A 52,310-nucleotide genomic window follows, 5' to 3' on the forward strand; every position below is an offset into this window, starting at 1 on the left:
CTAGTTGGGACATTCATTATTGGTGAAAGCTATGCTTGCCCCAGAGGGAGGTATTCAGGGCACATATAAAGATTCTTGGCTAGCCCTCTGTATGTAAAAGATGCTGGGGGAGCGCATGGCCAAGCCGGCACTCGGCTGCTCGTGCACAGCTTTGAAAATTGCCTCTCACAGTAGTATTTTCTGCATATTTTTGAACTACAAGATAGGGGAGGATGACTTAAGACATTAAATGAAGTAGTTTAGGTACCAGGACACATCTGGCCAGAATAACCTGGCATGTTGCACTTGTGTGGCTAGATTTCTTCCAATAGTTGAGTGATCAAATTTATGTAATGTTAAGTTAAATATGTCTATGCTGTAAGCCGGAGAATAATTAGTCTGAATTAATGCCTGTAATTGATCTTTTTGCCTGTGTAATTATGCTAAAGATCTGCCAGGAAACTTGTTTCCTTTCCCGCATCCCTTTCCTTCCCCCTCTCAAAAATATGCTCACATATTCCAAAAAAAAAAAACCTTATGCTAGGAGAGCTTCAGCACGTGGATTAAGGTTCATGGTTGTGGCTCCCTCCTTTGAACAAGGAAGGATTTTTTTCAAAGGCACCAACACAATGTTTATATATTAATTCCAGCTCATGAGTTCTTCAGTCTGGGATAAATATATGGGCAGGTTATTTTGATGGCATCCTTTCACCTAATGTTACATATACCAAGGAATTATTAAGACTCTTCGGATGTTAAAGCAAATCTGCTTTCATAGGGAACTTTACAGTAATTGTTTCTTAAACAGCAGTCTTAGATATAATCTTTCTTCTTGGCCTTTAGTTTGAGGTCAAAAAGAAATCAGAGGATGCCTTGGCAATACAATTGAAACAGCAACACAGGTATTCTTGTGGTTAATTTACTTATTCTATAGAACCCTACTTCCAACTTAATTTTATCTCTTTCTATGATCTGCATAGGTGTATATCTATCTTAAAGTCTATCTTCATAGATAGATTTGTTTGTAATAGCAGTTTGTAATAGCAGTTGCAGTTCTGGCATCTGCTGGGCTGGTTTTGCCTTCTTGGGGGTAACAGAGCTGATTACGAGCACAGGCAGTCGTGCTAGTTCGTGGTGAGGGAGTGAAAGTCTGGATATTAACAAACGGGTGCGTTTTCTGAGTTTCTTGGGAGGCTTTAGAAAGTCTAAGGAAGAGACCCAACATTCTGTATCTTGGAAAATCAAAATAGTGGAGATTTTTAGAAGAGGGAAGATTGATTATAGGAGCCGCTTGCTTTTCCAGTCACCTCAGATAAATGTGAAGGAAAATACTTGTTTTACGTGAGACAGGTGTGAGGAAGCTCTCCTTTAAACTTGTGTGTGAAAACTTTATTTTCATATTGTAATTCAGGACTGAATTTAAAGGCTGTTTTTGAAAGCAACAATACTTAGTAGAAACTGGTTTTGAGTATTTTGAATGTTTTTCTTCATTATCAATTTTCCATTTTAACATTTCAACACTTTAAAGCATATCCAGTCCATTTCCCATCTCCACAATCAAGTTAAGATTACTTAGTGGTTTCTCTGGTCTTTTTAAGCTCTTGGTTTGTGTAAATGACAGTCCCTGTAATATTTATAAAACTATGTTTTTTGCTTGGTGGCTTTATTAAAAAATGTTGAACAGAAGTCATCAGTCTGAAAAGAATGAATTCCGTTATTTCTGACTTTCCAGTGCTCTCAAGTGACTGTCAGCTAGGGTAAGAAAGCTACTGGTGCTGCAGTAGGAGAGCAGTAAAGATCAGTTTATTCCATGTCTTTAGAAGTTTTAGGGGAAGAAAGCTAAAGATGAGCACACACATTACTGGATGCAGTTAAGGCTGTAATTAGTCCTCTGCCAGGCTCTGCAATATGTAATCTCTGTAGGGCTTCAGGCATCTGAATGTATTATATTCCCGTAATACACAGAGTTTGGAAAATACCCGCACGTATATCTAGGGTGCGTGCACGTGTACACAGTCACACGTATATGCCCTCAAGTCTGGTCGTTAACCTCTTGCGATCCATTAACAATGTACTCTGTCTGGAGCTGGAATTTTTCGCACAGTATTAGCAGTGAGCCATAGAATTTGTTTCCTCCTTCATCAAAGTCCTTAAAATATTTCAAGTTTTTCTTATAAAGCTTAAAAACACTACCAGCACCATGGTTTGAGGCTCGACTTGATCATGAGATGCTGAAAAATACTAAAGTGGACGTGCTGCTTTGTCTTTTTAACCCTTCGGTGCATACGTTTTTCGGCTCAGTACAGATTTTCTGAGAAAAGAGAGATTCTCACAATTGTAAGCCCTTAACCGGAGCTAAAGGAAAAGTGCCAGGTGCTGCAAGACTTGTGATTAAAATTGCAAGAATAAGCAATACAGGGAAACACTTATCATTCTCTCCTTGAAAAGGCTGGCCTGCTTATCTCCAGCTCTTGGCCTCACTCAAGCCATCTACGACAAAGATGAAAAACTACAGACCTTTGGCTCTGTTTGTTATTTCTTTATGGATTGTTGCACTGGAAAAATGGTTTAAGCTGTGACCGTTCCAAGCTTTTTGAAACGCTACAGCTTCCAAAATACAGAGAAGTAGCATAAATAATGGAAGCTGGTGGTTTTGTTATTTTAGTGTTATCAGTTAGAGGCAATTATTATATTTCTCTCATGGTGCTTGCTTGTTTTTCTTCTGGAACTAGGGAGTCCTCAGTGTCCACAGCCTTAGAAGCCACTGGGAAGTGACAATAGGTCAGCACCTTGGAGAATCAATTCTCATGTCTTGAACAACAGAATAGGGGTTAATAGGGAAACCTATGTTACAGGAGGAAGAAACTATATATAATGATTATGCATTCAGCATCAGAAATAAGAAAATATGAAACTTAAGAAAAAAATTCCTTCATTTCAATTTGAGTATAATTTATATTCAGGCCTTGGTTAATCTCATCTAAATTTAGGTGTGCTGAGGTCTTAAATTTAAGAGCATAATTATCCACCGTTTTCTACATTAGGCAGTGGGAGGGGAGAAACAGGCTTGAATTATTCTTTGCTATTGAGTGTTTCTCTGTATTGACTAGGTAAGTGTTCATTGTAGCGATGCTTCTAAAATCAGTACCTCCTTTGGTTCCTGAAGTTAGGTGAAATTAATTTGGACCGTAAGTCTGACCCTAAATTTTAATTTTTTAAAATTTTATTCTTAGGATGTGTTAGTTCTTAGTTATTTTTAATTTTCTTTTTCTGTGGTGGTGGTGTATTTGTTGATACCATCTCAGTTATATTTTAAAAATCAGCCATTTGAGACACTGAAACATTAAGACTGTGTCCATTTTGCATAAATCAGATATTACTTTAACTTTTAAAATCTGGTTTGTCTCTCTCGGCTAGATCCCGTTACTATATTGTCATGAGTATGTTAGATTGAGGAAACTTCCCTAGGCGAGGTGAAAACTAAAAGCACTGCGTGTGCTGTGGGGTGATTCACAACTAATACCTTGTTGTGTAATGACAGTGGCACTGCGTGTACAATCATAAACTTGTGCAAAGCGAATCCCTTTTTAAACATGGGCTTAACCACAGGCTTTACGTTGTGTAACGACAGTGGCACTGCGTGTACGATCATAAACTTGTGCAAAGCGAATCCCTTTTTAAACATGGGCTTAACCACAGGCTTTAAGAAGAGCTTACTGAAAGAAAGAGTTAAGTGTGCAATCAATGTTCAGTTTGTTCCTATTAGCAAACTTTCTTGTTTGTCAATTTGACCTTTGTTTAATGTTTCTCAAATGAAACATGTAAGTGATAGAACAGAAATGTTGGAGTTGGTTGTTACGTCAAAGACTGTATAGTCTAACAAATTCTAGCACAAACTGGAAATAATGCGAGTCTTTGATCATACAGTTATTTGTTTCACCTTAAAAATAGTCCTGTGGTAATTACATGTTACCAGGGGCTATTGAGAATCTGGATTGAGAGCGCGCAATGCTCTGGAGGAATCAGGCTGATCCCAGCTGCCCTCTAGTTTTGGAACCCTGTTTTTGGTGACATGTCTGGAAACTGCAGCTTCTGTCTCAACCACCGTTAAAAATAAGCACAGATTAGCCACTTTTCTGTTTTTATAAAGGTGTTTTGTTACTGAGTTAATTTCTCTGAAGCTCCATGAATCTGAGAAAAGCTTTACAAGTCATACAGGATTGAAGTTTGCTGAGCCATTTGATCAATGTCTCTTGAAGATGCAGTAACAGTAGAAATTATTGTTACTGCACTATCATAGAATAGTTGGGTTGGAAAGGACCTTTAAAGGTCACCTAGTCCAACCCCCCTGCTGTAGGCAGGGACATCTTCAAACAGATCAGGTTGCTCAGAGCCCTGTCCAACCTGACCTTGAATGTTGCCAGGGATGGGGCATCTACCGCCTCTCTAGGCAACCTGTGCCAGTGTTTCACCACTCTCCTAGTAAAAAATTTCTTCCTTATATCTAGTCTAATATGAAAAATGCTTATTTAAAATCAGAATGTTGTGGTTTGGATAAAAGAAAAGCACCATAATTTGCTTTTTATTTGAAAAATTAAGACTTTCTGAATGTCAGCATCTCTTCTCTATTAAACTTGGGTTTTGTGTTTAGGATGAGTTACTGACTTCACTTACAAACCAAAGCCAGACTCAGACCAACTGATGCTGCAAGAGGTGCAGCATTTAAAACAATTACAGATTTGGACACTACCATTATGAAAATAATTTCATTTTTACACAATCTGTAAATTGTGATTTACAGATATGGACATAGTTTCTTGAGTTTCAAGTTTTTGCTTTTGGTTTCTTTTCCATGCTAAGCTTCAGCCATTAATAAGGAAAGAAATTTGATCTTCGCTGTAGGGAGTACTCTTGATCATTGCACAAGGGTTTTGATGCATCTCTCTTTAGTGTACCTAGGAACGGGGCATCAGTATGTACTGTATGAAGAGCACTGCCTGCTGTGCCAGAGCGTCCATCAGAGCAGGAAATGTTTGTGTGTCCATTGACTTTGTCTTGAAAGGTGCGCTCAACTATCTAAAACCGTAACAGTAAATTATTTGGAGTAAAAAGCTTGTTCCTGTCTGTATGACTGTCTGCACTTTTGTGGGCTCTGCACCATGGGAATTTGAATGCTGGTTTGTTTTGTTTCTGTAGTACTTGCTACTGAAAAAGCTGATCATGAAGCTAGGACTTACGTAAATGAAAGTTGTACCACAGTGGGGTGGTCTTAATAATGTCTGATTGACATGGATCTTTTTTTTTCTCCTTTGCTTTATGTAAATGTTTTTAAAAGGTAGGATTGATTGATTGACTGTTCATCTGACAGGTAACAGAAATGTTTGAAGGAATTGGCAGCTAAACCTTTTTTTTTCCCTCCCTATCCTGTGTCTTTGGCTTTGCCAGATTTTTGTCTCTTGTATGCTCTTTTCAGGTTCTTATAGCACCTTCTGTGCTTTGAAACGCTTCCTAGCTGCAGCTCAAAAAGCAGTATTTTTGTATTTTTATATTGTTTGGTTTCATGAAAAATATGAGAAACTGATGAAATAGCTGTTTTATCAGTAGCCTTTATACTTTTGTAAGGAAGTAAGGACCTAGTGGCTAATACATAGTCTTTAAAAGTTGAATTAAACACCTGTTTTCTTCAGGTGGTGAGTAGAATGATCTCTAGCTTCTTCTTAAAATCATCATGCAGTGAATTCTGCCTTATTTCATATTTAATTTATCACTATTTCAGTTGTAAACAGCTTTCCATTTTTCCATAAGGAATACAACAACTCTCTTACTCGAACAGACTTTGTAAACTAAACAGCAATGACTTGAAAGCTTGTTGCAGATGTGAATGCAATATATAGTATATTAAGTAAATCTTGAGCAATGAGCATAGTTTAATTACAATCAGTTAAAATTTTCTATTTGAGATATCGTGACCTATTCTACTGGAAAATCTGAGTGACCAATTTGTTAGTGAAAGATAGTGAAAAATAATGATAGATAGTGATGGGTTGTAAAAGATTTGTAATGGCCATCAGGACATTTATAAGAGTGCAACTAGTTGTAATGAACACTGAAATTCAGGAAAGCAAAACATAGTTTCCCACCAGGAAAGTTTTTAATACTTTTCTGAAAGAACGTTGGGAGTTCCTGCTGTTTCAAACTTGAAATAACCACACAATGCGCAGAGCAGTCTGTAAGACACACAAGATGCTCTTGGAGAAAAGAGAGAGGTGTGTACAGATTCTAGGATTATCTGCCTAGTCACCTTCGTGATAGTTATGTGAGAGAGGTAAACAGCCTGTTAATGAAGTTTACAGATGGAGTTTAAATTGGGAGGGGTTCCCAGTGCCGCTCAGGAAGAGAAAATATACAAAGAGGCAGAGATGAACAATGTGGCCAGGAAACTCTGTGAGGTTGAGCAAGGAAGGAATGGAGTTTCCTTCATCTGATGGGGAGGGGTAGAGGAAGAGGACAGAGGAAAGTGGATAAAATAATATGAGGAATCCAGGAGAGAGAAAGAAGGCAAGACCTAAAAGTATTGGGGGGTGGGGGTGGGAACCAAGACTAGAAGTGCTTGTAAAGCCTGGGAGTATGCAGTAAGAGGGATATGAGGAAACATCTTGATAGTCTTGAGTGTGTGACATGAATGCCAGGTGGAAATAAAAGCAGATAATAACCTACTGCGTATGCATGTTATAGCAGAAATTGTATCTGTAATTGCTTAACAGTGTTGACAAAAGTAATTATAGCACTCTACTAGATAATTCAATAAAGTTGACTTAACTGCCATGAAAATATCATACAATAGCTATACACATCTTACAGGTCTGTGGTAGTACTTGTTGCTTGTCCTTCTGAAAATATTACACAAGTTTAGATGGCTGATTTTGTGTCAATAAACAAACTTATTACATGCTTTTCTTCCTGTTCATGTAAAAAGAGTGGTTTTGTATATATTCTTTGCGTCAAATGCGTCAGAGGCCAGTTGCAATGAAATGGTGTTATTAAGGGCATTAAAAGTGTTTGTAAGACTTTGGAGAATACCTTTTAGACAGGTTTGCTCGGTTTTAAGCTCTGTCATGTTACACACACAGATCCGGATATGAAGGATAAAATGCACCAAAAACTAAAGGTAAATCATGAAAGAAAACCTTCTGGTAGCACTCGGAGTGGGAGCTCTTAGCCGTTCCCTTGGGGAACTTAGCAGCGTGCCATCACAGTGTTTTGTCCTTCAGCTGCTTTCGGATTTTAAAGTCACCAAGAACTTTGAATTTGCTCCTTATCTTTCCTGCAAGAATTACTGTTCTCTCTCTATTGTGGTAAAAAAGAATCTCTACCCTTTCAAGTGAAGTTATTGCTCATGACTAAGTGTGGAACATAATCCACACGCATCAGGGGTAGCACCTTACACAGTTCTTAATACTAGGTTGGCGCTGAACCTCCATTCTGGCCTTTAGCACTGAGAACATCTTGCAGTCATCCTCCTCTGTGACTTAAGATCTCAAAATCGTCAGAAGTATTTTTGTCTTCCAGCAAAGTACTCATGATATGATGTTTTTTATTGTTTTTTGTTTGGTTTTCGTGCTCTTGGAAGTTGTTATGAAAGCTGATTCCCTCCTTGCTAGATTATTGTAACAAAGCCCAGTCTCTTTTCACACTGCATTTCTCTTATTAAAGATAGCTCAAGTTCTTCCTCTGCTTGTTTCTTTAGCTGCTGATCAATTTTCTGAAAGCAAGTGGATATAACATTGAATTTCCCTCACAGGGGATCAAAACCTACTGAAAACATACCTGTTAACTGAAATTGGGGTAAAATGGAGTGGAAAAAAATGAGTCAAGTAGATATTTTGAAAATAAGAGGAATCAACCTTCACTAAAAATTTCTGTTGTTAAATGCCATGCATCTGTATAACAAGTTCATTTCTGATCCCATCCATGGGAAACACACGTATGTTTTTAAAAGATAAACCAATAGTATTTATGGGCTTCTCTTACCCCGAATAGAAGTCTACCTTCAGTGCTGAAACAGTAACTTTGGGTTTTTAAATTTTTTATTTTCAGTTTTAGATTGAGTATTGGCTGAAGTGAATTCACAGGATGCACATTGACTATCTAATATTTCAGGAATATTTTACTGTTATATCTGTTAAAAATATAGTAGTCATTCACTGATTTATTTATTTTGTAGGGGAAAAGGTTTGCTTCTCCTTCCCACCTTTATGTTAATGGGGGGAGGAGGATATCTCAGAACTTCTTCAGTAATTTTGAAGTTAATATTGGGTGTTAGATATTTGGCAATATAACAAATTTTTTTAGTTATCTCTGATTTTTTAGCTATCTCTGCTAAAAGTAGGTGTCACTTAAGGAGAGTATTTTTCTTGCTTAAGAATCTTGTTTAAACTCTCCTTTGGCCCCTTTCTTTTTGGTTCACTGGTGTTTTTTGAGCTTCTGGACTCCTGTTCAAAGTTTAAAGAACAATAACTAGTCGAATGTAAAATAATGTCAATTGAACCAACCTATGACTCAACAGTCAACCAAGTCATCCTGGATCCGCATCAAATGGACTGATGCCAAAACCTAAAATTGGCACGCATCCCCGTCCCTCTTCTCCATATATTTCCACTGAGGCAGAGCCCAGAATGCAACACATTGGTTAATATTCCATAATAAACTGCTCCGCATGTAAATGTATTATTCATTGACAAAAAAAGTGTGAAAGCCTATGCCAAGGATAAAGACACATTGTGCAAGGCTTCATACAGACCGACAAGGAAATGGAGTTTGTGCACTGAAGAATTTACCATCTTGACTTCCTTTTAGTATCAGTTCCATTTTTAAACAGAGCTTCCTTGAAGGTCTGTAGAGAGAATTAAAGAAGCAGCATTCCTTTCTGCTTCTCTTGCCCTGCTTCCATCTTTGCCTCCTCAGAAGAAGAATAATAATTAAGGTTTTGTTTCTACTTTCTTATTTGTGTTTCTTGATTTTATTGTATTTTTTTAATTGTTTCTTTTTTGGCAAAGCAGAAAATAGTTATGCAGTGCTGATAAAAGCACAAACTGTGTTGAATAAGACCGTGTGTATGCATTCATAAAAATCAGAGTCAGGATTACTCTTAGAGGGTTACACTGGCAGCAGAAGAGTCTTCGTTTTTTTCAAAATAGCAGGAATTAACTTTCTAATTACCAGTCTAAATTTATTTATAGCTTTATGACTCAATTTGACTATGCAACTATTATCCTGCAGCTTTTAAAATATCTGTTCTGTGACTATTGCGGTTTAGTTTAATCTTTTACTGCATTTCTTACAGTACCATTAATATTTTTCCATGTATGTTAGAGTCAGCTTTCCAGATGTCTCTTGCCTTCTTTCCTAGCAACATCATTTTGGCAGCCTGCGACTACAGTCCTGTGATTGACACAAGCATTCATGTTAAGAAGACCAGAGCAATGTACATAGCTCATGCTGAGGTCATTAATGGAACAAATCCTGTTTAATATTTTAAGTTCAGTTCCTCTGGTACCACATTAATAAGGGTGCTGTAATAAGGAGTAAAATACTTTTCCGATATATGCTGAGTATATGGGATAAGCTAAAATGCTATGACTGATCTGAGCTCAGGGGTCTGTTCTAATAATGGCAGAATATCTCTGTGCAAGAGTTCTGCTGTCTTGTTGAATTCAGTGTGCTAGAAAATGAAATTAGTATCTTAAAGGACCTATGTTAAGATAATGAATTTTTGGTGGGTACATTGGCTCTTGGTTAGTTTGCGAGGTTCAGAAAAATAAGAAACTGCTTCCAAGAAAGTGTTGCACAGGTAAAACATACCTCTGTAGCTGCCGAGATCGGAAACGGTGCTTACTGCATTCAGAGATTGAATGGACTAGGAACAATTTCATATATTGTGCTTAAAATGGAAAAAAAAAAAAAAAATCTAATTCTGATAAGATTTTTGAGCTTTCTTCTACTAAGTGCATATTAGTCTTGGCAGTCTTCCTAATTAGGGTCTCTTTTTGCAGAGTCACCTGCTTGCACCTTAGTTTGTAAACACAAGTGCGTACGTATGCATATGAGGCTGGATGTATCTGCAGGATTGAGTTCTTGAAAGTCAAGTTTTTAGATGATCCACAACCTGTCTGTAAATATATGTAGATCAAATGCATATTTTGTTATCCAGCGAAGCATAAAGAATTAGGATGGCCCAGGATGATTTGATTCGTATTTTTATGTAAAGTTTTTATTTAAGTATAAAGGTACTGGCTTTTGTCTTGCTCTCTTTTTTGCTGCCTCTTTGTTTGAGGATGCAAGGAAGCACAATGAAATAAAAAAAAAAAAAAGCCCTTTGGAAAAGTATGCATAAATTGATTCATATAGAAATTAAGTCCTACCCTTGAAGGTAAGACTTTTTGGCTGTTTTACTGGAGCACTGTAATAAATGTAGAAGTTTAGAACATATAATTTAATTATCATATTCTGGTCATAAATACTTTAGGGCTGTAGTACATTTGAAATCCCAAGAGCTCTAGCTAAGGTTGCAGCTGCAACATCAATTACCATTTATCCATTCCAAGAAAGCTTTGCCTGTGCCCTTGAAACCTTTACGTTCTGGAGAGTATCCAAAAGGGAAAAAAAAGTCGCGTCGCTCACTTGCGTTAGTGCTTCTTTCTCACTCCTGTGCGAGCTCTAAAATGGTAGCGGACGCCATTTCGGAGCGGGGAGAAGGGGTGTCTTTGGTGCCAGGGGCTCTGGAGGTGCCGGAGGCTCCTCCGAGCCCGCCCGGCGCTGACATGGTAATTAAAGAGAGCGCCGAGTCACCTGCAGTAGGACGCTCCTCCTCAGGTTTTGGAATAAATATCATGCAGACTTTGAGAGAGAGAGAAAAGGGTCCGATGTCCATAGGGAACCTGCGCTATTTAATGTGGTGGTTTTACTTCCCTTGCACTATATCGGGAATCTCTGCAAAGTGTTACTCTGTTAACATGCTATTGGTATTTGCCTGTGCTCTCAGGGTTTATTTTTATTTAATAGAGTATAATTTATGAGAAATGAATCAACAGCGCTTCGAATGATAGTCCCTGCTGCCTCTGCCTAATGTTAGAAAGGCACAAGCTCCCCGTGAAGCCTATTCTTAACAACACGTGTTTGTCATTGAAGCTCTACTAAACACGTATAATTACTGTATCTGTCAGCCCGCGCGTGGTGCTGGGGGGGGTGCGTGCAGTGTTCCGGTGTCAGGGTGTGTGCGGGTCCCTTCTCCAGCAGCCGCCCTCTGCTGTGATGCCCGTGCTGCAGTTGCCGGTGTTCCTGTGAGCTTCCAGGGGAGTGCTTGGGTGTTGAGGCATGTGCTTGGGACAGACGTAGGAGAAGGCAGAACTTCTACACATTCAAAGCTTATATATACTGGGTTTTCTAATTAAATCTATTTCTTCATACACTTACGGAGAACAGAGCTTAGGTTTGCAGTTCAGGTTCTTTAAGACCTCTGGACTGATCAAAACCTTACCAGTGTCAAGGTTTGACTGGTTCTGTACAACAGTACTTACAGGAAAAGTATTAATTCCAGTTTATTTTGTTTGCCAATAGTAAGTGTATTTTTATACATAAAATCTTTCATAACAGATACATGTAAAGTCTTCTCTCTGTGTGAACTGAAGTCACTTTTTTGTTCTGAACTCTGTCTTGATACTTTGGTCAGTGTCCTTGTTATGATGTACCTGAGCTGTTGGAAACATAAGCAAAAACAGTATTTGAGGTGGCTTTATACAAAGCAATGAATCATACAGTCTGCTTTAGTTGTATTGAAGGGATGGTAAAATGTATGTTGTTCTGCAGATGGAGAGGTTAATTATGAGACTTTGCTGCTTTAGGTATGTCTCATATTTTTAATTTTTCTGTGAATTAGAATCCCAGTGCTCCATTGTAAGTTAGCAATAAAATTTATCCTGATGTAGAGACAATGTCAGGAGGAGGCATGATGGTACCTGTCATTCTGATTGTAAAATAACATGTTTCTCTGCCACGAGTTTCTGTATCCAGCAATGAAGCAAATTTGGCTGCGGCCTTTCTGGATGACCCATTCCTCATGTTGGTGTTATCTTGGTCGTGTTATAGGAGTGTGCACAAAACTAGACCATTAGTTCAAAATCTGGTTCCCTGGTTTATCAAGTCATGATACAGCATTTATCTGGGTGCGTGATAAAGGAAATGGTGTTAATCATCTTGGCTTTCAAACAGGCTGTAAAACAGTAATACTGGCTGCTTTTATTTGCAGGCTTTGCTTAAATACTGTAATCCGTAGTAGATTTTTAATTTATTATGGCATCACTGGGGACATGCTTGTAGTCAAGAACAGCGCTTTTACCAAAGCAATTCAGTTCTCTGTTTTAAGAACAAAACGGGAAAGAAAACTTTTATGCAGAACCTACCTATTCTTAAGTTATTTGGAGGGCTTTGTTGTTTGTTTGTTTTGTGGGTTTGTGGGTTTTTTGTACATGCAGGCAGTCAGTAGGAATGTTTGAGTCTGCACCCCAAGACACCTTTGACTTTGGGTAAATCACCGTGTGTTTAATGGCTGCTGACAGCAGTTGAGCTGTGTGCACCCTCGGCGGTGGCCAGCCAAACCAAAGGCTGTGTGTGTATCTGCATAGAGTTTGCAGGCTGCCTGGGAGGAAAACATTGATTCTTACCAGCTCGTACCAATTTTCAGTCTCTTTAAACTTAAGTGAGTACGTTACAAGAGACAGAGGAGCCCATCATAACCAGTGGTTCAGGTTCTCAGCAAAATGCATTTTTGAAATTATTTTCGATTGGCAAATATACTTTTATTTTAATATTATAATGACAAGTGTAGTGTCAATAGCCTTGTTTTAAAATTCTTTCCTGCTTGAACTGAAAACTACTTTCCTACCTAAGAGGGTATAAAAAATAATTAGTAGTTTCGCTAGTTAGTAAAGAAATAAGTAAGCAATTCAAAAAATATAATCAGCTGGTGTATGCAGCTGTTTACATTATTCTCATTCTAGAAGATAAGAATGAGGCCCCAATGGCAATGACATTGAAAATCGTTTCTTTACTGTTAGTTTGGTGATACTACTTATACAGATAAGTAACTAGCTTTTAAGAATTTCTTAGTTCAATACTAAGGTGACTTACGCTGGAGAACCAGAACTGGTGGTGTGCGGTATGTTGTGGTCGGGGTATATCATGAGTGAATGCAACTCGTATATGTGAAGCATTAGATTAGAAGTAGGAGCAAAATGAATAGTCTTATCAAAAGACTAGTCAAAATAAATATAGTCAAGTTCTGAGCTGTTTCTGCCAACGCTAGACATATTGCATCCATTTCTTTCCTCAGAGTTGGCACTTGGACATGAATAACATTTTCTTACAGGTTTTAGGAGCCAGTTGCAAGTGTTCTGTTTTTGTAATTTATAATAGCACCAGGGAATAACTTAGTTATCTGTATGTCTGAAAAAGACTTGTATTATGCATTTCCTCTGAACTTTTCTTCAAGGTAGATTTTTTTTTTTTTAAAAGGTGAAAATTGCTAAGGTGACAGCTGCTTCTTTCTCTAGAAGCCCCACAGATTTCCTGAGATGCTGCTTCTCCAGTTCTGTAGCTTGCAGCCGTTTCCCTTAAATGCAGTTAGTTTTTAAATTGTTAACCAAGTTTTCTTCTCATTGCGCCTGTGTAACTTGCTATTAGTGCTAATTTATTTTGCATTTTAAAAAAGAATCTTCCCTTCAGCAAAAGAGCACGAGGGCTAGGCATGGTTTTGCACAAAATTGATTGAGGCTGATCATCCTAAGCTTTCATTTGCTGGTAAAGAATTGTCAGTTGTAGTCTGTAAATGACTAATAATTTTAGTTTCAAAAAGTATTTGTCACTTCATTATCTCAGTAGAGATTTTTTTGTTTAATAATGTGAAGTAACAGGAAGGTAGTGTATTTTTGAAGTAATGTTACAATGTTAGTAAGTTCAACATATGGAAGTGTGCATATGCTGTGTTGTGTCGTGGAGGTTATATATTCTTCACAGTAAAGACAGAAGAAAGCAGAAAGAGGAAAAAGCAAATGTTTTCTTCAGTAATGAACGACTGCGCTGGAGGAAGGTTTCTTCAGAAGAGCGAGTAACTTATCTGCCACATCTTTCTGCTCAAACGTCTATAACTGATTGCAGGGCTGTGAGTTTGATGGTCACCCGTATCTGATATCCCGAGGAGCGTGGTGCTGGTGTGGCTGACTCACCCAGCCCCCCGTGAGCGTGTCCCCCCCGGGCGCTGGCTGCCGCCTCCGTGGGAGGACAACGTGACCCGTGGTGGACGGGGACCCCGAGAAAAGAAAACTTCACACCGCCACAAACGTTAACCACACCTGACTTTAATAAAGTTTGAACCTTGAGCCTGGTTTGAAAATCTCTGATAAATGATTAACACAGAAATGGCTTTGGTTAAACAACTTGATTTCTACAGAGCTCGTTACTGTAGCTGTATCTTCTTTTCTTTAAGTCTTTCCATTTTACCCCCGTATGTTTCCTTGTTTGGAAACGATAAATGTACCTATACAAATGAATAAAATTAGATTATATATAAATAGTTTCTGAAAGTATGTGGGAATGGAGCTCAGTACCCTTAAACAAATAACACTTTGCCTCCCAAAATAAAATTTAATTAAAGTTTTTACAAATTTGGAACCCTTAAAATTTGGATTTTTTTTTTTCTTCTCATATCTATGCTTCTTAAGTTTTCTTTTATTTAGATAAGAATCATAGTTTATTAGGTTTTTGTTGAGTTTAAAAACATTTCTGTAAATAACTGAAAGGTAACTTTTTTATTATTATATTATCTCGGCGTGTAACTTCCCTCCCTTTACCTCTTCCTTAGGAAGTGGTTGTTTGTCTTTTACTGCATATAACTTTATAGGTAGAAGATTTATATTAAACCTCAAGCCAGTTTGTTGTAGCTCTTGCAGGAGTCCTTATGCATTATAAGCCCTCCTGTTCTCCATGTTTCAGGCAAGCAAAATTGGATTTTACACAGGCAGGGGACTGTCAGTGTCTGGCAGCTCTCCACACAGTTAGTAAATATTGGCCTTATCTGATATAGCCAGGCTTGAAAAGATATGCCAGAAGCCCAGATTAGATTGCTGGCTACTGCTTTATTAATCAATGTAATAATTTATTTTTAGTTTTGTAAGTCATATCATCTGTTTTCTTTCTCATATTACATTTTCTATGGTACTGGTACAGAAAATGAGCCCTGTTTAAAAATTAAAGGTGATTGAAAAGTTTCAGTGGAATATGTTTGGCGCTACCATAGTTTCTATGACAGTTGATGAATGTTTCCATAAAAATGCTTTTGTCAGAAATTTGTAAGGTATAAAGAGTTTAAATTTTGTATCTAAATTAGCTGTCTTCAAAACTATGCATGGAAAGGCGTTTCCATCTTTTTCTGGTTTTAGTCATTTTAATGAAATGAAGTTCTCAAGTTATATATTCCTTATTTAAAATCATAGGCTCCCAGCCTATATTTCAATGTTTAAACTGAGATTTTTAGTATAAGAAAAGGAGCTACTGGGCCTAAAACCTTAGAGAAGATAAGGCAACTTACAGTAGCTTTTGACTGGCCAGTGATTACTGTTTTCATTAGGGGGGGTCGTTTGGTTTTTGAGCTAAGTGTTGATTTTTTTTTTTTTTTTTTTTTTTTTTTTTGCATATGACACTACAAAGTGGAGAAACAATTTAATTCCTTTTTCCAAATGGATCAGTAAGCTGGGGGGGGGTAGGGGGTGGGAAACACACCACAACAAACCAAACAACAGAAGAAAGTAATATATGTATCGCATGAAAGGAAGCAAAGCTTTGTAGTAAAAATTATTTGTCTAATTAGACAGGAAAGCTGTGAGGGAGCCAAGAACCAAGTTCGGGTTCTCAAGCCTGAGGTGGTCCTCTCATCTCTGGATTCCTTCTGAAATCTTAGTGGAACCGCAGACCTGCCCCAGAGCAAAGAAGACGTGCATGCTGCAGCCCAGCACCTGGGGGCATCGTGAGATCACGCAGCGGGCTGTGGTGCTCAGCGAACTGCTCTGGCAGCGGTGGGGGTCTGCTCTGTACTTCGTGAGGCAACTCAAAAGGCACAGAGACCTTACCTCTCTGAATACGGAGTACAGCCAAGATCTGCTGGGAAGGGCAGGAGCACCCAAAATGTGCAATACGTGTATGGTCCGAATTGAACATGTGCACCAGTTCCAGTTGTGTGGTGGGGAAGGGTCTCTTCAGCCAGAGGAGCTGGGCATCACTGAGCTCAAAGCACAGCTCCGTTGACTTGAGGTTGTAGCGTGCCTTTCTTCAAAGTATGTGCCAGATCTCAAGCTGTGTGTTAAGAAGGCAGGATTTCTGAAAAGGCTGGTTTGTATTAACCAAATACGTCACACACAGCTTTGTGATAAGACGCAGAAGTAGATTTGAATCCTCAGCTTCCTTAACCGTGAAGTTTCTTTTCCTGCAAACCCATAGTCTTTACCTTCTATCAGCTGATTTCTTCATCAGAGGAGATGGGGCCATGCAAATGGCAGCTTCCGTCGTTAAAGTATTCATTCCTAGAGTGCCTCTGCACTGAGGAAGGCAAATGTGCTTTGTAGAAATTAGGATGAGCGTGTAATTAAAGATGCGTGTTTGTAAGACATCAAATAAATGTAACTGGGTTGAATTACATTCTGCCATTACTTGGATGTTGAGTGCTGGATTGTGCAACCTTAGTGTTGTGTTATAGCATTCTGCTCTTCAAAAGAAGACAAATTAATTAGAAAACACAGAAAAGCCATCCTATGGATCATAAACAGGATTACAATCTATCAGTGACTGCCACTTTAGTTGACAGACTAGCTAATGATGGTTGTCAGCCTCTTTGTAGAGTAATAGAGCAGAAGTGTTGCACCAAATATTTTCTGAACGCAAAGGAGCGATGTGACGGATTTGAGTTCTTTCCCGAGTTCTGGAAAGAAGCGTTCTTTCCTGGGTGGGCTTTTTTCTTCCTTTTTTCCTCAAGGTTGACTCATTCTACTTCATTCCCACTGCCAGCCTTTCCTATTGAAGCCTTCACACCACCCTTGTTCTGGTCTTATTCTTCTCTCCTCCTTCCCACAGCTATTCCAGCATGTTCGAGCTGTTGCTATGTTCTTGTCTGGTTTTTACTTTCCTGCTCATCCCTCTCTGCTGTAGCTTAGATACAGGTCACCTTCTCCCCTAGCTCATATCAGACTGTTTTTTATGGGGGTCTACATGTACCTTAGGTCTTTGCGTGCCTGTACTGTATTTTTTTCCCTAACACAAGTAATTTTTACTTTTCTCTGCCCTCTGGTTCCATATTTGTCAAAGTGTGGACCTCATTCACACGTTTATTCTGGTTTGACTTTTATCCTTCTGTATTTGAGTGGTAGGATTCCCACTTGTGTGGGAATCCTTGTGTCTGCTTTTATTATCTAACCCCCTCCTGGTATGAGCAAATGCGACAGCAAAAGTCTTGGAATCGCCGGACGGGCCATTTCTCAATTGCACTCTGGGGATGGGGCGTATGGAGGTGACCTGTTCAGAAGTAAAGCCTCCCAGGTGTTGGGAGTGTTTTAATTTGGGCTGGAGATTTAAGGGTTTTGTTAATTTTTGAGAACTATGGTTTTTTAAAATGTGTGACCAAATCTGGTCAGACTTTCTTGAGGAGAGGAAAAGGAATTTTCCATGCAAAAGCCAGCCCACATACAAATGTTAAGCCCACATTAGGGAGTGTGGATGTTCTGGAGAGTTTCTGAGTAAAGGCACCAAAGTCTTAAAAAAAGTCTTGTTTTCTAGCTTCATCTGGAAAGTGGCTGGAACCTTGTTGGACAAAATTTTCTGTGAAAATCACTTTATGTTAAGCATACAGTATAGAAATTGCATTTTAAAAGTTTAAAACTTTATGAAAATAAACTCAACAATGTGCCTTATAACAGGAGGTGTCAAGGCAGCCTTCAACAGGTAATGCATCAGGTTTTGGCTATGTTGTTTACATGTGCTGAATAAGATTAGCCACTGAACTTCGGCACAACCACTGTTGGTTCAGCCCTTATGATTAGAAGCAGCTCGAAGGTGATTACAATAGATGGTTTATTGAAAACAATGATTTTTTTTTAATTTTTATTTTTATTTTTTTGTTAAAGAACTAACCCTTCATTTGTAGATGGCCTGTATGTTTACATAGGAAGACCAGATCCTGAGATTAGGAATAGATATTCTTTTCCTAAAATGCTGGGGTGAAATGATCACTTATTACTGTAAATATGTATCAATATATGGCTTAATTTGCACAGCTTCTTGCATAATAGTATCCCAGTAGAAAACTGTGATGATACTGGAAAGGAAGCTTTTGTAGGACTCAGTGCACACTGCAGGGACTGTGACAGTAATGAAAACAATATGGAATAAGAGCGTGTTTTAAGAGTCAATTTTAAAGGCTAGGATAATTGTGCAAGAAACTTGGCTTCAGAGATGTGTCAGGGAAGTAATCCTGACCTAGTCAAATAGGCCATGAAAAAACCATACAGCTTTACTTGTGTTACACAAAATTAATCGGTTAACTGTTTCGGAGTCTAGTGAACTTTGTGTGCAGAACTGTAATATTTGAGGATAAAGGCAATCTATTTCTTGCGGTTATGAATATTATGTTTGCCAGTATCCCCTAGATCTTAATTAAAAGTATTTTTGTGCTTTTTTTTTTTTTTTAGCCCTGGCATGCGATCAGATGTAAGCTCTTCTCCATCCACAACCTCAGCAACTACGGGACCACCTCCCAAGCTTTGTCTTGTTTGCTCTGATGAGGCCTCTGGGTGTCATTATGGTGTTCTTACTTGTGGCAGCTGCAAAGTGTTCTTCAAAAGAGCGGTGGAAGGTAAGACATGTTTTGATTAATTTGCTGTTTAAAAATACAAAATCCACATACATATCATCCACGTTGAAAACCAGTCTATTTAATCTTACTAGAATACATGCTTTTGCTAGAATCCTACTGGAAAATCCCATCCATTATATCACTGATCTTTTCATAGTAAATAACATTGATAATGGTGTGATTATCTGAAGCATAGATTCCATTTACATTTATAAAATGCTCCCATTCACTCACAGTGTAAAAGGATGTATTGTTGTCTTGGCTTTTTGTTTCTTTTGTTTTCTTTCACTGTTGTTTTTGTTTATTTGTCCTATTCATATACAGATATTTGTGTGCGTTAGACTTGTAAAGTCTGTGATTTTTACATTTAATGCTAGCTGGTTTGTGTATAAAACTGTATGTAAACTTGATAAATCTCTTGTATTGCAAGATTATGATAGCTTTACAATTTTTCCTATAAGTGATATTGATTATATTACATACATGTCCACGTGTGATATTTGCAGGAGTAGCTAGGTAACAGGAACATGTGTGTAGTTTTGGATCATCGAGATTTCTCTCTAACCACAGAAAGAAAATCATTCCAGAAAATAGAGATGATGGAAAACTAAATGTGAATCTGTAGTGTGTATAGCAGAATAAGTAATCTGTGATTTTGGGGCTGCATAAGCAGCCATTATGTAATGAACTAGGTTGTACCTCAATGTCTGACTCTTTGCTTCAGTATCAGAAGGATGCAGAAACTTAGAGTATATTCTCAGTGTCTCTGAAAGGATAGCGATTCTTCTATTCTGAAATTACGTCGTTCTTAGTTACAGCCTTACAGGGTTTCGTGTCTCATGCCTTCTTCATGCAGCCATTCCTGGGTATTTTGGAGTGAATCAGACTGTTATTTTTTGCTAATGTTTTTGCAAGTTGGGTTTCACTGGAGAAGAGGGAAGGCTGTTTTGATAAAGACGAGCCACCACTCAGTCTTTCAGAAGAAGCACTTTCTCCCAGTTCCCAGCTCACTGGATGCAATAGGGAGCTCCATGGAAATGCAGAGCCTCTCAGGGGGATTGGAAAAGTCAAGTTGGTATCACAGTTTCTGCTAGTCACAAGGGGAAAGGGTGTCAGTCCTGTGGGAAGCTGAAGCTGTTTCAGAAGTATAACAAGACAATATGAGCTCAAGTGCAAAGCACTGAGCTGCTTGGGCTTTTTGTGACTCTCAACTGGTCCTCTCTGGAGTTGTGCTCCCATTTAGAGCCAGGCTCTTTAATTGAAGCAATAATCATCTATATCTTTGATTAAAATAAGGTGACTGGGTATCCCTCAGAAGAAGTATTATATGGCAACTGAATATATGTCATAGCGATAGTTTTGCCCATCCTCAAGCTTAAACAAATCACGGAAGTATTGATACGTGAAGAAATCAACCCAGTAATTCCTTTTTACCAGTGATGCGACTTGCCGCATCTTATATAGACTGTATTAACGATAAAAATGTAAGCACGCTTGTAGCTGAAAAATTGCAATAAATTTCTCAAGGTTTACCTCCGCTTTCATTTTTATTGTTCCACAGATCATCCCAACCTTAATCCTCCCGATTAGGTATTGTGGATGTTTTCAGGAGCTCTTCTACGATCTGTTAGTTAGAGTATTCACTTTAAGGAACAAATAATTTGCTTTTGTCTCTTATAGGCATTTTTCTTCTTAGGAACATATGGAAAAAGAATTTGTTTCTGTGATATCCTGTATATTAATAGCTGCCAGGCACCTGTTAGAACACCAATCAAGCTGACTCTGCACATTGGTTATCCAGCCTTTAGCCTTTTTTGTAGCTTTGCCTACACGCGTGTATACTGTGACAGAAGTAGTCACAGAAACAGAAAGTGTCAGTATCTAGAAAATCAATATAGAGTATATTTCTTTCAGCAAAGAGTAGAACTAGAGGAGAAGAGGAAGGATGAAGGTGGAACAGCAGCTGTATATTTATACACAGTTCTTCACACAAACGAGCCTTTCTTCAGGAACCCAGGATGGCCAAAGCCATCTTGTTCTAGTTCTTATTTTCATGGTGCTTCAGAGCCCAGAGCCCTCGTGATTCATTTTCTCCAGTTCCAGAACCAACCCCGTTCACCTCCCAGCATGTTACCCGCACCCTGCTACCAACCCAGATCTTTACCACTCCTCCCCACCTCCGCTTCCTCGCCTTGCTTCAGATCCTCACACCTCCCCTCCGCTCCAGGTTTCCCTAGCACTTCTGCCTCCTGCTGTGCTCCAGATTGTCCTTGTTCTTCAGCATTTTTAATTCCATCTCCCAAAATCCTTTGTCTGCAATTTCTAACCTTTTTATACGCCATTGTGCTCAAATGAGCAAAGACTCATTCAGTCTCATAGTGCTTCAGAGCCCCAGGCACTGACTTGTGCTACGGGCGCTGCAACGTTGAAGAGTGTCTGGCCTCTTTGTAAAATGCTCCTATCTGCTGTAAATTCCCTTGGAAATATCTCCATTTGCTCACTACCAATTTTTGCCAGTGTTTTGTTTGCCAGTGAAGTATATTTGTCTGTTTTTTGAAATGCATTCCTTTGTGCAACTGGCATGTCCTCTGGGCAGCAGTCAGGCGATGTGAATCAGAAGGTGGAATCAACTTCCCTTCATTTTTCCACAAAATATTCATGTGACAAGAAGGCTTTAATATAATGTAATACGAAGAAATAGCATAGCTTTCACCTAAAAAAGGCAAGAATAGGTAAGTAGTAAATACAAGAAATCAAACTACTTTCACAGACATGAAGCTCTTTATTAGGGAAAAAAATGGAACAGCTCAGGAAAATCTATACCTGAAGCATCTGTATTGACTGTGTGAAACCATGGTCTCAGTTGAACGTCTTTGTGAGACATGAAATTACAGTCTCTGTCCTGCTACAGCAATGAAAACTGTTCATCAGTTTATATTTCATGTGTGTGCATGTATATTTTCTAAGTTATCTTAAGCACAAAGATGACACAAGGGTCAGTGAGGCTTCCTCTTCTTCAAATGAAAAAGAGGGGGGGTTCATTCAGAAGAATTCAGGGCTTCCTTGGAATATCAAGGAACTTGAAACACTTCACTGGAGAAGTTTGACTAAAGGCATAGTAAGGTGCTCTGCTTACCCATAATTTTCACAGCTGACTTGAAACCAATTCCTTAACTGTGCTCTTTTTATGTGAGAAGACTTCAGGCTCCAGTGTTAATAACTCAGTATTTGGAAAATATGTTTGTTTCTCTCGCTATTACACTGTCAGGACTTTGAAATACAGTGTAAAAGCCTAGGTAGCAGCTTTTTCCCAACTAAAGAAACATCTGGGTTTTGATCCCTATCTGAGAGAAGAATATATCTTTTAGTAATACCTTTATCTAAAGTTATCTTGAGACAATTATTCATATTATTCAAATAATTAAGACTAGATACTACTCTTCTGTTGTTCTGCTCTTAACAGCTAAGGAATACAGTTATTTTAATTTATGTAGCTCAAGTTGCCATATTTCTAGGGTCAGTTTTGCTCTGAATCTGTGAATCCATAAACATGTCAGAGAACCTAGTTTGTTCAGTTCAGACTCTTAAGTTAAACAAGAGGATGCTTCATGATGAAAGCTATGTCTATGTATCTGTAGAAACGTTGACATGTATACTTTCAAAATGTGTCTGTGAATGTTATTTACATCTCTTGTGAAACTATTTAGAGAAATTGGAAACATGCTATAGAAGATAGCTTTGAGGAATGTAAGAGAAAAATAGTTTTAAAAACAGAATTTGCCTGATGTTAACAAATAGAAAATGGGATTTCTTCCTAAATTTATTGGCTTTGGTGTCTAAATATGATAAATCTGTTCAATGTATATAGATGTGTGAAATCATATGGATACTGATCTTATTTTTGCAAGAAACGAAGTACAGTAAGTAAAGATATTATATAGTCCCCAGATCCTTAACGTTACTGGAAGAAAGAATTACTTCATCTACTACTCTAATGGTAGGGCTTACGGTTATTTTATCTGTCTTTTTGAATACAGGGCAGCACAACTATCTGTGCGCTGGGAGAAACGATTGCATTATTGACAAAATTCGGAGGAAAAACTGTCCAGCATGCCGCTACCGGAAGTGTCTTCAAGCTGGCATGAACCTCGAAGGTAACTTAAAATGCTCAAATCCCTTTTTTATTTTTGAGTCCTAGACAATAAAGGTCATGCTGCTTATGAAGCGAAAGCAATTATTTGAGCAGCACTTTAATATGTTAAAAGTATGTACTGCATTTTATGGTGTGTATGAGCATTTTAATGAAAAGCAAGATTATTTTTTTTTTTTACGCTAAGATTTCTGCTATACTTTCCTATCTGTACTCAATTGCTCTGTCTCTTGGTATGTTCAGCAGAAGTGAGTCATTCACACAAAACAGTTATTTTTTATTCCTGTCAGCACATATATCTTGTTGCTTTTTCACTGAATCTGAGCCAGCAGAACTCTAAGAGAACTCTTGTAGGGAAGTGTGACGCCTGCCCGTCCTTACTCAGGAGAGTGACCTGACCCTAAAACCACAGATGAGAGGAAAAGCCCAGAGATATAGATCTGTTGGAGTTGGAGTGGAGCTTGTATCTTCAAACTGCAGAAAAGGAAATTATTTTTGTTCATGCTGTGGATTCTTCTTAAATGTCTGTCAGAATCTCACTAGAAAAGATAGGTTAAATAAATAAACTTAAATGTACCGGTACATATTTATTCTCCCCTAAGTCCTGGATGGCTTATGAGAAACTGAAGACCACATCAACTAGAGATTTAGCAGCAGTTGTAAAATGGCATAAAACATTTTTATTAGTGTCAGCTATGTTTTATGTTTGATATTTTTTCCTTGAGCTGTAGAGATTAGTACAGTACTTACTAGCATAGTTATCATGGTGATACTTGTATAATCAAGATTGTCAGATAAAATAAAAATGTCAAAAATGTATTTGTCAGATACAAATATGAACAGAGTTTCATTTCAGTCAGTGAAAATATCCTTTGGTAAAATGTAAGTGGTGAATTATGTTAAAGAGATAGATGATACTCATATTGGAGTCTATGTTAGCACGTCCTTTCTTCCTCTTCTGCTTCCAACCTTCCTCAGGAGGACGAATCACCAGTTTTTCTGCCCTGCAGGTGGCTCTACGTGCCCCTGCCTTCAGAGCAAGGGGAAAAAACCCAACGGTCTGAAATGCTTCCCCTCCTATGACGTGCTTACCCGTGCATCCCATACTTCATGGTAGAGATTTACAGGGAGGAGGGGAGGGAGGCTGCTGGTCGGTTTGCTGAGGTGTGCTGTGATCTGTGTGCAGGATGTGAGTTACATCTCTTAACGGCCAAAATCTACAATAGTGTGTTCTAAAATAAATGCTTAAAGTACATGAGATTGTCATCGAGTGTCTCCCGGGAGCTGGATTTAGCTTGTCAGACACTCCCGGTGGGCTGAACCTGGCACTTCAGAGATAATAGCAGGGTAGTCCACTTGCCTATTCTTGGTGTCCAGGGTGGAAAGATGCAATGCCCTGCTGGGGCTGGTGTGGCCAGGAGCAAGCAGAGGTAACAGTAAAACCCAAAGAAAGATCAGAATAATGCAAAAAACCACAATTTTCATTTTAAGGTGGAAAAGAATGCATTTTGGTTTAAGACTTGTTTTTATTTTTTCTCTCCATAGTTGTTTTCAAAATACATATATCATGTTCATATATTTATCTATGTGAATAAAGCACCTTATTACATATATTACTCTAATAGTAAGCCTTTCCATTCCTGCATCAATTTATGTGAACTCTTTTTAAAGTAGACACCAATATAGCTATCTCAGGCTCTAGGACGTTATTTGAGTTGCCTTTCTGCACCAAAGAAAATTAAAATTGAATGACGTCTGATACTTGCCACTTTTCTGCATGTAATTTGGAGCCCTTCCAACTATAGTTTGTTTGCCTGGATTTTGGCACAGAGAATCCTAGAGAATAGTGACTTTTTGGAGGATGGATATTGTTATATAAGCTATTGGAAAAGGAGGGGGGGAAGGTTTTAAGACTGAGAGGGAAAAGAGATCTAGAAACTCAGCAACGCAAAAATGGAAGAACCCAAGATAGTGTGAAACAGTGAAAAACAGCCATGAAAACGATGATTTATCGGATAGATCTGAACAGATGGTGAATTGGTCATACAGAAGAACTCATAGAAAAGAAAACTGGAAGGCAGCATAAAATGCAGAAGAGACTAAAAGAGAGTTCCTTTTATCTTGGCTATTTTAGGGTCACAGTTCAGGAATGACTGTTGTTTAAAAGATAATTAAATTTGCATACTTTTTAGACAGTAATTTCTTTTTGAAAAGTCATCAGGTGTATCCTCAGTGCATAAATAATGGTGATAAGCAAACCAGTTAATGAATAGCAAGAGATCAAAATATCCTAGCATGTCAGTCTGAAGGCCCCTTTCACTTAGCCTTACTTGCTGGTAGACTTCTTCCATGAATCTGTCCGGTCACATTTTGAGTATCTCTAGGTTTCTAATACCTACAGTGAATTTCACTGTTACATAATGAGTAGAAGGCTAACTTATTTTTAAATAAATAAATAAAATCTACCATGCAGTATTTTAATTCTTACCTGCTCTTGTGCTGAGACAAAAGTGGCTCCTTGTACACTGGAAACATGTTACTTGATAATTTTGTATTATAGTCTGGCTTATCATTAGTCATACCTTTGGCTCTGCTTATCACCCTTTTCTGGAACTTTCTTGTTTCTATTGCATGTTGTTTTGGGTGTAGGGGACTGGAAAAACATACAACTATCAAGCTGCAGATGCCAGAGATTTATACAGTAGAATAATAATATTTTGTACTATAGCCTTTATTTCTTTGAATTCTCATTTCTGCTTTCATCATTAATTTGACCCTAGGCATTCTTGGCACCCTTTCTCTTTGTGATGCGTTTGAAGAAAAGATTTATTGTTAGGTTTTATGCCTGTGAAAAGTCATCTCATAATTTTTTTGGCCTTTCATACTGCATTTTGTAGTTAAACTGTTGGCAATTTATGGGGTTTTTTTCTGTCATCTTCATTTTGAATTTATTTCAGTTTTTGAAGGATCCCTTCCTCTTTCTCATATTCATTACCCTGCTCTGTAACTGCAGTGGGTTTTGTCGTTATAAATCCCATTTTAGAAGTGAGGTGCGTAGTCTGTGTGTCTATCTGGCAGCGTTTGGTCTTCAGCGTGGTGGTGGGAACGTTTCATCACCTCCCGGGACGGTGAGCTGCCTGCGCGGTTCAGGTGCACAGGCCATCTGCCCACTGGGCAGGAAACGTGTGCGATAAAATAGGAAGCCTGTACAATCTCGCTGGATGCCAGACTGCAGGGGGGTTGGGCTTGGGGGGGGTTGGTTGTTTTTAACAGAAGATCTTGGATGCTTTTATTTCCATGCTGAGTTTATCTGTATGGATTATCTTCTGTAATTTGCCCTAAGGAGCTGGTTTTAAATTTGTAGTATTTTCATATTTGAAAATAAATTGTAAAGAAATACATGATCTCAACCTTCTTTTTTTGTGAGTTACAACTATGTATCTAAGTCAGGTCTAGTAACGTAGTCTAATAAAAATTCTTGTATAATACTTTGTCTTATCAGATATATTTCTTTTCATTATAATTTTACCAGACTTTCTGGGCTGGAAATACTCCATACCAGGTGTCTGCATTAAGTTGAAGGCATGTGTATGTAAATTTAAGTCAAAGTAGTTCATTTGCTTTTGAGAACAAGAATGGGGAAAAAAATGCCAGAATGTTGAAAGGATTTTGGAGCAGCCATTTCAAAGTTTAGATGAGAATAACAAGTTGTTTGTTGCTCCAAGGAAGTATCTGTTGCTATTCCCCCATGACAGCCTTGGCGAATGTGGCCAGTGTATAAGTCTTTGGGAAAATGCAATTTATACAGGGTCCATAGAGAATTTCTTACCTTTAGCAGTTAGTTTCTGAAGTCTCTGTCCTAGCCAGTGGGAGAAACGGGGCCAGGAGGGGGTTTTTACATGTTGTTAAGCTACTGAGTTGGTGCGTTTCTGATAATTAGAGATTCTGAGTAGGTCAGTAGAAACTTTGAATGTGACGCCACATTACATGATGCTTTTATGTGCTACTGATTTATCTGGGAAGTTCCTGAACAGAAATCAATTAATTAATTGAGACACAGGAAAAGAACTGGGTTTCATTTTGGTCTCAGTTAAATAGTGCGTTCAGTGTAGCAGACTGCATCCAGGAGAGCTGAAAGCCAAGTAGGAGACTCCATTATTGACAATATGTTAATAAAATTGTTGCTCCAACTTTTTGTAGTTTACAGTTAACATCTCTGTGTGATGTTTTATTTATTTGGCGAATGAGTTTTATGGTTTAATTACGCAGCAATGATTTATATGCAAGAGAGTTGGCAAGAGAAAAATCTCCTCCTGCCCAGCATTTTCAAAAAAATGTTTTCCCTGGCTCGAGAGATTGAGTAACTCCTTACCCATTATATACATTTTTTCCTTTCTTCTGTATGGTTTCTATACTTAATATTTTAAGGAACTTATAAAGTGCGCAGTGCTGCAGATATTTCCAAACAGGTGTTACGCTGCCACATGAAGTTTCACTGAAATTTTGCATGTAACTGAAATTGTAGGATCAGGCCTTGTATTTGTACTACCTGCAGATGTTATTTAACATTTTTGAAACATTAACAGAAATGTGACTTTCATTAAATGGTAAAATAAACTTATTTTCACAGGAAGCTTAATTAGACTTGAAGTGGAACTATTTACAGATTTATGAAAAAAGGCTTTAAAAGTTTCAACTGCCTGATCTACGACTGCAGGGAAACGGAAGCAGCATTTCCTCTGTTACCTTTTTTTTTTGCTGTGTGGTCACTTTCCATTATCTAACCTGTGACTTACCAAAACTTTCCTAGCTCGAAAAACAAAGAAGAAGATAAAAGGAATTCAGCAGACTAACGTAACAGGAACGCGGGATGTTTCTGAAACGCCTGGAAACAAGAGCATCGTTCCTGCGTCCCTGCCGCAGCTGACCCCGACCCTGGTTTCCCTGCTGGAAGTGATTGAGCCAGAGGTGCTGTACTCGGGCTACGACAGCACGCTGCCTGACTCCAGCTGGCGGATACTGTCAACTCTCAACATGTTGGGAGGACGGCAAGTAGTAGCTGCAGTAAAGTGGGCAAAGGCAATACCAGGTAATATGCAAATACATTAATTACAAAGTGCAGTCTATTTATTGTACTTAAAATCTGTTTTCATACTTGGTATCTTTCAAAGCCTTCACAGGTAGCGTTTTGGTAATATCTGAGCTAATTCGTGTCTCAAATACATCTGGAGTGGAAAAGCAGAAAAAACACAGATGCAAAAATTTATTTACTAGGATTACAAGTTAAGTCATTTTACTTGAACGCTTTGACCACCGAGTGTTAAAATTCATATTAAAATAGAGTTCTGTTTTTAAAAGTAATATAGAGAGCTATTTTTATTAGCTTTAGCTGCACCTCTTAAATAATTATTTCTTGAATATTTTTAGCAATGAGGTTCTCTTGACTTTTATAGGCTGGTGCTGCTGTACTGGCTTGTCTGGGTCTGCATTCATGGATGGTTCTTTTTTTACTACCCCTGACCATATCTGTAGTTTTTTCTTGACTGGGAATAGGCACTTGAGCGTGCAGTTCCATAGTGGATATCAAGATGTTCATTTTCTGTCAAGCACTGTAGCTACACGATTAAACTGACTGTCACCTGGGGAACGTGGAAGGTTTGTTGCTGTTTTGGCTCCCACCTGAAGACACAGTTAGCAGTTGCCTTACAGAAGAAGTGATGTCAAACCTCAGCCTTGGACATAACACATAGCATCCCATAGTATGTCTTTGGGAGAGGCCAGGGCTGAAAGTAAAGCTGAAGATCTGCTTATTCCTGACAGAACACAGACTAGTGTTTTTCTCCCTTTCACTTCTACTCAGTACTGTTAGCTACCTGTTTTCAAAAACCCTAGCAAAAACACATCCATAATGCATGTTGCCCAAGAAAAACATCACATAACAGGTCTAACAAAAAAAAAAAAAAAAAAAAAAAAAGGCTGATAATGAAATTTACGAGTCATAATGGTGTCTCTTTTGGGGCAGGGGAAATAAACTAACAGTAGGAAAGAAAGGCTAGTAATCTCAAATATATATGTCCAGCAGAGATGTGAATACAGAGATCTGTATGTCTGTCAGGGCTTTTCTGCAATGGAGAATTACGCTGAATTAGCTAAGGTCTGCATTAGGAAGAGTTCACATGCGCACACTTTCTTCTGGGACGAGTCTTTAGGAGACCATCTGGTATTCGTAAATACAAATTTAGATACCATTTCTATAAAACAGTTCTGTTTTCATAATCTCTTTTGAACAGTTTCCCTAATTAGACAAACCCTTCAGGTTAGAACATATGCTCTTAATGAAAATGCCAATCTTCTCTTCAGTAATTATATTAATAGGAACTATTCTTATCATTTTTTAATATTCCTTTTTTTTTGGTTGCTAAGGTGGTTCTTCATGAGTATTTAATTTGTATACACTGCTACTGGTTGTACACTATCAGACATACTAACAGTAAGCCAGCATTGGTTGCTAAACCCTTTAACTGGGATTTCAAAATAGCCTTTTCCTAGAGCAGGGTTTGAGCAAAGATTTCAAGATTTGACCCAGTAAGTTTGAAATAACTTTGAAACACTTGGCTTGTATTTTCAAAGTAGTAAATGGTAGTTGCTGCTGTCTCCAAAGCCAGAACCTTGAAGTTGTTAGACATACCAAGTTTTGTTATGTATTAACCTACTCAGTGCTATCTATTTAAAGGTCTTCAGAAAGCAGCAGTGTTATGAGCTCTTTAGATGTCAAATGATTAATAAAATTAAATAAAATCAACTTAAATTCAGACTTTAATGATGATTCAATGTGGCACAATATTTTCTTGCTAAATGTAGGCAGGATCTGATAGAAACTAGTGTTGCAAATTAAAAGCTGCCTTTTAATTTTTAAGACTGTTTAAGGGACCAATTTTCAGATTTTACACATTTCCTCATTGTTTAATTGGCTCTGTTCATGCTACATAGTCTTACAAGATTAGAAGCAGTTAATGATGGTAACTAATGCAATACGTATTTTGTAAGTTCAGTGTACGATTCTTGTTGAATAAGAACAAAATTTGACGCTAAACCATTTATTGTCTAGTGGACTGCTCTCAAAAAGAAAAAATACTGTTATTTGTGGAAGATAGCCAAATAAATTATAGTGTATATTAAATATAATTGTTTTCTTTTGTAATCTGTTTAACTGACCATTAGTTCCAGATAAGTGCACACATATATTCTGATTTTTTTTTTTTTTTTTTTTAAAATATTACATGCCCTTTTAATACCTGTAGTACATATCGAGAATTATCCATCTGGTACTCTCTGTCCACACAGTAACTAACATCATGGTTGTCAGAGCCCAGGGCTTTCGGTGTGCATGCACTTTTGTAGATGCGGTGTTGAGAATTTATTTTGAAAATGTATATATGTAAATGTGAATATAATGTATAATGCAAAGTTCAAGAGTTACTCTTTCTGTAGCTCTCTTTTGCCTGTTTTTCTGTGTTATGTATGTTCTGTATGGTTGAGAGGTAGACATTCAAACCAGCTCAAGGCTGAGTTGCACTGAAACGTTCTATTCAAACTGCTCAAGTCTCGTATGTAGTTGTGTTGTCCAGAAGACATCATTTGAGTCCTATGGTTGCGAACACCTCATTTCTACGCATGCAAAATTTTGAATAGGCAAAAGATTCCTTAATGGTATACTAAGTATTTGATTGTAACCTTAGTAGCTGGAAAATGGCGTTGAAATTTTGCACCACTTTTAGAGTGCATTTTTTTTTCATTCAACAAGAACTTTCTCATAAGAAACCTCTTACTGCTCTAATTTATTTTTTCTTCTGCCAAATATCTAATCTAAAATACAGAAATACTTGACTGAATCGGGTGATTGTAATATGGCAAGAAATTTTATTGTTACTTCAGGTACAGTCATCACAGTCACAGAAATTGTTATCAAATGCACTTTTAAAAGTGCTAATCTACATTGGCAATACAGAAGTTGTACTGATTGTAAGATGGTCCTTTTCAGTTATGTGTTTTTCTTTTTCTGCAACCAAAGCAAAAAAAGTCACACCTCAATTTTTATTTTTCCAGGTTTCCGAAATTTACATCTGGATGACCAAATGACCCTTCTGCAGTACTCATGGATGTTCCTAATGGCTTTTGCTTTAGGATGGAGGTCATATAAACAATCAAATGGAAATCTCCTGTGCTTTGCACCAGATCTGATCATTAACGAGTAAGTAAGACATGAGTCATTTTCCAGGTTTCTCAGGTGATACTAGACTCCACGCAGTATTTCTGGGTTTTGCACTTGAGAGGTGAATCACTGGGAAGCAAATTCTTGCAGAGATCACAAATCAGTCTGTCATTTGCAACTTGTTTTTCTTTAGCAGATTTAGCCTAGAGTTTTTAAATAAGTCAAATGGAAGAAAGGTATTTTAGATGTTAAGTGTATTTATATCAAGAAGTTTTTGTGGGAAGTGTTTGTACTAAAACGTTCCATATTGTGACTGTTCCTGCACCGTTCATTATAATCATTCATTTTATCAGAGTCAACACAGTTGAAGCTGAAAATATATCAGGATGGAGAGAAAAGTTTGGCAAATTGCATAATGTTCTGTATGTTCATTGTATAAAAGTCATAGTATGGTCCTACCAGTTTCACAAAGTTCTTGATCAGTTAAACATTTATATCTGAGCCTGATTAAACTCTGGCTAAAAAGACAAGATTACAAATGGAAAAACTTGTCTGACTTACATTTTTTTGTTGAACTTTATTACCGATTTTCAAGAAAAGTTTAATTTGCTAGAATATTTGGACATCTTTTTTCTTATACCATGTGTCATTTTCCTTGTATTTTTCAAGTTCGTGTTGTGCAGTAATTCCGTGTTGTAGAGGAGTGAAAGGGGGAATTCGGGATTGTTGAGGTGATGTGGGTATATAAACATTTTGTGCAGACGTACACGTAGTTATATTACATTCCATATGCTATTTCAGAGGTGTAGTAGCAGATCAGGTTAGTTTCTGCCCTGAGTCTGCAGAGCAAATACTCCGTCTAAACTCTCTCCTGTAGGAATGGGAATCAGGCCCGATGGATTGTCACACTCTCATGCCTTTTACTTTGAAGCCATTTCAGCGATGTGTCCTTCAGTTCATATTTTAAAAAGCAGGTTTCTTCAAGCAAGTGGAATAGTGTCTGCGTAGACTGTAACAAACCTTTCAAGTGATCTTTCAGTCTTGCAATTCCAGTGTTGCTAGCAATATTCATAAAGCCTGTCAAGGCATTTTGTCTGTATTCTGAATTAGTTGCTGAAAATACTCTGTGGATGTAAATCTTCGAGGTTACTGGCCAGAGCCATTCAAAATCTAGTTTGCCCATCTGCAGATTCCAATTAATTTGATGCTATCACTATGGATTTGCCATTTCTTTTTTCATGAAATGGCATAGTCCATTTGTGGGAACTAAAACTAATAAACAAAATTACACAGTGCCATTGACATGTACAATCACAAAACTTTTTTAGCATCACAGTTTCACTGACAATAATTTGAAAAGTGATGCAAGTGACAAGGTATTATTGATGTCTGTTTTCCTGTCTTTAAAATGGAGGCAATACTCTTTGGCATGTTTTGAGACAATAGTCTTAATATTTTTGTTCCTATTGCACTTCAGTATCGAATCTCCCAAATCTTTTCTCAATTTAAAAAAAAAAAAATTACTGTTACATTTGCTACGGAATTAGCCATTTACATTTCAGACTACTTCTTCATGATTATTCACTTTATTTTTTTCAGTGTAAATGTTTTTCCAGGCTTTTATAAACTGTAATCATTTATTTATAATAAATATTTTTCAAGTATTCACTTTTCAAAAGGTGAGGAGCAGATGATTGGTGAGGGTCCATCTGTGTACTTATGTTTAATGAAGTTTTTAGAGTATGTCTCTGGAGTAAAATAGTCTCCATGTGGTGGAGTTGAAATAATTGATATTGTCACTAATAAGCGTAGTAATATCTAATTTGCTTTAAGTCAGAGGTCTCCTGCTGTTTTATCAATGGGTCAAAACCACAGAGCTTTACAGCTAAGTATGTGTCGGCACATACCTGCAAGAGTAATCTTACTATACTAAATACTAATTTTCAAATTCATTCTAGTTACAGTTTTGGTACATAAATTGTTTATCAAAATGACATTTGTTTTCAATAAAATATGTAGACTGAGAGAACTGCAGTTTCTTCTCCAGTGTGCTACAAGTTACCCATAAAACTCTCTCTGGTCGTAACTTTTTATGTACCATTCATCAATAAAATACAGCCATCTCTGACAAATACTGAATAATACATAAAACCACTGCATGAGTTACAAGAAGCTGATGAAGCGCAATACCGCAGGGAAAGCCAGAGGGGCAATGCCATTGGGGAAGCATAGCTGATGCTAAAATGTTGGATAGGAAAAGAGAGACGACATGGACATCAAGAAAAAAAATGCACTTGGATTTTAATGATCAGATGTGTCCACTCTCTCTGCTTGATACATCATTCAAAAGATAGTACTGCAGTACATAATATCCCCTAAAAACCATTCTGGGGTTTATTCGGTGCTACTTTCTTATACACATCTTAATGATCTTTCACCCAAACAACTCCTTCCCCCGCCTCACACCCCCCACCCCTAAAGATGTAGCTTAATGTTTTAGGTATGCTAGAAGCAGGTCCAAGGTAGAGTAATAAGTTAACTTTATATGATGTAAGAATCAGATACTGATTAAAACCCATTAACCATTATAAAATAAATAGGTAAAGTAGTATCCTCTGAAAGTCAAAACAGCTCCATTATTTGATAATTCTAAAAACAATTGTAATATTTAATAACATTAGAGTGAATTCTCTGGAATAATAGGAAAAAAGTGAGTTTTCCTTGTAAATTTTAAAGCTCAATTCCACTAAATACAGTTACGCATAGGTGTTGTGTGTGTATAACAGAATCAGAACCTTCATTTTGATTGTCTGAAATCTAGGATCATGGACACTTTTACAGTTAACTGAAGCTGTCTGCGTCAGATTTTTGGCTTCCTGTTCGGTAGTTTCAGATTTCTGCATGCAGATAGAGAGGTGTAAGCTGTTCAGACTTGTAATTTTTGAGATCTGCAAATGACATTTCTACAGGTCTCTTCTTTATATGAACATTTTTCATTTGTAACTAAGAATTTGTTCTGCCTTCATATCTATTAGTTGCAGTTTCAAAGCATTCTTTCAGTGGAGAACTAGAACAAAATTATATGTCTTTACCCATACCGTGTTACAATACAATAATTCCAGGAGGTCTTCCGTCTCTTCAAGCCAGTCTTTAGATTGATGATGTACTTGTTTTTCTTAAATGGAAGTATAAACAAGTTGAGGAGTTGCCAAAAACTGCCAAGCCTCACATGAGCCCCTCATGCAGACTTGTATCATCTCAGCCTTACAAAATAGTGGCAGATATTCACGTGGATGGGTTTTCAGTTCTGTTGCGTAATTTGAGTTTACACATCAAACAAAATTGTATCACATTATGCTGTAAGTGATAAACATCTCACTGTGTATACTCAAATCTCTGTATGATTTTTAAAATATGTTTAGCCTACTTTTTATCCAAAAAATTCGTTTAATTTTACTTATAAACAATTGACCCTCCGAAGGGTTCTAAGAAAAGTATAGCTGTTATTACATACAATGTAAATCAAGAAATGGAACAGACAAGCATCTTACAATCATGTTATTTCTTTATATTCCTCTGTATCTTCATTACAGCCATAAACTAGAGTTGGTCTCAGAGCACTTCCTTTGTGCCACCATTACCTGTAGCTTGCAGCAGCATAACACAGGTGAAGTATTCAGGAATGTGAGTGCAGGATAAGTTATTGAGTAGTGGTTGCAGAGAGGTCACTAATACTTAGTCTGCTGCTGAGAGCTAAGGTTGCATAGCTAATGTTAATGGGGGCAGGGGGAATAATATGTAACAACAGAGCATACAGTGCCTTCCGCTGTGTTAGTTGTATGGTTACAACTGCACATAAGTGCAATTACTTCTATTTTAATTTTCTTTGGATTTTATATGGGTTTCTAGAAACCATTTATTTTATTCAGTTTCTGAGCTTTAAAGGCTTGTCCTCATATTTGGTACAATTCAGTGTTGTCAGCTTCAAGAAGAGAAACTGTATCTTTGAAGGGTTCTCCAAGCCTTGGTGATTTAAATGGACATAACTGCAAAATATTTTTTTAAATTGAATTCTTTATGGGGATAGTAAGACTTTCTCTAGTTTCATGTATCTGCTCAAGCATCTGAGCAACATCAGTCATTCATGCATTTATCCTTGCACCAGCCCTGTCCAGCATTATTCCTGTGTAGTTACTTACTTAGATATGGAGTAGCAAGATCACTAGCTCATGTCGATACTTTTCAGGCCATTGTGTGTAACTGGGCTGTACATAAAGAACCTGTCTAACCCGTTAAGAGGTTTGTCGTGCTACATTTTCAGCTAACAGATCCTTAGCGTTTATAAATATCTTACCATGAATGCACAAAAAGCTTCCCAGAAATCAGTGGATTTGTTTTGCATAGCACTCAGGTAGCTTTAGCTGTGGCTGTGCTGAATGCCACTATTCCTTAGTACTATTGTAGATTCCTCCATAATTGAATTTTCCAAGTATCATCGATCTAGTCTGTGGTGGGAAAGAGAATTAAACTGTTGTTCTTAAGTCTTAAGCTGGCAGCTAGTCATTTGACAAGTCTTCTCCTAAAGATGGAATATTTATTGAATATTTATTGAATATTCCATTTTTATGTCTGTAGTCCTATCATTTATTTAGGGAAAAAAAAAAACAAACAAAAAGAAAATCATCCAATATATTTAAATAATGTTTATCACATATTGGATATCCTAAGTTAATATGTCTGATAGGGTTGGGTAGGGTGGATTATAAAGTTGCTGTGATACGAAAATAAATTATTTCCCATAGCATTTGTTGAGTGCAAAAAGGCTCACCATATGTATGTATAGCATTGTTTTCATTTCAGACACGCTGCATCTGTACAGCTTTTAATTTGTTTGTCTGCAAAACCAAAAAGAGGGAAAGATGAGTTTCTGAAGATCCAGCTATCATTTCTGCAAGAATACAGGTCACTTCATCGTTCTTCCTGCTTCCATTTTTTCTGAACTCCTGACTATTGCAGTTGATCCAGGTCTCGAAATGAAAGCCTCTTTCTCTCTCTCTTCCTCTCACAAGCTAACTAGTAGCTGGAGATGGGGTGATCCAAGCAGCGTGCTGCAGATGCTCATCCATGAGGCGGTGAAGTTTGCAGTGATCCCTCGGCCAGTTCCTGCCCTAGCCTTCAGGGAGGGAACGGCATTGAGGGCCCCAGACCTGAGGAGCTGGCGCTGGTAAACCTGGGCAGGAAAATGGGAAACATTTAGTGCTCACTTACAGTTGATAATTTGTTGGATGGCAATTACTGCCTGATGCCATTTCCACTTCAGTCAGTAGAAAAGCTGCCGCTGAATTGTATATGCACACCTTAGTCCTCTAGTGTGTAAAACTAGTATTTCCTTCCCCAGCTAATTCTCTGCACAGGGGAAAACTACAGAGCGGCCATTGACAGGTTTTAATCTCCGAACAGGTCAGTGGGAAAGGGGAGTCTTATTCAGCTCTTCATCAAGGGAGGGTCAAAAATCTATTTTAAGTTATTGTAAGGCTTTGGAAACTATTTTAGATTTACATTTCTATATTTCATTTCTGGGTAGAAATAATATACTTTAATGGATTAGTTGTGTGACTATTCAGCAAGCTCATCATTTTACGTTTCAAAACAAGAAAAATATTTTTTTATGGAGGTATGTCTATATCAGCTGGCAATTTTATATATAATATATGTGTTTATATATATATACACACACACATACGCACAAAAAACTCAATTCAAGTTTTTGAAAAGTTTGGCAGCTTAATAAATCTCGGGCTTCAGATCATCATTTAGTAATTGGAGATTGTATAAACCTGTGATTTTGTAGTATTGTATAACTGTTTCCACAAGTTGTGATACAAAACATGCTTTTGTTGGAGTTGGCACTATTACTTACCAGCTTTAGGCCTCTATTTGTGTCACAGTGTACATGAAATTACAGTGAGCAACAGTAGCTATTGCAAAATTGTGTTCATCAAGTAGCAAATGCCATTTAATTGCTGCTTAGCTTTAGAAAGAAGTCCTTGGAAGTCCTGTGTCTTAGGATTTTGACTCCTTTTGCATGCTCATCATCTTGTCTCTTTGCTCTTCTTAGGTTTGAGGTCTTGGTCTCATTTGTCCTTATAATATTGTATACCATGCTGAATATCTGTATTCTATTTGAATAGAAAGAAAATAACAAGTGATCACAGTTTTATTAGCCATGTTTTATCAGTTCTCAGAATTTTTTCTGAACATTCTTTTGTAACTAATTCTGTGGCGTCAGTATCATCTGTTTTTCAGAATACCAGCATCTTGTTTACTGATTTTTATTCTTTTATAGACTTAGCTGAACTGAGTGACTCACAGCAGTGCTGAAAATCATCACATGCTTTTATCATCAACATGCATCCCACACAGAATGCATATGTACATCCCGTGTACATGACATGGGCTTTCGTTGAGCTAAAACTTACAGCTAATGCCCAACTCGCGTGTTCTTTTCTGAGGTAGCTGGTTACAAAAGCAGAGTAGTACTAGATACTTACAGAACAAGAACGTGATTCAAATCGGACTAGATTTACAATCACTAAAGCAGGATCACTTCAAAAGTGATAAAATGCTGTGAGTCAGCTGTTTAGGTCTCAATTTATATGAATGGCAATAATTGCAAAAGCATTGAACTGCTGCGATCCGCCCAGCGTCACCGGGAGCTCCCTGGTGCTTCCCCAGGCCTCAGCACTGGCTCTGTCTCCTACGTCAGTGGCTCCTGAGCTTTTGGAGCACAGGCAACTGCCAGACCTTATGGCTTCCCCTGGATTACCAGCCCTGGTTATCACCAGAGCTTTACTTGAAGACTCCACAAAGTCAGTAAGTAGTCAGTAACTACTATCTGTAGTTTCTGCTGAGGAGAAATCATGTGTGATGTCATCACCAAGTATAATATCTATTTTAATTAGCTAATTATAATACCTAGTTTAAGTATTTATCTGGTTTATGTGTGGGTAAATTAATTCGTAAAGTTGCTAAATGCCCTCTATAGGGAGGGGTACCAGCGAAACTGAGCAGGGAGTAAGAAGAGAGCCCCGAAGCCCCTGCTCTTTGCTGGGTCTTTGGTCCGTGACTTGACCCGGATCCTCGGACAGCCTCCCTCTGTGCACAGCTCTGTGGCAGCTGAGATCATCTGATGCACTCTGGCCAGGAGATCTGCGAGGGGAATGTCTGGGACCTCTTCCCAGACCCTTCGCCAGCATTAAGGACTATCCAGTCAATCAGCTTCCCTCTTGTTCTGACACAGCCTGGATCCGCTGCCCTCGAGGGCATAGTGCAGAGCTCCTCTGTGCCCTCAGACTTCTCTGAAGGGAAGGAGGGCTGTGTTTTACTCTCATTTTTTGAGGACTGCAATTTGTATAGCCTTGGTATTACCAAAAATCTGCATGTCTTCATATAGATTCTCAGACTTGCGGTGATGATTGTGTTTACAGCAGATAGAAATAAATGACAGGCTGACCTATTTCATAATGTTTATTTTAACCTTCTGCCCAGAAATGGTAATAGTTTTACATGAGTAAAACTGCTGAGCCCTGTCATAGAATGTGTTTAAATTACTCAATTTGAAATATGTAAGATGCCCTTTGATACAACCCAGAGGGGTTAGGAGAAAATTTGCCAAACGGCCAAATAGTGGCTTTGTGTCAAGTGCCCTGAGAATCATCCTACAACTGAACATCTTACTCTTATTCCTACCTCGTGCAACTTACCCTGTGCGCACTTTGTATTCTTGCCGTTACTCCTTGATTATTGAAGTCTAACGTAACGTCAGTGTTTATAGGTTCATGTACGTGCATGCATGTGTATGGCTGTAGATACCATTTGTGCATAAGGCAGTGCCGCATGTAGTCCTGTATGCTCGGAAGGAATTGCCCAACAACATGCAATTGGAAATGATAGGGTTTTAGGCTTGTACTTGATTTGGTTTTAATACAGTTTCAATTTCTTTCTGTCTTTCAAAACCCATCTGAATTCCTATTATTCTTAGGTTTTTGCACCTTGAGGAAGGTGCGTGTTTCCTCTTGTTTTCACTTAGGGTTTCTCATGATGCTTATGAGGGTACATTATATAATTCTTTTGCAGGGCTAAGAAAGGGAGAACTGAAAAATCATAGCAGCTTTGGAGGAATTGGTGCCGTTTCATAACCAAATCTTACTCTTAACTTACACTGGGATTCAATTTTGTCTGTGTCTTTGTTTAGATTATAATATTGCATAGGTGATGTCTTAGAAAAGGGGACATATCATTAATGAAAAATAAATTGCTAGCATCACTGTAGAGAGATTGTGTAGTCATTGCATTTGAAATGTACTATTTTGCCTATCTTTTTCTCTACAGAAGTTTACATGGAAAAGCATAACTCTCTCTTACACTCTTCAGAATTAATCTGTTCTTGTTGTTCATTTCCCACCCAAAACTGTAATCCTGCAGCATTCACAGTAACCAGCTATAAAAGCACATGTAAAGGGGATTGTTGCTTCAGCTGAGGTACTAAATAAAAGGAGTTCCTGTCTTGATGCAGGGTTTCATTAAAATAGAAAAAATAAAATAAAAAGAATATATAAATACATAAGGTTTGTCATTCTGATTCCAGGTAAGTGCTTTCCAAGATTTTCCTTTGGTTGTCGACATGTCTTTCCATTTATAGTTAGAAACCTTATTATTACAGTACAAAGGTAGTGAAATTTAATTGCGATACTAGGCGTCGCTTTAAGAATGTAAAAGGATGCAAGAAGTATAAAGTCACTTTGAAAATTGAGAAGTTATGGAAAGTTGATACTATCACTAGTGAGCAAATATGTATTAAATCTAGGTGCACTTCTCAAAAGTATTGAAAGAATTGGAGAAATCTCATCTCTAGTATGGTATACCATCATGTTTCTTTATACAGTTTAAATACTTTGGGATTGCCAGACTTCAAGAACTTTGTCACACAGTGACTGAACTTGATTTTTGTGTCAAGTTTGTGCTGAACTGTTGTGTTCGCTGTTGATAACAGAGCTTACTGATCGGTCCTTGGTGAAGACAGGCTTCCTTTATAACACTGGGATTTCATACGTCATGCTCCCCGCGTGCTGCAGTTCTAGGCCAATGTTTATATGTGGTGACCAAGGCAATTGCCCTGTATGGGTTCACTGGAGAAAACCAAAGATTGTTTTGCTGCGAGATAGATCAAGTACTAGCTTGTCATCTGCCTCTACCACCCCCGCTGTTCTTGAATGAAGCATGGAAAAACTTAGATTTAAAATTTTTAGATAGCTAGACATTTAACTAATTTTTATACTCTTACTTCTCAGGCAGAGAATGAATCTACCCTGTATGTATGAACAATGCAAACATATGCTTATGGTTGCCCGAGAGTTATCACGGCTTCAAGTCTCGTATGAAGAGTATCTCTGTATGAAAACATTGCTTCTCCTCTCTACAAGTAGGTGAATAGTTATAATACCTATGTGAAGAACATAAGTTTAACTTGCCAGTATTATGAGTGTGGATGTGTAGTTTAAAATTGTGTTAGGTATCTGATACAGGATTTCTTATAGGATCCCCTTTTTTGCAATAAAAGTCAAAATGCTCCACTTGGCACCTGACTTTATAGGGTTAGTGAAGGAGGTTCTGCTTTTAGCAGGTACAAGACATTCATGCTAAGATATTATGGATTGTGTTCAAAACTTTGCAACTCCAACAGAGAGGCCTAACTCAGAATTGCAATTTAAAATGCCTCAAAAACACATCACAAGCTGGCTGAGTAGTTCAGGACCCAAAGAAATGGGCAAAGCTATGACTTCATGCCCATGAAATACTTCTAAAAAAACAAACAAACAAGCCCAAAAAAACAAACAAAAAAACCCTTGACCACCACCTGTGAGGAAGTTCTGATCCGGTGAAGCAGTTTCCTCCCAAAAAAGTTATCAGACTCCTCCAGAAGTTATATAAAGTTGTTAAATACAGCTACAGCTTTTTGCATTTGTGTCTAAAAAGTGTATGGTGGATTTACGGTAGATATCATAAGATAGATTTATATAATATACTACATGATGGTTTTTGTGTCTTTCAGTAGGATATACAGTAGTTAAAACAAGTCACAGCTTAGTAAAATTCTGTTGTCTGTTCTGCATGAAAGGTCAAAGTACAGTGTCAAAAAATACTCCTTTTAGAATATACTGGAATACACTGAGACATTACGCAAATAACTTTTACAATGTTCTTTTTACTCTGTATTCATAGTCATTGGTACCTACTGACTTCTTTCTCCTCATGCGCAGTAGGGCTGTAGCTACCTGAGGAAGCTCAGCTGTAACCCTGGTTCCGTTGCAATCCAGGGACTCTCAGTAGTAAAGAGCCCGTGTGTGTGTGCGTGCTGTGAATAGGCATGAGTTGGGCACCTCGCCTTGCACCGCTGAGTCTGTCTGAGCAGTTAAGGCGTGTGCCTGTCTGTCCTGGGGAAATCCCGTCCCGCGGCCGTCACGCCAATACCCACGGTCCCACAGGACTGGGAGCCTTTGCTGCTTCTGCTTGGCAGAAGATTATTTTTGTTTTGGTGTAGCGGCAGGTATGCCAGTATGCTTTAAAAGTACCAGTAAGAGCAGCAATACAAGTAAAGATTTTTCAGCATAGTACTTCTACATGATGAAAAGTAAATATTTTTTAAAAGTTTAAACAGTTCATTACACAGAGGGCTCAAACATTCCTTATCTCTAATATTTCCAGTGAATAATATCATTAATTCTTATAAACAAATGAGAACTTGGCAGCTTTGGGCTTTTCCCAAATGAAGGCAGGAGGATCTTGTAACCCAGCGCTGTACGTGCTGCAAAGCCCTGGGTGATGAGTGTGGTCGGGAGAGGTGTTGGGTGCAGTACGCTGCCATGACCAGCTCCTCCCCGCTCTGCCAGGCCCATCACCTCGGTGGCCTGGCAGGGACAGCGCAGCCTTGCCTGCCAAGCCCAGAACCGGGACAAGGGCTCTTTTCAGAGGAAATTTCGGCTCCACACTGCCGAGGGCTTTGTAGGAACTTGAAACTTCCCTGAAACTGCAGATGTAAAGCAGTTTCTGTAATCTCTCCCGAAAATTCCTCAAGTGTTTTGGATGTGGTGCAGGCCAACTTTCCTTACAGGAATTGGAAGTTTCCTTAAAGGAATTTCCATGGCAGAAATAGTGAAGAGGCAACGCTCGCAGAATTAAGCCCATTCAGGAGTGAAGGTCGGCAACCACTGGCATTAACCAGCAGAAGGCCTCTTTGTTATATTTACAGTGAAAGACAATATATTTTCACATTTCTTTTCAAGTACATACATTGTGTAAGTGGTACATTGTGGAACTTCTGAAAATTGAATAGCTGAAATTTGTATAGCTTTTTAATCCATGACTTCACAATTTTAATTTATGTTTATTGTGTTTCTGTGTAAGTTCTCCAAGAAAAGAGGAAGAGAAGGAGGAGTAAAACAGGAGTCCCACACGGATCTAGACACGTAGCTCACACACAGACATAACTCACAGACCTTTTCCATTTAAATTATTGAAGCAACAGTTGACATGTTGTCATCTCCTGTGTAGACAAGGCAGACAAGATGCTTCACTCCAACATCTCACAGACGCTGACAGTGTAGTGAGGGTTGGATTTTTTTTTTAAGGAAGGGAGTGTGCTTTAGTAGCTTCTTTCCTCTTGTCTTGCTTTCAGTCGGCTTTGTCTCAGCTCTCTCTCTTCTCTATCTTCAGCTCTTTCCATTCACTTCACCAAGGTAATCAAAGGCTTCAAATCAAGCATCTTAAGGACCACTGGAGTCCATATGCTTGATTTTTCCTGATTTGTTTACTAGTCCTTGGCCTTTAGAAGGACCATCCTAGTAGGAGAATGTAGGCACAGGGACTTAACATGGATTTGAGTCTGAATACGGGCCTCGGTCCCCATGCCTTGGGTTTCTAACCCACAGCTCCTTGTCTGGCCGGTGCTCTCTCGATGTCACATCCCTATTCCAAGAAGCTCTGCCCAAGATCCAAGTCCTCCCTGGCTTGGGTAGTCAGTTTGTTGTCCAGTCTCTCTGTTACTGCCTTGCCTGGACATGTTATTTGATCCATCTCAGGAGGGTTGGAACTAGATGATCTTTCAAGGTCCCTTCGGAGCCAAGCCATCCTGTGATCCTACCCTCGCTCTTCCCTCGGCATGCAGACTTTTTATGGAATTATTCCAATGTCACGTTTCCCCAAACATTAAGAACACGGGAGCTCCAGCCCTGGTGGTTCTTCATCAAGGCAATTCCAGGGCTTAGTGTTGTTGCCTCCATGGTCCGGTTCCCTTCGCTCTATTTCTTGTTGGGTTACTTTTGGGTTTTTTTATTTTTATTTTCCCAGCAGTCCTATGCTATTTGTTCAATGAGTCATCCGTCTCAGTTTTCTCTCTCTTTCCTTGTTTCTCAGCTATCATTTCATTAAGTCCAAGTCCTTTTTCTTTTGGTCATTTTTGTGTAACTAATGTAAGAGAACTTAAATAATGACACAAATCATAGATGTATAATGTCTTAAAGGTTCGTATCAATGTTACAGTTCCTAAGGAAGGCCTGAAGAGTCAATCGTTGTTTGAAGAAATCCGTATGACATACATTAAAGAGCTGGGAAAGGCCATAGTGAAAAGAGAAGGGAACTCAAGCCAGAACTGGCAGCGGTTTTATCAACTGACTAAACTGTTGGACTCTATGCATGATGTAAGTTCTTAAACGAATGCTGTACACGTTCCAGATAAATAAGTTTGGGGTTATGACAGTAATCTCTAATTTTTTTTTTTTATTTAAAAGGATAAATATCTGGGGGAGGAGGGGAGGCGGTCATGATCCCCTACTGTCTAACTAAAGGCTAATTGAAAGAGGTGAACATGGTGCTTTCAGACTGCTTTTGCAGTGGACTCCACAGCAATTAATTTTATAATTAATATAATTTTCAGTCTCTCTAGTTTTTAAAAATTAGATTGCTTTAAAATGGAGGAACTCAGAAGTTGTAAATGATTTTGCAGTAGTAGCAGAGATGTGTATTATCTCAGAGACAAACTATTCAAGAATCTATGGAATTATTTGAAATTGTGTTAAAATAATGCATCAGTGCTATCTTCAGTATTAGTAGCGATCTAATTTTGCAAGGAATTTCAGAAAAATGTCTCCTTTTGTGGTATGTACTCTAAATTGTGCATATAGTACAAAGTAGTCCAAGTAGTGTTTAAGCTGGATAAGGCAAGGGAAACTTTGAGACCTCAAAATTATTTTTTTTCTTGTTAGTGTACCAAGCACCTGGAAAGATCTTATTAAGCTTATTCATGTGTATGTTATTTATATGCTAGAATGGGAATTGATACAAACTCTCTTCAGTATTTGTAAAGACCTTGCATGATCTGTTCAGTTGTTTTATATTATAATGTCATTTACAAGACTTACTAATTAAAATGAGGATAACTGTGCATGTCTGCCCTGCGTTGCAAGTATTATCTGAGCAGGGTGTGAGGCGTACTTAGGGTAGCTGGCAAACCAGACACCACACTGGCCTGCGCTGCAAGAAGTTATGAAGAAGAAAGGATATAGGTTAATAGTTCTTCTGTATGTATTCGTGTGAAAGTAATTCTTTGCTTTATCACTTGTAGGTGGTTGAAAATCTTCTGAGCTTTTGCTTCCAGACATTTTTGGATAAATCCATGAGTATTGAGTTCCCAGAAATGTTGGCAGAAATCATCAGCAATCAGATACCAAAATATTCAAATGGAAATATCAAGAAGCTCTTATTTCATCAAAAGTGACTGCCTTAATACAAAAGGGTTGCCTTAAGAAAACGTCAAACGATAGCTTTTTTTTTTGTAAAGAAAAAACCTACCAGACTTGTTAATTTTGTCCTTGCAGCGGTGTTTCTTTTGTAATTATGCACTACATGTGGTTTACAGAGGGCCAAGATTTAGGCTATAGAAGCAGCGGATTTCTCACATTTGGTAAAAAATTGGGGAGAAAGGAAAGGAAAATAAATCTTATTTGTCAGAAATTATGTATCTCCCCTCGTGCAAAATCCATGGATGCATCAAAACCACCGGTGACAAGATCTGAGGCTGTGTTATGAACATTCTGCTAATTAATTTCTGCAGTTGGCTGGAGACAATTTTCTAGGCTTTTTTTTTTTTTAGTAAAGTGTTTTGGATTTTATTTTTTTTTTAAAGTTAAGGTAGCATTTTGGTTTATGCATGTAACCTGAAGAAAGTTTACAAGTGTATATCAGAAAAGGGAAGTTGTGCCTTTTATAGCTATTACTGTCTGGTTTTAGCAATTTCCTTTAACTTTATATACCGTGAACTAGGCTTGTTCATTTTTTCTTACATAATTTTTTTGTAATACTTCAAGATGCCTATTGTACAGCTGGTTTTTTAAGGTGGGGCAGCTCGTAGCTTTCCTAAATGACCTCTAGACATTAATCCTTGAGTATATTCATGTGAAAATGGGTTGGGCTTTTCTAACCTAATAGCTTTCAAAGTGACCATAAAAATTTGGCATTTTTTAAGGGCCAGGGTGGGTGGGAGAACACTCTCAAATCTAATTTAAATAGATACGAATTAAACAAATACTTTTGGTATATGTGCAAAAGTGTTGGATATGCAGATTCATAGAAAATTAACCCAGTCCTAACTGGATGTAAATGAGCTGGTTATTTTATATATTGGAAAAAAAAAAAGCCTGATTTTTGCATATAATGCAACAGCCATAACTATAAGAGTCATGGGCTGCATTGATGCCAAGAAGATCAGTCCTGACTGCCCATCAGGAAATTTTCAGGAAAATATGCATAGCTTAAGAAAAGTTTACTTCTGTGTGGAGAAACTCACATTTTCTATACACTTAAATCATCATACAAGTATATATGGAAAAATACCATTGACTTAAGAGGCAGACATGTAATTATGCCCAGCGTTCTGTTTTCTTGTACCGATTCTAGAAATCTTTTCTTCGGCGAGATGTTTACCGTCATGCAGGCAGTAAAGCAGAGCAGCTGCGCTGGCTGACTGTAACTCTGGATATACAGGCTCCAAGCTCGTGTGGTTAGAGACCCATTTTCACATCTCCACCTGTCACTGACCGGTTCATCCTCTTTCCTGGAGAGCAGGAAAGCTCCGCTACTGATTTTGTGGTCTTAGAGTTGTACGTCAAACTTTCTGTCTTTGTAAGGCTGCATCCCTTCGTATCGGATTACTAGCGTGCCATAAAATTACCATAGGTCTTGTGAATTTCTCCTTGTTGCCATTGATAACTATATTTTAAAACGTTTAGAAGCTGTAGTAGCCTTTTCTACGTGCACCTTAACAATTTTCTGTATCTCAAAATCTAAATATTTACTAAGCCACTCTAAAATTTGATTTTTACTCAAAGTGGCCAGATTATTTGTGTAATAGAAATGAGAACGATCATCTGATAAAATACAAAACCTAATATATTTTTATATTTAGTTATAGTTTCAAATATGTATAATCGGTATATTCGCTGGACTGAGAAAAGAAGGGAAGGGCTACTGCAGCTTTAAAAGCAATTTATTAAATGACTGTAAAATAGCTTGTATAGTGTATAATAAGGATGATTTTTAGATGACAGATTGCTTTATCATGATACATGTAATTATATTTTTTGTAGGGGTCACAAATATGCTGAATGGTAACCCGTACAAGTTGTGGTTTGTCTGGAGGTAGTACTGAAGGCATCGGTGTTTAGTATCCAAAGAAGTACTCTGTTTAGAAAGGAAAACCTGTGTTCAGTGGATGTTTTTAGGGTTGATTTTGTGTTTATCGAATCACTGTGTAAAAATTCAAGTTGGAGCTTGGATGGAATACTCCTATCTGTATGGTTGGTTACCATTCACGACTCATTGCTAAATCAGACCTCCACTGCAAAAAATGTAAGACGGGAAGATGCGTGTGTGCGCAGGCATACATACATACACCTCTGAACATACGGGGTTAATTTCATATACAGCCTCACATACCACAGCAAAAACGGCTTGAAAAATTTGGCAATAATACACATACAGGTACCAGCAATATGTAAATATAGAGCTTAGGTTGTTCACAACACACTAGTACATTTCTATTGTTCAGCAAAAGTTTGTTTCCGAGTGAAATAGGAAACTAAATTTTCATCCTTTCTTAAATCTCTTTTTGAATGTTATATCTATTAAAAAAAGATACTATATTCAGTACTTTGGAGTAAAACATCATCTTTAATAAAAAAAAGTAATCATTCTCTTCTCTTTGAATGATCTGTAAAGAATATGTACATTTTGTAGCAGTTAAGGTAAAGTTCAGTATTTTAATTATAACTTTCAACCCAACTCAATGAAAATACTCACGCGACCCGTTTGAGATACAGATAGGAGTTTCATACTGTTTGGTTTCAGGTGGGCTCTTCAGTTAACAGGAAAACTGTTCTTACTTTAGAGAATGTTTTTAAAAATTGCATCCCCAGATACCTCAATTTGAGCTTGTGTGAAAGAGTGAGTGTGTGTGAGCGTGGGTGTGCGTGCACGTGTGCAAACGTTTGTGCATTTGTATACACAAAGATACAAAACTTTCTTTTTTTTGCCAGCAGAAAAGTAACTCAGTGAACACGAACAAATTATCACCTTGAGAGAACTGATAACATAGGAGAAGAGAGGCTCTCTACCCCCTTTTGTCTGTAGGCCTGTATATTCATTTTTAGTTTATGGATTTAAGGACAAAAAAAAAAAAAAAAGGAAACTGTGATGTTAGAAGAAAGCAATCGTCCTGTATGTGCTGTTAAGTTTTAAACTTCACAATTAAAAATACGTAGTGCTTTAGTAAGCAGTGAGAAGTCCACGTTCTGTGTATCCGTAGTCCTTGTAGCAGTGGGTAGTATCTGCACTCTGGATAAAGCAGGGAGAATTCTGACTTCGTCTCTTCAGTGCCTTATCACAAAGTGCATGCATCCGACCGAGGGACGGCCGCCGCCGGCAGCTCGGGACACACACGTGCTGCGTGGTGGAACTTGCACACGACAAACGTTAGGAATGGCCTTACATAGGAGAAGCCAGGGAGCGGGGATGGAGTGGGAGCTGCTGTCGGTCTCGCACAGCCTGGGTATCGCCCCAAGCAGCAGCGCCAGAAACGGAGGTGTCATTAGGAGCTTTGCAACTGGAAGGGAGGGGAGAGGGAGGGAGGGGGCTGGGAATAGGTGCCAATTGAAGCCGAAAAGTGACCTCGCCTGATCGCAGAAAAAGGTAGAAAAGAGGAGGAAGTGCCTGGATGAACGTCAGCTAAATCCTGTTTCCCGTAGTCGAACTTCAGCGAGTGAGGACTTCAGGGTCATACCTTAGAGTGAGATTTTTAAAAGATTGTATGTATTACATACCAGTTAAGCTCTATCCTTAGTCCAGTCCGCAACCAGGTGTTGCTGAGCCATCCATGTTACATAGGAACCGAATTTTCAGCAAAGGATCAGGGCCTCTTTAAAACAGCAAGAGGCACTCGTTTTCTGATGAAAGGCTGTGTGTATGAAAATATCCCCCACCTCCAAACTAACTTGCATAACAGCATAGAGTCAGCGATGTGTCATTATTCTATTTTGTATATTAAACAAAAGATATATACTGGGGACAAATCCTATATCATACCGGTGTATGGCATTATTAAAAAATCATTATTTTTATCACAGTAATTTTAAACAGCATTAAAAAATTAAACCAGTGACTCCTGTTTAAAAATAAAAGTTGTAGTTTTTTATTCATGCTGAATAATTCTGTAGTAACAAGTCTGTAGTTTTCACCTACTCAGTGAAATGTTGGACTGTAAAAGCTTGTGTGGAATTGTTGAACATTTATTTTTTCATTTAAATTTGCTGTTCTGGTAATACAAAGCCACACATCTGTACAGAAGTTGCAGTAAATGTGAGCCATTTACAGCAATGCCGAATAATGGACAGAAAACATATAATAAAATTCTGCTTTTTTCATTAAATGGCTCCAAAATGCTTTTGTAGAGTTTTTGCTGTGTGCCTGGAAAGGATTGGTTCTGACAACTGAGTCAGTTCATTTATGTTGTTTTCATTATTCACCTCATATGCAAAAATTATTTCTACTAAAGCTAATTGCTGCTGTAGTTAAGTTCTAGAGTGGGAGAATTTCTGATAATGAAGTTCAGATTAACAATTTAATTGAAAATCATTACTTGCATTTCCCGAACCTTGCCAGATTTGCCATTGCATTCATAACATCCATTTTCCAGAGGGGAATTTGTACCAGTTTTCTAATCAAATTAAAAGCAGATCTGTGCATCTGAGCAAATTGACTTGTGCACACATCAAATAGATGGGTGTAAAGCTGTCGGGACAATTACACTTTGTGCTGTTTTTCTTAGTTTATTTAGGAAAAAAAATCAATCGATTTAAAATTTACTTTCTTATTGCAATGTTTCTTAACCATTTGATACTTGTGAGAATGTTGGTAAGAGCTCCTTACCGAGGCAGGTACCAGACGCCAAAAAGTTAGCGATAGAAGGAAAATAAAATGTAATACAAAGCATTGAGTGTTCACATTGTGAATCTTCATGTTTGCCATGCGTGTCTGCCTTCATACCTATTTAGGCATCATTTTAACTGGTGGAGTGGCCTAGACTTGCACTGCAGTAGTAAATGGACGGCAGCACGGCGGGATCGACGACGGCGGCTCTCCTACCCGCGCGGAAGGCGCCCGGTCCCCGTTCCCAGCTGGAATCACGGTGCGGTTTTAGATCCCTCCCCGAGGGGCTGTGGTTGCTCGGGTGGTCTCGGGGCTGTCTGCCCGTGCTGGGCTCTCCCTCGGCTGCCTTAAACCCTCCCTTTGGAGATGGGATACCTGGAATGGTGTGTTAGCTCTGGGCTTTTTTGGGTTTTGGGAGGGGTTTGTGTGGTTGCGTGATGCGGGCGGCATCTGCACGGGGCGCTTCTCTGACCCGGGGGGAGCGGGGCTGTGCGGGCAAGCAGAGCCCCCCACAGCCTTTCGAAGCAGCGAGGGGCAGAGGGGCCAGAAAGCGGGTCTCGGGGGACAGGGTTGGGGCGCTGATCCCGGGAAGGGGTGCCGGGCTGCGGGAATTCAGTCTAAGGGGTTAAACTGCCCTTGGGCAGTGGGACGGGACCCTGCTTAACAAGGTCGTAACTTTCCAAAAGTAGAATCTAACCAAACTTGTGAAAAAGTGTTTCCTAAATTAGCAATGCTGAAAAATACCTCTGTTCGGCTGTGGATGGGTGGTCAAGACGCCACGCTTGGTGTTCAGAAAGTCTCACAGCCCCGGAACAAAAAACACTGCCATAAAATTCCTTTCCTGCCACGTGACCATTTGAGTTTTTAAAAAGCAACGTATCTCCAAACCATCAGTAAATAAAACTGCTGAATTTTTTTCCTTAACATAGCTTACGCCTTTAGCCCCATTGAATAGCAGTGTGAGATTCGTGCTGTAATAAAATCTCATTTAATAGCAACATAAAATGCCAATTTCCCAGCAGGGAACGATTTCTTTGAATTGCTTGCAATTAAAACAAAGGCTTACATAAATTTCACTTTGGTACTTTCCAAGCTAGGTGGCTGTAGATTGGGGTCAGAGGCAATACAAGAACAGGATTTATGATAACTACATTAATTCGTGTAACAACTATGAAAAGATGCTTTAAGGAGATACATCAGGTATTAAGATAAAATAGCTGCTTTATGGCTACAGTACCAGCTCACGGTCTCCAATACACTTCATGGCAGAGTACCTCAGACGTCCTCCCGTTCCACCCAAAATCCGATTTGTCCTATTGCATTTACAAGATTATTTACATCAAAAGCATCTGTGAAACAAGCGGTACAAAACCGGAGCCCGTTTCCTTGTAGGGTTTCTGCGTCTCTTCTGGGCACCCTCCCGTGTACCCTTCCCACGACGTCGGCCGTTGCGTGAAGCGTGTCCCAAGGGGACGCGGTGCTCTCCTGCCCTGTCAGGGTGGGTTCGGGGTGTGTGGTGCTGAGCTGCAGGGAGACGGGCAGCCCCTCTCTCACGTGCCATGTTGTTTTGCAATGCTTTCTTGGGCTCTATCTTCATCTTCCAGGAAATTTGGATGAAACCAGCATGAGACTGAAATTTGTGATTTTTGTTTTGTTCACACTATCCCCATAAAATGATGGAATTTCAGACTGGTTTGGAAAAGATGCCATTAAATGCCATTTTCATGGTTTTGTCGTTTAAGATTTCCCAGCTCGAGCACTCTTGACTTCGTGTTTGCCTCTGGGACAGTCCACAATGTGCTGGTTTATCCTTAGCTATTCCCCTGCTTCAGCGTGAGTTTGCGTTGTGCTGCGGGCACACGGACAGTTTTGCTACATAAGGCACAAGTACTGGGATTTTACAGAAAAAAGACTCCTTGGCTGTGCGGTTGCTAGTTATCCCATAGCTCCAAGACCTTCCTAGTGCTGCTGCTCTTGCCAAGCTCCCGCTGGGGGACTGGCCTTGGAGGGCACCCAGGACTCCTCAGGCTCAGGTGCTGCCGTAGGGATCCCAACTGTTTCAAGTCCATAAATCCAAGATTTAGTCACTGCTGCCTCCTTCAGATCCGGCTGCCCCTCATTCTGGAGGTGCCTGTTTCTGCCAGTACTTGTGCCCCATCCCCTGGAACCAGGGAGCAGCTCGATGCTGGTCCTCGGGCTCCCCCCGCTCACCCTGTCCCCCCCTTAGACCCAGCCCCGAGGGAGCCACAGGAGGAGGCCGCTGGGGCTGCCGAGCTGCCCTGGTGCCCCTGACCCTGCTGATCCCATCGGCAGTGGTGCGCTGGCCCATCGGACCATCTCCCCTGCTGCGGCTGCGCGCTCCCCAAAGCCCAGGCTGGCTCCATCCAGCGTCCCTCTGGTCATCGACCCGCTGCCCTGACCCCAACTCTCGCCCGTATCTCTTCCAGCAGCGGGAGGTGACAACTGAAGCTTGAATGACTTACTTG

General features: G+C 38.7%; 1 protein-coding gene across 1 annotated transcript; it reads left to right on the forward strand.

The window, feature by feature from the left end:
• The first annotated feature begins 18,764 nt into the window (after positions 1 to 18,764).
• Positions 18,765 to 45,598, forward strand: NR3C1 (nuclear receptor subfamily 3, group C, member 1 (glucocorticoid receptor)). Its single transcript, XM_009583716.1, has 7 exons — positions 18,765 to 18,928; positions 22,966 to 23,082; positions 27,889 to 28,167; positions 31,185 to 31,329; positions 40,641 to 40,771; positions 43,888 to 44,045; positions 44,969 to 45,598. The coding sequence occupies exons 1-7, from the start codon at positions 18,772 to 18,774 to the stop codon at positions 45,119 to 45,121; spliced, it is 1,140 nt and encodes a 379-aa protein (XP_009582011.1). The 5' UTR covers positions 18,765 to 18,771; the 3' UTR covers positions 45,122 to 45,598.
• The last annotated feature ends 6,712 nt before the right edge of the window (positions 45,599 to 52,310 follow it).

The sequence above is a fragment of the Fulmarus glacialis genome, unplaced genomic scaffold (genome assembly GCF_000690835.1).
Source record: "Fulmarus glacialis isolate BGI_N327 unplaced genomic scaffold, ASM69083v1 scaffold15088, whole genome shotgun sequence".
NCBI lineage: Eukaryota > Metazoa > Chordata > Aves > Procellariiformes > Procellariidae > Fulmarus > Fulmarus glacialis.

What these genes read in the sequence shown, in the direction of transcription:
- NR3C1 (XM_009583716.1), top strand. Translation starts at nt 18,772, where the DNA reads ATGCGATCAGATGTAAGCTCTTCTCCATCCACAACCTCAGCAACTACG. An exon ending in AGCTGGCATGAACCTCGAAG is followed by an intron (nt 23,083 to 27,888) that starts GTAACTTAAAAT and finishes AAACTTTCCTAG; the next exon opens with CTCGAAAAACAAAGAAGAAG. An exon ending in TGTTGGACTCTATGCATGAT is followed by an intron (nt 44,046 to 44,968) that starts GTAAGTTCTTAA and finishes TATCACTTGTAG; the next exon opens with GTGGTTGAAAATCTTCTGAG.